The 72,089-nt window shown below is 45.5% G+C and overlaps 1 protein-coding gene across 2 annotated transcripts; it reads left to right on the top strand.

Annotated features, from left to right (window-relative positions):
• The first annotated feature begins 37,626 nt into the window (after positions 1-37,626).
• Positions 37,627-70,828, top strand: LOC122946180 (zinc finger protein interacting with ribonucleoprotein K-like). 2 transcript variants are annotated; one of them, XM_044305605.1, is made up of 8 exons: positions 37,627-37,952; positions 55,786-56,169; positions 58,981-59,070; positions 60,350-60,472; positions 60,974-61,100; positions 62,594-62,707; positions 65,629-65,739; positions 68,438-70,828. In XM_044305605.1, exons 2-8 carry the CDS (start codon positions 55,792-55,794, stop codon positions 69,088-69,090), a joined length of 1,596 nt encoding a protein of 531 aa, XP_044161540.1. In that variant the 5' UTR covers positions 37,627-37,952; positions 55,786-55,791; the 3' UTR covers positions 69,091-70,828. The 2 variants fall into 2 exon arrangements, with proteins under 2 accessions (XP_044161540.1, XP_044161539.1); XM_044305604.1 differs by having other exon boundaries at positions 68,435-70,828.
• Positions 70,829-72,089: the final 1,261 nt, after the last annotated feature.

Raw genomic sequence — 72,089 nt, 5'->3', positions numbered from 1 at the left:
TGAAATACAATACACAAACAAAAATATACACAAACAATAAATATTAAATACTTATCATTAATAACATATTTCTATCCTTGTTGTTATTGTTATTTCATTTCACATAAAATAGAAATATAAAAAAATATATACGCCCCACCCCACCCCACCTTGGTTGTCTTGGGTGTTTCCAGGGAAAGGAAAAATTGACTTTGTGACCTCATATCAGGGATTTCAGTCATCTTTCATTTATTTCTTTAATTTAATTTTTTCCTTCTATCTGTTTGCTATCCCTATTACTTTCTTTTGTCTTGCAGGCATCTTCATATCTCTGCACCCTTGCCCATAAGTTCTTCCACTCCTCGACATTTGGTGGATCGTCCGCCCCCCACTCTCTAGCCACTACCACCCTCGCCAACATTAATCCTTTTTCCCATTTAAGCTCACATTTTTTTTCCAAACCAATTCCTCTAATTAGAGTTGAGCGAACACCTGGATGTTCGGGTTCGAGAAGTTCGGCCGAACATCCCGGAAATGTTCGGGTTCGGGATCCGAACCCGATCCGAACTTCGTCCCGAACCCGAACCCCATTGAAGTCAATGGGGACCCGAACTTTTCGGCACTAAAACGGCTGTAAAACAGCCCAGGAAAGGGCTAGAGGGCTGCAAAAGGCAGCAACATGTAGGTAAATCCCCTGCAAACAAATGTGGATAGGGAAATTAATTAAAATAAAAATTAAATAAATAAAAATTAACCAAAATCAATTGGAGAGAGGTTCCATAGCAGAGAATCTGGCTTCCCGTCACCCACCACTGGAACAGTCCATTCTCAGATATTTAGGCCCCGGCACCCAGGCAGAGGAGAGAGGTCCCGTAACAGAGAATCTGTCTTCATGTCAGCAGAGAATTAGTCTGCATGTCATAGCAGAGAATGAGGCTTCACGTCAGCCACCACTGCAACAGTCCATTGGCATATATTTAGGCCTAGCACACAGGCAGAGGAGAGAGGTCCCGTAACAGAGAATCTGGCTTCATGTCAGCAGAGAATCAGTCTGCATGTCATAGCAGAGAATGAGGCTTCACGTCAGCCACCACTGCAACAGTCCATTGGCATATATTTAGGCCCAGCACACACACAGGCAGAGGAGAGAGGTCCCGTAACAGAGAATCTGGCTTCATGTCAGCAGAGAATCAGTCTGCATGTCATAGCAGAGAATGAGGCTTCACGTCAGCCACCACTGCAACAGTCCATTGGCATATATTTAGGCCCAGCACACACACAGGCAGAGGAGAGAGGTCCCGTAACAGAGAATCTGGCTTCATGTCAGCAGAGAATCAGTCTGCATGTCATAGCAGAGAATGAGGCTTCACGTCAGCCACCACTGCAACAGTCCATTGGCATATATTTAGGCCCAGCACACACACAGGCAGAGGAGAGAGGTCCCGTAACAGAGAATCTGGCTTCATGTCAGCAGAGAATCAGTCTGCATGTCATAGCAGAGAATGAGGCTTCACGTCAGCCACCACTGCAACAGTCCATTGGCATATATTTAGGCCCAGCACACACACAGGCAGAGGAGAGAGGTCCCGTAACAGAGAATCTGTCTTCATGTCAGCAGAGAATTAGTCTGCATGTCATAGCAGAGAATGAGGCTTCACGTCACCCACCACTGCAACAGTCCATTGGCATATATTTAGGCCTAGCACACAGGCAGAGCAGAGAGGTCCCGTAACAGACAATCTGGCTTCATGACAGCAGAGAATCAGTCTGCATGTCATAGCAGAGAATGAGGCTTCACGTCACCCACCACTGCAACAGTCCATTGGCATATATTTAGGCCTAGCACACAGGCAGAGCAGAGAGGTCCCGTAACAGACAATCTGGCTTCATGACAGCAGAGAATCAGTCTGCATGTCATAGCAGAGAATGAGGCTTCACGTCACCCACCACTGCAACAGTCCATTGGCATATATTTAGGCCTAGCACACAGGCAGAGCAGAGAGGTCCCGTAACAGACAATCTGGCTTCATGTCAGCAGAGAATCAGTCTGCATGTCATAGCAGAGAATGAGGCTTCACGTCACCCACCACTGCAACAGTCCATTGGCATATATTTAGGCCTAGCACACAGGCAGAGCAGAGAGGTCCCGTAACAGACGATCTGGCTTCATGTCAGCAGAGAATCAGTCTGCATGTCATAGCAGAGAATCAGGCTTCACGTCAGCCACCACTGCAACAGTCCATTGTCATAAATTTAGGCCCAGCACCCAGGCAGAGGAGAGAGGTCCCGTAACAGACAATCTGGCTTCATGTCAGCAGAGAATTAGTCTGCATGTCATAGCAGAGAATCAGGCTTCATGTCAGCCACCACTGCAACAGTCCATTGGCATATATTTAGGCCTAGCACACAGGCAGAGGAGAGGTTCATTCAACTTTGGGTAGCATCGCAATATAATGGTAAAATGAAAATAAAAATAGGATTGAATGAGGAAGTGCCCTGGAGTCCAATAATATATGGTTATGGGGAGGTAGTTAATGTCTAATCTGGACAAGGGACGGACAGGTCCTGTGGGATCCATGCCTGGTTCATTTTTATGAACGTCAGCTTGTCCACATTGGCTGTAGACAGGCGGCTGCGTTTGTCTGTAATGACGCCCCCTGCCGTGCTGAATACACGTTCAGACAAAACGCTGGCTGCCGGGCAGGCCAGCACCTCCAAGGCATAAAAGGCTAGCTCTGGCCACGTGGACAATTTAGAGACCCAGAAGTTGAATGGGGCCGAACCATCAGTCAGTACGTGGAGGGGTGTGCACACGTACTGTTCCACCATGTTAGTGAAATGTTGCCTCCTGCTAACACGTTGCGTATCAGGTGGTGGTGCAGTTAGCTGTGGCGTGTTGACAAAAGTTTTCCACATCTCTGCCATGCTAACCCTGCCCTCAGAGGAGCTGGCCGTGACACAGCTGCCTTGGCGACCTCTTGCTCCTCCTCTGCCTTGGCCTTGGGCTTCCACTTGTTCCCCTGTGACATTTGGGAATGCTCTCAGTAGCGCGTCTACCAACGTGCGCTTGTACTCGCGCATCTTCCTATCACGCTCCAGTGCAGGAAGTAAGGTGGGCACATTGTCTTTGTAGCGTGGATCCAGCAGGGTGGCAACCCAGTAGTCCGCACAGGTTAAAATGTGGGCAACTCTGCTGTCGTTGCGCAGGCACTGCAGCATGTAGTCGCTCATGTGTGCCAGGCTGCCCAGGGGTAAGGACAAGCTGTCCTCTGTGGGAGGCGTATCGTCATCGTCCTGCCTTTCCCCCCAGCCACGCACCAGTGATGGACCCGAGCTGCGTTGGGTGCCACCCCGCTGTGACCATGCTTCATCCTCATCCTCCTCCACCTCCTCCTCATCCTCGTCCTCCTCGTCCTCCAGTAGTGGGCCCTGGCTGGCCACATTTGTACCTGGCCTCTGCTGTTGCAAAAAACCTCCCTCTGAGTCACTTCGAAGAGACTGGCCTGAAAGTGCTAAAAATGACCCCTCTTCCTCATCCTCCTCCTCCTCCTCCTGGGCCACCTCCTGTTCCATCATCGCCCTAAGTGTTTTCTCAAGGAGACATAGAAGTGGTATTGTAACGCTGATAACGGTGTCATCGCCACTGGCCATGTTGGTGGAGTACTCGAAACAGCGCAACAGGGCACACAGGTCTCGCATGGAGGCCCAGTCATTGGTGGTGAAGTGGTGCTGTTCTGTAGTGCGACTGACCCGTGCGTGCTGCAGCTGAAACTCCACTATGGCCTGCTGCTGCTCGCACAGTCTGTCCAGCATGTGCAAGGTGGAGTTCCACCTGGTGGGCACGTCGCATATGAGGCGGTGAGCGGGAAGGCCGAAGTTACGCTGTAGCGCAGACAGGCGAGCAGCGGCAGGATGTGAACGCCGGAAGCGCGAACAGACGGCCCGCACTTTATGCAGCAGCTCTGACATGTCGGGGTAGTTGTGAATGAACTTCTGCACCACCAAATTCAGCACATGCGCCAAGCAAGGGATGTGCGTCAAATTGGCTAGTCCCAGAGCTGCAACGAGATTTCGCCCATTATCACACACCACCAGGCCGGGCTTGAGGCTCACCGGCAGCAACCACTCGTCGGTCTGTTGTTCAATACCCCGCCACAACTCCTGTGCGGTGTGGGGCCTGTCCCCCAAACATATGAGTTTCAGAATGGCCTGCTGACGTTTACCCCGGGCTGTGCTGAAGTTGGTGGTGAAGGTGTGTGGCTGACTGGATGAGCAGGTGGAAGAAGAGGAGGAGGAAGCCGAGAAGGAGGAGGTGGCAACAGGAGGCAAAGAATGTTGCCCTGCGATCCTTGGCGGCGGCAGGACGTGCGCCAAACAGCTCTCCGCCTGGGGCCCAGCTGCCACTACATTTACCCAGTGTGCAGTTAGGGAGATATAGCGTCCCTGGCCGTGCTTACTGGTCCACGTATCTGTGGTTAGGTGGACCTTGCTACAGATGGCGTTGCGCAGTGCACACTTGATTTTATCGGATACTTGGTTGTGCAGGGAAGGCACGGCTCTCTTGGAGAAGTAGTGCCGGCTGGGAACAACATACTGTGGGACAGCAAGCGACATGAGCTGTTTGAAGCTGTCTGTGTCCACCAGCCTAAATGACAGCATTTCATAGGCCAGTAGTTTAGAAATGCTGGCATTCAGGGCCAGGGATCGAGGGTGGCTAGGTGGGAATTTACGCTTTCTATCAAATGTTTGTGAGATGGAGAGCTGAACGCTGGCGTGTGACATGGTTGAGACGCTTGGTGACGGAGGTGGTGGTGGTGGTGTTGGTGGTACATCCCCTGTTTGCTGGGCGGCAGGTGCCAACGTTCCTCCAGAGGCGGAGGAAGAGGCCGAGGCGGCAGCAGCAGAATAGGCCGAGGCGGCAGCAGCAGAAGAGGTAGCAGGGGGAGCCTGAGTGACTTCCTTGGTTTTAAGGTGTTTACTCCACTGCAGTTCATGCTTTGCATGCAGGTGCCTGGTCATGCAGGTTGTGCTCAGGTTCAGAACGTTAATGCCTCGCTTCAGGCTCTGATGGCACAGCGTGCAAACCACTCGGGTCTTGTCGTCAGCACATTGTTTGAAGAAGTGCCATGCCAGGGAACTCCTTGAAGCTGCCTTTGGGGTGCTCGGTCCCAGATGGCGGCGGTCAGTAGCAGGCGGAGTCTCTTGGCGGCGGGTGTTCTGCTTTTGCCCACTGCTCCCTCTTTTGCTACGCTGTTGGCTCGGTCTCACCACTGCCTCTTCCTCCGAACTGTGAAAGTCAGTGGCACGACCTTCATTCCATGTGGGGTCTAGGACCTCATCGTCCCCTGCATCGTCTTCCACCCAGTCTTGATCCCTGACCTCCTGTTCAGTCTGCACACTGCAGAAAGACGCAGCAGTTGGCACCTGTGTTTCGTCATCATCAGAGACATGCTGAGGTGGTATTCCCATGTCCTCATCATCAGGAAACATAAGTGGTTGTGCGTCAGTGCATTCTATGTCTTTCACCGCTGGGGAAGGGCTAGGTGGATGCCCTTGGGAAACCCTGCCAGCGGAGTCTTCAAACAGCATAAGAGACTGCTGCATAACTTGAGGCTGAGACAGTTTCCCTGGTATGCATGGGGGTGATGTGACAGACTGATGGGGTTGGTTTTCAGGCGCCATCTGTGCGCTTTCTGCAGAAGACTGGGTGGGAGATAATGTGAACGTGCTGGATCCACTGTCGGCCACCCAATTGACTAATGCCTGTACCTGCTCAGGCCTTACCATCCTTAGAACGGCATTGGGCCCCACCATATATCGCTGTAAATTCTGGCGGCTACTGGGACCTGAGGTAGTTGGTACACTAGGACGTGTGGATGTGGCAGAACGGCCACGTCCTCTCCCAGCACCAGAGGGTCCACTAACACCACCACGACCATGTCCACGTCCGCGTCCCTTACTAGATGTTTTTCTCATTGTTCTGGTTCACCACAACAACAAATATATTATTTGGCCCAATGTATTGTATTCAAATTCAGCGGGATATAAATTTGAGGCCTAGTATTTAGGCGCTGGGTGACCGGTATGGATTTAGTGACAGAATTAGACTTGGAAATGCACAGAAGCGTGTGTGTAAAGTTTTCTGAATGACCCAATGTGCACCTTGAATATTATATACCCTTTTTGGGATAGATTTCAAATAGCTCTGATATAGCAGGAACCACTAAATTATGAAATTGCTAAATTGGGAATTGTACTTCAACCCAGAACAAAAAATGTGCTTTGACGGGCACTAAATAACTTTCCCAGCTACAACAGTACAGCGGTAACGAGAGATTTAGAGGGATTTAAATTTGAGGCCTAGTATTTAGGCGCTGGGTGACAGGTATGGGTTTAGTGACAGAATTAGACTTGGAAATACACAGTAGCGGGTGTGTGTGAAGTTATTCTGAATGACCCAATGTGCACCTTCAATATTATATACCCTTTTTGGGATAGATTTCAAATAGCTCTGATATAGCAGGAACCACTAAATTATGAAATTGCTAAATTGGGAATTGTACTTCAACCCAGAACAAAAAATGTGCTTTGACGGACACTAAATATCTTGCCCAGCAACAACAGTACAGCGGTGGGTAACGAGAGATTTAGAGGGATTTAAATTTGAGGCCTAGTATTTAGGCGCTGGGTCACCGGTATGGATTTAGTGACAGAATTAGACTTGGAAATGCACAGAAGCGTGTGTGTGAAGTTATTCTGAATGACCCTATGTGCACCTTCAATATTATATACCCTTTTAGGGATAGATTTCAAATAGCTCTGATATAGCAGAAACCACTAAATTATGAAATTGCTAAATTGGGAATTGTACTTCAACCCAGAACAAAAAATGTGCTTTGACGGACACTAAATATCTTGCCCAGCAACAACAGTACAGCGGTGGGTAACGAGAGATTTAGAGGGATTTAAATTTGAGGCCTAGTATTTAGGCGCTGGGTGACAGGTATGGGTTTAGTGACAGAATTAGACTTGGAAATACACAGTAGCGGGTGTGTGTGAAGTTATTCTGAATGACCCAATGTGCACCTTCAATATTATATACCCTTTTTGGGATAGATTTCAAATAGCTCTGATATAGCAGGAACCACTAAATTATGAAATTGCTAAATTGGGAATTGTACTTCAACCCAGAACAAAAAATGTGCTTTGACGGACACTAAATATCTTGCCCAGCAACAACAGTACAGTGGTGGGTAACGAGAGATTTAGAGGGATTTAAATTTGAGGCCTAGTATTTAGGCGCTGGGTCACCGGTATGGATTTAGTGACAGAATTAGACTTGGAAATGCACAGAAGCGTGTGTGTGAAGTTATTCTGAATGACCCTATGTGCACCTTCAATATTATATACCCTTTTAGGGATAGATTTCAAATAGCTCTGATATAGCAGAAACCACTAAATTATGAAATTGCTAAATTGGGAATTGTACTTCAACCCAGAACAAAAAATGTGCTTTGACGGACACTAAATATCTTGCCCAGCAACAACAGTACAGCGGTGGGTAACGAGAGATTTAGAGGGATTTAAATTTGAGGCCTAGTATTTAGGCGCTGGGTCACCGGTATGGATTTAGTGACAGAATTAGACTTGGAAATGCACAGAAGCGTGTGTGTGAAGTTATTCTGAATGACCCTATGTGCACCTTCAATATTATATACCCTTTTAGGGATAGATTTCAAATAGCTCTGATATAGCAGAAACCACTAAATTATGAAATTGCTAAATTGGGAATTGTACTTCAACCCAGAACAAAAAATGTGCTTTGACGGACACTAAATATCTTGCCCAGCAACAACAGTACAGTGGTGGGTAACGAGAGATTTAGAGGGATTTAAATTTGAGGCCTAGTATTTAGGCGCTGGGTCACCGGTATGGATTTAGTGACAGAATTAGACTTGGAAATGCACAGAAGCGTGTGTGTGAAGTTATTCTGAATGACCCAATGTGCACCTTCAATATTATATACCCTTTTTGGGATAGATTTCAAATAGCTCTGATATAGCAGGAACCACTAAATTATGAAATTGCTAAATTGGGAATTGTACTTCAACCCAGAACAAAAAATGTGCTTTGACGGACACTAAATATCTTGCCCAGCAACAACAGTACAGTGGTGGGTAACGAGAGATTTAGAGGGATTTAAATTTGAGGCCTAGTATTTAGGCGCTGGGTCACCGGTATGGATTTAGTGACAGAATTAGACTTGGAAATGCACAGAAGCGTGTGTGTGAAGTTATTCTGAATGACCCTATGTGCACCTTCAATATTATATACCCTTTTAGGGATAGATTTCAAATAGCTCTGATATAGCAGAAACCACTAAATTATGAAATTGCTAAATTGGGAATTGTACTTCAACCCAGAACAAAAAATGTGCTTTGACGGACACTAAATATCTTGCCCAGCAACAACAGTACAGCGGTGGGTAACGAGAGATTTAGAGGGATTTAAATTTGAGGCCTAGTATTTAGGCGCTGGGTCACCGGTATGGATTTAGTGACAGAATTAGACTTGGAAATGCACAGAAGCGTGTGTGTGAAGTTATTCTGAATGACCCTATGTGCACCTTCAATATTATATACCCTTTTAGGGATAGATTTCAAATAGCTCTGATATAGCAGAAACCACTAAATTATGAAATTGCTAAATTGGGAATTGTACTTCAACCCAGAACAAAAAATGTGCTTTGACGGACACTAAATATCTTGCCCAGCAACAACAGTACAGCGGTGGGTAACGAGAGATTTAGAGGGATTTAAATTTGAGGCCTAGTATTTAGGCGCTGGGTCACCGGTATGGATTTAGTGACAGAATTAGACTTGGAAATGCACAGAAGCGTGTGTGTGAAGTTATTCTGAATGACCCTATGTGCACCTTCAATATTATATACCCTTTTAGGGATAGATTTCAAATAGCTCTGATATAGCAGAAACCACTAAATTATGAAATTGCTAAATTGGGAATTGTACTTCAACCCAGAACAAAAAATGTGCTTTGACGGACACTAAATATCTTGCCCAGCAACAACAGTACAGTGGTGGGTAACGAGAGATTTAGAGGGATTTAAATTTGAGGCCTAGTATTTAGGCGCTGGGTCACCGGTATGGATTTAGTGACAGAATTAGACTTGGAAATGCACAGAAGCGTGTGTGTGAAGTTATTCTGAATGACCCTATGTGCACCTTCAATATTATATACCCTTTTAGGGATAGATTTCAAATAGCTCTGATATAGCAGAAACCACTAAATTATGAAATTGCTAAATTGGGAATTGTACTTCAACCCAGAACAAAAAATGTGCTTTGACGGACACTAAATATCTTGCCCAGCAACAACAGTACAGCGGTGGGTAACGAGAGATTTAGAGGGATTTAAATTTGAGGCCTAGTATTTAGGCGCTGGGTGACAGGTATGGGTTTAGTGACAGAATTAGACTTGGAAATACACAGTAGCGGGTGTGTGTGAAGTTATTCTGAATGACCCAATGTGCACCTTCAATATTATATACCCTTTTTGGGATAGATTTCAAATAGCTCTGATATAGCAGGAACCACTAAATTATGAAATTGCTAAATTGGGAATTGTATTTCAACCCAGAACAAGAAATGTGCTTGAACGGACACTAAATAACTCGCCCAGCTACAGCACTAGGGACAGATTTAGCTGGATATAAATTTGAGGCCTAGTATTTAGGCGCTGGGTGACCGGTATGGATTTAGTGACAGAATTAGACTGGGATATGGCCAAAAAATGAACAGACTATTGCTGGTTAAATGCACTTGGTGTGACAGCTTCACCCTGATGTAGGCTTTAGCCAAAAAACAACCACACCATTGAGGGTTAAATGCACTTGGTCGCAGCTTGTGCTGGCGCACCACAAGACACAAAATGGCCGCTGATCACCCCAGAAAAATGAGACTGACAAACGGTCTGTGCAGCCTAAAAACAGTGAGCAATTGAGGATCAGCAGCTCAATGATCCACAGCTGCAGATCGATCAGTTAATCAAGTCCTTTGGAGGAGTTAATCTGCCTAATCTCGCCCTACTGTCGCAGCCGCAACCTCTCCCTACGCTAATCAGAGCAGAGTGACGGGCGGCGCTATGTGACTCCAGCTTAAATAGAGGCTGGGTCACATGGTGCTCTGGCCAATCACAGCCATGCCAATAGTAGGCATGGCTGTGATGGCCTCTTGGGGCAAGTAGTATGACGCTTGTTGATTGGCTGCTTTGCAGCCTTTCAAAAAGCGCCAAGAAAGCGTCACAAAAGCGCGAAGAAAGCGACGAACACCGAACCCGAACCCGGACTTTTACGAAAATGTCCGGGTTCGGGTCCGTGTCACGGACACCCCAAAATTCGGTACGAACCCGAACTATACAGTTCGAGTTCGCTCATCCCTACCTCTAATATATCCAAGCACGGGGTTTTTTAGCGATTATATCTGGGAAAGTAGTTGCTGGACAAGAGTTTACCAAAATGGACAATCCCTTTAATTATGCAAGTCATGCGTTTCTTTGTCGTAAACAACATTACCATAAAAATGATACTGTATCTTTAAAGCTTGGATTTCGATGTTGTAAGTATGTCTTTAAATTGTTCCTTTTTAACTAATAATTACAGACTTTCTTGCCGCGGGTGACTCCGTTAAGCCAGCCAGTTGATCAGGTTCCTGTCGTAATGAATGAATTTCTTTTCTTCCTTTTGGCTCTTGAAGTTTGTTATGATTGTTGCATCATTTTCTGCTCGTGGCCTTATTGTGATGTTTTTATTGAACTTTTGCAATTACCGGAAATTGAGAACACAGGGATGTGGGGAGGCCAAGAAAGAAAAAGAAAACAAGGCTTTATCAAACCCCCATAATCCATCAGATTTGAGATTATGGAACTTTTTCAATGTTTTATGCTTTTTTTTTTTTTCTTCACCCGACCAGACACACAACATCTCGGGTTCCTGCTATCACTTTTTAATATGATTTGCATATTTTGATTTGATGTAAATGACCGTATTTTTCTTCAGAGTGCTATCTGTATTTTTTGCAGATGGCACACTGATCAATTCGTCCCTATGGGGCGATGCACACATCCTCATTTTCAGCGGATCCATGTGGCCATTCGCAGATTATAGAACATGTGTTATTCTTGTCTGTTTTGCAGACAAATATAGCAATTTCTTTAAATGGGACTGAGGAAAATGAAGATTGCACATGGAAGGTATCTGTATTTTTAAATATGATAGGAGCCCAAAGCAAAAATTTGCATGGATGCCCCTCCCTCATACCCCTGATATTTCTGCTGAGATTTTTTTTAAGTGGAAGTTTTTAATAAAAAATAAAAGTTGTGCTCTGCTATACCCGCTTTACCCAATGTGTACAACGTATAAAGTGGAGCAGGTGCTTCATAACTGCTCCACTTATTCTGAACACCATATTTCTCCACACGACTGGCTTAAATACATTGATTAATCTCCCCTATACAGCTATAAATCCTCTGATTCCTCTCACATACTATATTAAAATATTGACTGTCTGCAGTCACCACTATGGGAAGGCTCAGTGCTTAGGAATTTATACAGTTACCATTGAATGCAATGTAAGCTGTAGAAAATCTCTTTGTACAGAGCTCTCCCTTTTGGCAGCTGAAGGGAAGACTTTTTTTGTGCGTCAGGAACAGTACAAGGATATCAGTGCCAGGCCCCCTCTGACCACGGGCCTTACATTAGCCTCCATGGTGAGTATACCACTATTTTCCAAGTGGCATCTGTTTTTATAACTGATGTCACTTTGATAGATATAGACCCAATGCATTTCAATTGCATAATGTACACTTCAGTTGTTTTAATGGATCCGTGTATCCGTTCCAATATTTTTAGAACAGGTCCTATTCATGTCTGTTTTCACTAATCTGAGCCACTCATTAAAGTCTATTAGATCAGTGAAAAACTAAACGGATGCGGATCAAATTAAAAAACAGAAACAGAAACCGTATAGTTTTTTTTTTAAGTCTTTATTTTTTTCTTTTCAAAAACAGCAGACAACAGACAATACAAGTCTCAAAAACAGAGTCACTCATACTCATAATGCATGGCAACAGCGAGTTCTGTTTAACGCCTAGCAAATTATTTCTCATGAGATACATCAATTACGTGTGTATATATTCATGCCTGCACTGTGGCCCAGTGTTATTGACTCCATAGGTTCGACCAACAGACTGTCACACATTCACATTCACCACAATGCCATGGGTTCCCCACCACCTCTAGACGACCAGTGTCCTTGCCGCCAACCAAGGCCCCCAGATCTTCTCAAAACTCTTCGGTTTCCCCCTAGCCAAAAAGGTTAGCTTATACATTGGCAGGGCCGCATCTATAATCTGCGTCCAGTGTTGGACAGAAGGGATTTTAGGAGGCTTCCAGTTTAGTAAGATGGATTTCCTAGTATAGAACATTCGGAGCCGGTATAGCATCCTAGAACACTTGGTCTGAATCAAGTCATTGACCAATCCCAGCAGACTGTTCTCTGGGGAGCAAACCACCAGTAGTCCCAGCCTCCGGTTCAGAAACTCATCTATCTCCGACCAGTAGGCAGCAATAATTGGGTAAGTCCAGATCATATGGATCAGAGTTCTCCGGCCTCCATCGCATCTAGTGCACTGAGCGCTAGCCAGTTTACGCATACGTTCCAATCTAACTGGAGCGAAATAAATACGATGTAACCATTTTATCTAAATCAACTGGTCTCTAGCACTAATAACTGTTTTCCTCCAATTGTACACCATCTCTTTCTGAAATATCTGCCTTCCATCTGGCCAAGGATCCGGAGAACGGCGAGGAGGCCTGTGACAATAGACCCAAATAAAAGGAAGACACCGACTTACACATATCTTTTTTATGTGCTATTTTTTCAATTGCCCCGTACTCTAACTTAAACGGGTCCCTCCCAAATTGTTCTGTACACGCGTGTCTGAGCTGAAAATATCTGAATAGGCTTGATTGGGGCAGTTGGAATTCCCCATTTAGATCTATAAAGGTTTTAAAGTTACTATCCGAATACAATTGGGTAACATATTTAACTCCATGTTGCGGCCAAAACTCAATGTCCGGGAGGTCAAACAGTTCAGGCAGTTTTGAGTTTCGCCATAAAGGTAGAACTGGAGGGAGACCACCCTACATCTGTTAGTTTATCTCCATACACTCGATTGTTTCCCTTCCACACATTTATTACTGCTGTGTCATGGAACCATGAACCAGACGTGCAACAGAGATGAGTGGAAAATAAGAAGGCTTTATTGGAAATCAAGCCGTAGCAAAAGTCCAAACGGATGGCTAAACCGAAGCAGGGTCTTGCGTAGACAGAGGTCAGGAACCAGGAGGGTGGTCAGACGAAGCCAGGATCAGGAACCAACGGGGTAGTCAGACGAAGCCAGGATCAGGAACCAACGGGGTAGTCAGACGAAGCCAGGATCAGGAACCAACGGGGTAGTCAGACGAGGCCAGGATCAGGAACCAGAAGCAGCAGCAGTCTTAGAAGCATGTGAACACAGGAGGACCAAGCAAGGAACTGAAGCCACAGACCTTCTATATATATGAGCTAGGCATCCAGCTCCTCCCAGTGGGAAGGAGGAGCCGCGGGGTGGGAGGCTACAAGAAACCCAGAAACCAAGATGGCCGCCAGCACATGTCAAACGAAGGACAACAGTGAGAAGGTAAGACCATGACAGTACCTCCCCCTCAAGGGCCCCTCCTCCGCGGAGTAAGGAACGGTTTCAGAGGGAAGCGTGCGTGGAAGGCTCGGAGCAACGCAGGAGCATGGACATCTGCGGAGGGAACCCAGGAACGCTCCTCTGGACCATAACCACGCCAATGGACCAAAAACTGCAACCGACCGCGGACCAGGCGTGAGTCCAGGATATTGCTCACCTCATATTCCTCACGATTGCCCACTTGGACCGGACGGGGCCGAGGAACCGAGGAAGTGAAACGATTACACACCAATGGCTTCAACAGGGAGACATGAAACACGTTGGAGATCCGCATGCCAGGAGGAAGCGCAAGGGCATAGGCTACCGGGTTTACCCTGTGAAGCACTCGGAAGGGACCAACAAAGCGAGGCGCCAGCTTGGGAGTGGGCACTCGAAGGTTGAGGTTGCGGGTGGACAACCATACACGGTCTCCGACCTGGTAGGAAGGAGCGGGCGCTCGTCTGCGATTAGCCTGGAGTCTCTGGCGTTGCGCAGAGACCTCAAGGGACCTCTGGATCTGTACCCAAGAAGTACGTAGGACGGAAAGGTGATCCTCCACAGCCGGAGTATCCTGGGGAGAGAATACCTCCGGTAACACGGCAGGTTGGAACCCATAATTGGCCATGAAGGGAGACGTCCCAGAGGAAGAGTTCACCGCCGTGTTCCTGGCAAACTCAGCCCAAGGCAGGAGGTCAACCCAATTGTCTTGGTGATCGGAGACATAGCAACGAAGGAATTGCTCCAAGGCCTGATTGGATCGTTCTGCGGCCCCATTGGACTGAGGGTGGTAGGCCGAGGAGAAAGAGAGATGAATCCCCAACTGGGAGCAAAAGGCGCGCCAGAACCTGGACACAAACTGACTCCCCCGATCCGACACAATCTCCTTGGGCAAACCGTGCAACCGGAAGACCTCCCTGGCAAAAATCGAGGCCAACTCTTGTGCAGAGGGTAACTTCTTGAGAGGAACACAGTGGCACATTTTGGAAAACCGATCCACAATCATGAGAATGACCGTATGGCCTCGGGATGCAGGGAGGTCCACAATGAAATCCATCCCCAGGTGTGACCATGGACGCTCCCCGGTGGCTATGGGTTGCAAAAGGCCCAACGGAAGGTGCCGAGGGGACTTACTCTGGGCACAAACGGAGCATGCCGCTACATATGCGGCGATGTCGGAACGTAGAGAAGGCCACCAGAACAGACGTGAAACCGCCCAGGACAGCTGATTCTTCCCAGGGTGCCCCGCGGCCTTGGAGTTATGGTAGGTTCGCAACAACCGAGGGCGCAACTCCTCAGGCACAAAACATCTGCCGTTGGGTCTCCCAGAGGGAGCACCAGATTGAGCCGCCAAAATCTGCTCACCCAGAGGAGAGGTCAGGCTGGTGCGAATAGCGGCCAGGATCTGATTCGGGGGTATGACCGTAGTCGGAATCGACTCCTCCCCGGACAGCTCGGAGTACTGCCGTGATAAGGCATCCGCTCTGATGTTCTTGGAGCCGGGTAGGTAGGAGACCACGTAATTAAAACGTGACAAGAACAGAGCCCATCTGGCCTGACGTGGTGTCAATCTCTTGGCCTCAGAGAGGTAGGTCAGATTCTTGTGGTCCGTCAGGATGAGAACCGGAACCACCGAGCCCTCGAGCAAGTGCCTCCATTCTTTAAGGGCCTGCACGATGGCCAATAACTCCCTGTCACCAATCTGATAGTTGCACTCCGCGGAAGACAGTTTCCGGGAGTAAAACCCACAAGGAAGCAGAGGACCCTCTGGTGTTCTACGCTGAGACAGGAGGGCGCCTACTCCCGTCTCAGACGCGTCCACCTCGAGGACAAAAGGCAACCCAGGGTTGGGATGCGACAGAATCGGAGCCGACACAAAGGCGGACTTTAGAGCCTCAAAAGCTCGGATGGCCTCGAGCGGCCAGACCTGAGGATTACTGCCCTTCCTGGTCAGATCCGTGAGAGGCTTGGCTAGCATGGAAAAGTCCCTGATGAACTTCCGATAATAATTGGCGAAGCCCAAAAAGCGCTGCAGGGCACGAAGCCCACTGGGCTGGGGCCACTGTAAGACAGCCGAAACCTTCTCAGGATCCATGGAGAACCCCTCAGCGGAAATGATGTAACCTAAGGAGGTTACCTGGGATCGGTGAAATTCGCATTTCTCAAGCTTACCGAACAGCTTGTTCTCTCGTAAGCGTTGCAACACTCGTCTGACATCCAGAATGTGGGCCTCCATGGATGCAGAATATACCAAGATGTCATCCAAATAGACCACCACACACTGCTGCAACAGGTCACGGAAAACATCGTTGATGAATTCCTGGAAGACTGCGGGCGCATTGCACAACCCAAAGGGCATAACCAAGGATTCATAATGACCGGTCCTGGTGTTAAACGCGGTCTTCCACTCATCGCCCGCCTTGATCCTTACCAGGTTATATGCCGCCCTCAGGTCGAGTTTGGTAAAGACCGTGGCCCCTTTGAGGCGATCGAACAGCTCGGAAATCAAGGGTATCGGGTAAGCGTTCTTGATCGTGATGCGATTGAGACCCCTGTAATCGATGCAAGGCCTCAACTCGCCGCCCTTCTTTTTCACAAAGAAAAATCCAGCCCCTGCCGGGGACGAGGATTTGCGAATGTGTCCGCGTGAAAGCGCCTCCCTCACGTACTCCTCCATGGCCTCATTCTCCGCTACCGACAGTGGATAGACTTTGCCACGAGGAGGAACGGCACCGGATTGTAACTCTATGGCACAATCGTATGGGCGGTGCGGAGGTAGGGCAACCGCGCGCACCTTATCGAATACATCCCGGTACTCTTCGTATTCAGGAGGCAACAGAGAGTCCGAGGAAGTACACAGCAACTTGACAGGCCCATGGATGCAACTAGCCCCACACTGCGGTGACCACGAGAGGATCTCGACCGATCTCCAATCGAAAGTCGGATTATGCTTCTGGAGCCAGGGGTACCCCAAGACCACCGAGTAGTGTGGAGACGAAATAACCTGGAGACAGACCGACTCTCTGTGAACGGCACCAATGGCTATCCCCACTGGAAGGGTCTCATGAGTCACGTGTGGCGGCAGAAGGGGTCTGCCGTCTATCGCCTCAAGAGCCAGTGGGGAACCTCGAGGCTGCAGAGGAATGGAATTGGCGGCAACGAACACTCTATCAATGAACAAACCACCAGCACCAGAGTCCACCAACGCCTGGGTCGTCACCGAGCCCCCGACCCAGGAGAGGACAACCGTGATCAGTGGTTTGTCAACACGGGAAACCGGGGACGAGGAGACTCCACCCAAGATCTGCCCCCGACAGGACCTCAGGTGCGAGCGTTCTCCCGGACGGTTCGGACATGCCAACCGAAAATGCCCACCGAGACCACAGTACATGCATCGGCCCTCGCGTCTCCGGAGTACCCTCTCCCCCTCAGACAGGCGAGCAAACCCCCGCTGCATGGGTTCACCCCCAGACAAGTCATCCCCAGGAGGCGTGGGAGGAGAGGGAGGCACGGGTGGGACAGCAAACGTAGGCGCCAATCTGTTAGGAGACCTCCGCAGGCTCTCCTTAAAGGAAGGTCTCTCCCTGAGTCTGGTGTCAATCAAAATCAGGAAAGAAATAAGAGACTCGAGCTCCACTGGTAGGTCCTTAGCTGCAACCTCATCCTTCAAGGCATCCGAGAGACCATGAGAGAAAGCAGCGACCAGAGCCTCATTATTCCAGCCCACCTCTGCTGCCAGGGTACGAAACTCAATGGCGTATTCAGCTACGGATCGTGAACCCTGTCTGATGGACATAAGGAGCTTCGCAGCAGAGGCAGCACGAGCCGGCACATCGAATACCTTCCGAAGAGAAGCAACAAAACCGGAAAACTCGGCAACCACCGGATTGTTGTTCTCCCATAAAGGGCTGGCCCAGGCCAAGGCCTTGTCCGAGAGCAGCGAGATCAAGAAGCCCACCTTTGATCTCTCAGTAGGAAAGGCATGTGGCAGCAACTCGAAATAAATGCCCACCTGGTTAAGGAAACCTCGGCACTGAGTTGGCTCTCCCCCAAAGCGCTGTGGAAGGGGGGCAGAACCGGTCATACCCCGAAACACCGCAGGCGCAGCAACAGGTGTCGGGGTAGACTCTGGCGCAACAACCGGAGCGGCAGTAGGAGCGGGCCCAGGAGCGACAACCGACCCATCGGCAACGGAAGCTAAATGAGCCGTGCGTTCAAGCAGGGTTTGCAACGCCACAGCGAACCGACCCAACAGGTGATCCTGCTGATCAAGTCTGGCAACCAGCGTAGGTAGCGAGGATGGCCCTGTACCGTCAGAATTCATGGCTTGGTCCTAATGTCATGGAACCATGAACCAGACGTGCAACAGAGATGAGTGGAAAATAAGAAGGCTTTATTGGAAATCAAGCCGTAGCAAAAGTCCAAACGGATGGCTAAACCGAAGCAGGGTCTTGCGTAGACAGAGGTCAGGAACCAGGAGGGTGGTCAGACGAAGCCAGGATCAGGAACCAACGGGGTAGTCAGACGAAGCCAGGATCAGGAACCAACGGGGTAGTCAGACTAAGCCAGGATCAGGAACCAACGGGGTAGTCAGACGAGGCCAGGATCAGGAACCAGAAGCAGCAGCAGTCTTAGAAGCATGTGAACACAGGAGGACCAAGCAAGGAACTGAAGCCACAGACCTTCTATATATATGAGCTAGGCATCCAGCTCCTCCCAGTGGGAAGGAGGAGCCGCGGGGTGGGAGGCTACAAGAAACCCAGAAACCAAGATGGCCGCCAGCACATGTCAAACGAAGGACAACAGTGAGAAGGTAAGACCATGACATGCTGTCATATTAGAGGTAAGACACCTAACTGGGTAATTACCCGCTCGATACAGAAAGTTCATCAGAGCCTCATATGACCCCAACAGTGCCGCCTCCAACACAGTTGCAGGGTTGTTGGCATCAGCCCGAATCCACCAGCTAGCATATGTCAGTTGGACAGCTTGGTAATACCTATACATATCAGGCAAAGCTCCCCCCCCCCCCCCCTCCCGAGCGTATGGCGCTTTCAGTGTATCCCTAGCTATCCTGGTTCTAGTATTGGGCCACAAAAACGGAGTGAGTAATTTATCAATAGCCATAAAGTGGTGTTTCTGCAACAGTATCGGGGTTAACCTATATAGATATAATAGTTTGGGAAGTATTATCATTTTAAAAACGTTTATATGTCCTATCAGTGATAATGGGAGTGTTACCCACGCCTTAAGCTTCTGAGCAATGTACTCCATGGTGGAAGTCACATTAAGGAGGTTAAATTGGTAGAGTTATTTATGTATAACTATCCCTCGATACTTTAATTTATCCACTATTAATAGTTTCGACTTGGCCGAGATAGAATGGCGAGCCACCTCATCCACTGGTTATATAACAGATTTAGTCCAGTTTACCTTCAATCCTGAATATTTCCCATATCCATCCACCACGTCTAGGAGCGCCTCCAAAGAGGTCCCGGTATCCCCCAGATACCCTAACATGTCATCAGCGTACAGGGATAGTTTCTCTGTAATCCCCGTTATGTTCCATCCCTCTATCGTAGAGCATTTATTTATCAGGATTGATAGGGGTTCCATCACAAGCGCAAGAAGCAGCCAGGCGTAATGCCAGGACCTTAGTCAAGATCTTTGCGTCCAGGTTAATGAGCGAAATAGGACGATAAGAGCTACACTGGTCTGGTGGCCTCCCCGCCTTGTGAATAACCACTATTGTGGCTTCTGAGAACGAGGGTGGCACAGACAAAAAGCCCACCCAGACGAGTGCTAAAGGTCTCTATATGCAGCTTGTACCATTCAGCAGGGAAACCATATGGGCCAGAGGTCTTATGCCACCTGAATCTTCCGAGGACCTATAGGGAAGTCAAGCATATTTCTGTCATCTCTGGAAACCTGTGGGATTGTTATCAGATCTAAATAATCTCTCAATCCTGCAGGAGTGTCAGTAAGAGCAGAAGTATACAGTTTAGCATAGTAGGTTGCAAATTGAGCGCAGATGTCATCAAGTTTAGTGACCACCGCACCCGAGTCAGTTCGGATCCCCGCCACCACAGTTTGAAGGGTCAAATACGCCAACGTTTTCCCGCTCCTATCGCCTTCTAAAAAGATGAAGCCGCTTTTGAGTGTACTCAGCGAGGTGTATCTTATAATCCCTCTGGAGGGACAACCATCTCTCCCGAGGGACAACCATCTCTCCCTACAGTCCTCCCCTGGGTCATTAGTATATGCCTCCTCCGCCTCCATGAGATCGGCTTCTATCCTAGCCCGGGTGAGCTGCAGCTGTTTCCTGTGGAAAGCAATCTCTGAGATAAAGGTACCCCACCGCCATAGTTCCACTAAGTTATAGGCCATTGCCCAATTAGAGAGGGCTGAATTGTGCCTGAGGGGAGCTCTTAATCTGTCCAGATGTTTATCTAATATTGCGTTGAAATCTCCCAGAATAGCAAAAGGGGATAAGGGTAGCAGTGCCACCTTAGCCATAATCTCGTCCAGTAGAGACTTACAAAAAGGTAATCAATCAAGAAACTGCCCCTGATAAGACAGTAGATGAGAATGAACCTGCCATGTGGATCTACCTGTATAGTGTCCAGTTGCAGTGGTAGCACCTTACTGACCAGGATGGAAACCCCACGTGCATTGTTGGTATACCGTATGTCGCATTATGCACCTGTCCCATCCAAGAGCGCCGAAGAGAGAGTACCTTGCGATCCCTCAGATGTGTTTCCTGCAAGATAAGTATATCAGAGGCATGAGTCTTAAGATAATTAAAAACCAAAGATCTTTTAATTTTACAGTTCAGGCCCCTAACATTCCATGAGATTATCTTAAAAGTCGCCATATTGATGACCTGGGTATATATACACCTCGTGATAGTCTCCCGCAGCGCCATGGTGCCACCACACATAAATCCATTCACACTAAGTTGCAACTAACCTAATCCCTTCCCCAATCCCTCCCTGCCCACACATTCCCAACTTGTCTGAGCCTCAGATCCCAAACAAGAAAGTTAAACAGGTAAGCAAGGAGCTCTAACCTTACTCTAAATCTGACTTAGAACTGTCAACACAGGACCACTACTAACCTTGGGGTACACCTTTACCTTTCCCCCTTCCCCTACTTGAAAAAATGAAAAAGCATTTATCAGGAAAGGAGAGAACTTCAACTCACAGAGTAAAACTCGTTTGGGAAAGAGAAAAGTCTCCCTTTTTCTTATACTTGTTCCCTCCATTCACTCACCCCCCCCCCCCCCCCCCCCCCCTGCACCCATCATGGCTGCCAGAGCCACTTCACCTTCATCTCATCCAGGAGGATATAGAGGAGACAGTCATAGAGTATACAACATGAAACCAAACACAAACCCAAGAGTAAACTGCCTCCTCCCTTGCGGCCGACAAGTGTCCAACCAGTCTGAATCGGAATCCTACTCTGGGGTTTTCAACTTAAACTTGCAGCCTCGTCGGGTAGAGCATTGCATATTGTATTCCCAGTTCCCTCAGTCTGGTCCAGACTTGTGCGAACTGTGTTCTCTTCTTCTGTACTTTAGTGGTGAAGTCATAGTAGAAGGATATCTTTGTGTTTTCATAGGAGATAGTTCCTTTCTTCCTTGCGGCTGCCAGAATTGCGTCCCGGTCTCTATAGTTTTATATTTTCATTATAAAAGGTCTTGGAGGTGACCCCAAAGGCAGGGGCCTGGTTGGAATTCTATGCGCCCTTTTGATCACAAAGCATTGGGATAGCTGCAGCAGTGCCAAGACCGATTTTATCAAACTCTCTGCAAAAGCCTCTGGTTCTGTGCCTTCAGCTCTTTCTGGGAGGCCAAGAATACAGATGTTATTCCACCTATTTCTGTTCTCAGGATGTTCTGTTCTGGCTTGCAAGGATTTGACTTGCTGGAGGAGTGAACTAGTAAGTTCAGAGGTGCCCCTTGCTGTGTCTTCCACCTCTCCTACCCTACGCTCCACCTCCGTGGTGCGAGTTCGCATTTTCTCAATATCATGGCGCAAAAAGTTTATATAACTTTGCAGGTGATATATTTTCGCAGTTAAAGCAGCCTGACAAGCCGCTATGACTGACATAATCCTGTCAGTTTGTGACTCATTGGCAGCATGGTCCGCCAGAGTATCCTCCTCCTCAGTTTGACTCATGGCTTTGCTTGGGGTTTCAGGGGGCACTGGAGCAGTCTTTCACCCCATATACAGTTAGGCTTTGAGAATAAAGGGGAGTACCTCGTGAGCCCCTAGGTCAGGATATATCCCCCACAATAAAGACAGAGTCCAGATCAGCCAGGACCCCAGATTAGGGTATGCCTCGGTTAGAACACAAGATTTCTCAGTAGGGCACCAGAAAAAAAAAAAATATAATGTGTCCTTACTGTATGCAATAGTAGCAGCACCTCAGCTCTAACCGCAATAGGCCAGAAAAGTATACTGTCGCTGAGTAGCGCACCACAGTTCACATGAACCCCCAGTATTTCAGTGGTGCCTCAGTGTTGAGCTGAGCTCAGTGTTGAGCTTCAGTGGTGCCTGACAGGTTGAGCCAACGAGTGTAAAGTCACTTACTCCTGTCCGGCGAGGCCCCCGGGCGCTGCTGGAAACAACTCGTGGCAGTGGCAAGAAAATGGCCGCCGGCACACGTCTTCTGACTGTCCGAGCCCTCACAGTCTCACTTGGTCCGCGTGAGGGGGAACAATTGATGTAGAGAGGGCCTCACCCGGATGATTCACGGCAGCTCTGTACGGGCTCCGGAAGGCCTCAGGATGATTGTGAAGGCTGGTCTCACCTCCACGACCCATTAGCTATGGCGGCTTCAAGCTTGCTCCCGGGCGCAACGGCAAGTCCAGTCTTTCCCTGTCTGGTATGCAGGGGGAGTCGTTCAGGGAGTCTCCCTCAAGGTCAGGGGCGTAGCTAAAGGCTCATGGGCCCTGGTGCAAGAGTTAGGTTTGGGCCCCCCTTCCCTCAGTGCTTTATGTGTCTTCTTATGCAGCACAAGGGTCTTTGGGCCCCCTCAGGCTCCTGGGCCCGGTAGCGACTGCTACCTCTGCACCCCCTATAGCTACGCCCCTGCTCAAGGTATTGTGGCAACCCTGAAGACTTGCAGACATGGAGGGAGCCAGGATTACACCAGGATTTCGGGAGAGCCTTCTTCAACACGTTCTCACACCATGCCTGTCAGGCCACGCCCAATGAAACTGTATTGGTTGTGTGCAAGGGCCTTTAGACTTAGAGCCCACAAGTTGATGATCGTTCACCCGGTCGTTGCCACATGTAAACACGTTTGGTGTCCACATTTTATGTGCAGCATTGAAAATACTTGTCTGTTGGCGGCAGACAAACAGGGGATATACTGCCGACAAATGAAAACTGCATAACCCGCCATCCATCCTGACTACAACTGCTGCATATACATTGCCCTGCTGTTATAGTAATTGGGAGTTCATTACCAGGCAGAATACAGTTTAATACCTCTTCTTCACTCTTTCTACTGTAGCCACTAGAGGGGGATTTCACCTAACAAAGGAGACTTTCCAGACTTTGCCTGCCCTAACACTGATAACAAAAAGAAAACAAGTGGCACGTCCTCACACTACGGTAATGCATAACATATGACTAAATTCCCCCATCCACTAAAGGAGGTGGGGTCCTCTCAGCGTTAGAAATTCTGTTATAATGTGTGGGGTTTCGTTCTGGTAGATAGGGTAAGCGGGCGCAGTACAGAGGCAAAATACAAGTTCAATACAAGTTCTTAAGGTTAGGTTATTTTCTCCCAGGCAGTGAGCTCTGCGCTGCGATTGGCCAGCGCTACAGCAGAACAAGGGCAGACTCCGCCTACCATAACTTAGTGACCGAAATCTCCGCCTACCATAACTTAGTGACCGAAGATACCAGAGGGCATAGCGGGAGAACGGAGCGGCACCCAGGGATAATAGTAAGTGCAGTGAGATCCCCGGGGGCCGCTCTCCATGTCTGTATACTTAGTTCACAATGTCAGGATCGGTGAAAGGTCCTCTTTAACTTAAAACATCAGTGTTTATTCACACTTGAGGCAATTGCACAAAATAGCACGTAACTTTGCAGTCTTGGTGTTAATTCACACACAATGGAAAGTTCATATAACACAAGTCACCTTGCTGGCAGTTCTGCCTCCAGTAGTCCACAACAGGCTTAAGAGGGCCTGTTTCCCCAGCGTACAGCTCCCAGCTTTCCAGCACGGCACAAAGACTCAGATCCCAAAAATAGAGACCTCTCTGCTGAGCCCAGCTGCCTATTTAAGGACAGCCAGGTGCTGCCAAAACCCAGAGCGGCACTTAAACTCCGGTCCGGTATTTGACCTCACCTGGCTGGAAACCAGCCCAGCCTCACATGCTGGGAGGAAAATAGCTGCCTTGCCAGACACAACCCCTCACTGTGTCACAAGTGTTATAACAGAATTTTAGGATGGGATGCAAAACGGAACCCTTTAAGAGGCATTCCGTTTTGCTGTACTCAGGGACGGCAGGAGTTTTTTTCCCCATCATACATAATGGAATGAAACGGAAATGTAGTAGGACGGAGCAAAACAGAATGCCTCTTAAAGGCTTCTGTTTTGTATTCCGTCCTAAAATTCCATTATATTCTGTTATAACCCTGTTATAATGTCACACTGTAACGAATTTCTAATGCTGATGCAAACCCGCCCTAAGCAGTTATTAATTTGCATATAATGATATCACCACAGCCGAAGTGTAAATTAAGTGGCCCTGGGAAAAAACTAAAAGTAGCCCCATTTTGTAGGCAGGTCCAAGTTGACAGCAGACGGGGCCAACACAAATAGGCAAGGCCAGCTATACCACAGTGCAGCACAATATACAGCAGCTGCAAAACCAAATACCACAGTGCAGTACAACATACCACAGCAGCAGAAGCACTTACCACAGTACAGCAGAAAATACTGCCACAGCAAAACCAAATACCACAGTACAGCCAGGGGCGGACTGGGAACATAAAGTGGCCCTGGAAAAAAACTAAAAGTGGCCCTAAGTTATAGGCGTGGCCAGAAATACCACAGTGCAGAACAAAATACTGCCAACTGTGTCACAGTATGAAGCTGTATCATTCTCCTGAGGACGGCAATCCAGTTGAATTCAGGAGGGCTCTTGCAGTTGTTGAGTGCTTGAAGCTCCTATATTAATTAATGTTGAGAGCATCAGATCATTATGTATCCACTTGAGGGCTTGGGCGGCCCACTGGGAAATTGCCCAGTAGGGTTTAGGGTCAGTTCGCCCCTGAGTAAAGCACAATATACTGCAGAGGCAAATACCACAGTGCAGAACAATGTACTGTCACAGCAGCACAAAATACCTACCCAGAAGGTGCTCCTCTGTGGTGGCCAGGGCCAGCTGCCATGTTCTGTCCTCTTCCTCCTCTACTTCGTATCTCTATTTAAGATATGGAGGAGGGGATTGAGGAGGTGTGACGCAGGCAACAGCAAAGAGCCAGCCCTACTGTCAGCATGCTACCTGGCCTTTCAGCATTACCAAACATGCAGGAGAATACAGCACTACATACCTATTACATCCAGTGATGTCTTCTGTGAAGTTCTCTTGATCTTATTCATTCAGAGGAAACCAAACCACTATGACAACTGGTTTCAGTGATGTCTGCTCTGATGTAGACATTCTCTTTCTTTATCTTTTAGTTTGAAATAGTTGGATTTATTAAGGTATATAATAAGGCAAGGTTACTGAAACCAAAAACCTTATCATAGAAGTGCACCTCACGCAGGAGGTGGTTAATGATAGATACAAAATTTAATAGACAAAACATCTAACACACAGAAACAAGTAAAAGAAAAAAATTCATATACATCAAGGAACAAAAACATGGTATCCCTATGAGTGCAAAGCTTTGGATTTCTCAGATAAAGGTAGAGGGCAGGTGTTACGGACATAGAATGTCTCATGCATCCCGAAATAGACTGTAGAAGAAGCCAATAACCTCTCACCAAAGTTACATTGACAAGTAGGGTATCCTATGAGATGTGTGGGCGGAGGCCAGCCATGGCTGCCAGAGTTTTAAGTATGTTTCGACCGTATCTCCCATAGTAGCTGTAATCTTTTCATATATGGCCATTCTATCCATCCGTTGCACAACCTCAGCAAGACCAAGGGCGTTGGATCGCCATTTAGCCGCGATATGTATACGTGCCGCGAGCAAAAAGTATTGGGCCAACTTAAATGGGGCGTATTTTAAGCTTACAGGCTTATCTCCAAAGAGACAAACCGATGGGGTCTTATGAAAAGTGGTGCCCAGGGATACCTGCCAACTGCCCCTGGTGACAGCTTCACAACACGCATGCCATTTAGCAATAGACATTGAGCAATGAATGTCCTCCTCCCACTTTGACATATAGGGTAGCTTGTTGACACTGGATGGAGTATTTAACCAACAATAGAGGAGAGATACCAGTCCTACCCTTTTAAAAGAATGTAAAATGAAAAGTTCAAAAGGAGAGCAGGAAATGGATGAGAGGGTCCCCACAATAGACCACCAAAAAGATAAAATCTGAATCAGTCTAAACCTTTCAGATGTAGGGATAGAATATTTAGATCGTAACTGATCTGCAGATGGTAGTTTACCAGCAATAAGAAAGTCATGTAGTCTTGTCAGACGGTTGGCGGACCACCATGAGAAACCACTCAAGTCTATCCCAGGTGGCAAAGACAGATTAGCGAATAGAGGAGTAAGGGGGTGGGTCTGGATTGGAGACCTGCCTTAAAACGGACTGACCTCCATAGTTGAATAGCGTAGAAAGGTAGTAGGGCCTTAGATTTGAGGTCAGTAGGGAGAGGATTTGAATCCCAGAATAATGCAGACCAGGAAAATGGGGCAATCATGTATGTCTCCAGGGTCACCCACATCGGAGGGTGTCTGCGACCATGGACCAAATGAAGCTGTGCTAAACGAGCTGATTTGTAATATTCGATGAAATTGGGGACTGAAAGACCTCCCATTCGTTTATGAAGAAACATAACTTCAAGCTTAATCCTCGGTTGTCGATGAGCCCAGATGAAAGAAGAGAGATCTCTGTGTAGCCGATGTAGATCTGCTAAGGGAACCGGGATGAGTAAGGTTCTAAATAGATACAACAGACGTGGTAATACCACCATCTTAATGGTATAATTTCTACCTAGCCAAGATAAGAAGAGGGGAGTGTAGTTTACTTTGTACATATTGGACAGTTGTGAAGTGATATATTCCTAGATAGGATAACTTGCTAGGGCAGGTGCGGAAACCAAATTCCCTTTCCATCAGGGCGATAACACTGGAAGGGGTGTTACAATGGAGGACCTCAGATTTAGAAGGGTTAATTTTCAAACCAGAAGCCCTAGAGAACTCTTGTATGAGGGCAGTAAGGTTGGGGAGGGAAACAACTGGGTTGGTGATTGTAAGGAGCAGGTCATCTGCAAATAAGTTCACCTTTAGTTCCTGGGCCCCAACAGTAATGCCAGAGATATTAGGATCCTGACGTATAAGGGCAGCTAACGGTTCGATTGCCAAGGCAAAGAGGGCTGGGTATAAAGGACATCCCTGCCTCGTGCCCCATCCAATATTGACAGGAGAGGGGGAAGTAGAGGGTAATTTTTGAAAAGCTGTGGGGTGTGAGTAAAGCGTTGCCAAGGCTTGGACAAAGGGGCCATGAAAACCCATAATTCTAAGGACTGATAGCATGTATTCCCAAGAGAGACAATCAAAGGCTTTCTCCAGGTCCAATGAAAGTAATGTTAGAGGATGTTGAGGTTGATGTGTCCATGAGATTTCATTAAGAATTTTGCGCACATTATCCGGGGCTTCTCTTTGACGGATAAATCCAACTTGATCAGGGTGGATCAGGAGGGGAAGTAAATGGTTTAATCTGTGGGCTAGAATAGATGTGAAGATCTTAGCGTCAAGATTTAATAAAGAGATGGGTCTATAATTAGCTGGAGAGAGAGGGTTCCTATTAGGTTTGGGGATAACTGTTATAAGAACATCAAGAAATTCATTAGGCATTGCATTGCCCTGGAGGAGATGGTTACAGTATGTTCTAATGTGTGGAGCGAGAATTTGGGAGAATTTTTTTAAAATAGAGGGCAGTCAGACCATCTGGACCAGGGGCCTTCCCTAATTTCAGATTTTTAAGGCTCAACTCAACGTCCTCAATCGATACCTCCCCATTGAGCTGTTGGAGAGCTTCAGAGGTGAGTTTAGGGAGGCTGGCTTTGGAAAGGAAGGTGTCAGTTATTGTAGACATTTGGGGCTTTCAAAGTTTATGCAAGGCTTGATAAAAATTATGAAAAGTATTATAGATTAATGCATTGCTGGGATTTAAGCCTTTTAGCCAATAGTTTATCAGGTTTGTTGGCCTATTTATAGTACTTAGCTTTGGACCAGCATAGGGCTTTTTCAGTCCTATGTGATAGGATAGAGTCCAATTGTAACGTAATGGTTTTGATGGCCTGTTGGAGGTATAAAGATGGATGTTGTTGATGAGCATGGACTAGTCTAGCTAGCTTAGACTCTAAATGGGACTGTGCCTGTTCTCTATCCTTTTTCCTCTTTGACCCAATAGCTATTAATTTACCTCTGTTAAATGCCTTATGGACTAGCCATACCCAGTGAGGAGAGGAGTCTGTGGTTGTGTTCTCAGTGAAGAAATTGGTCAGATCAGTGGCAATTTGAGTTTGGACTGCAGGGTCTGTAAGCAAGGCTTCATTAAGGCGCCAAGAAAAGGAAGTGACCTTCTAGGTGTGAAGTTAAAAACAGAAAAAACAATATCGTAGTCAGACCAAGCTGAGACAATATGCCTACTGTAAAGGAGAAGGGGGAGTGTATTGGCTGAGGAGAGAATTAAGTCAATTCGAGTATGAGAATTGTGTGCTAAGGAATAAAATGTATATCCTCTAGCTCAGGCATCCTCAAACTGCGGCCCTCCAGCTGTTGCAAAACTACAACTCCCAGCATGCCCGAACATCCTACAGGTATTAGCCTACAGAAGGGCATTGTGGGAGTTGTAGTTTTACAACAGCTGGAGGGCCGCAGTTTGAGAATGCCTGCTCTAGCTGATCCATTATGTTCTCTCCAGGTGTCTGTTAGAGAGAGTTGGTGCATAGCATCGATAATGATCTGTTTTTGCTCACGTGCATGATGTCAGTCTGACGTGTGAGACCTATCCAGAGTGGTGTTAAGTACAAAGTTGAAATCCCCACATCAAATGAGATAATGGTATTCTAGAGGTTCGATTATTTCAGCTAAAATCTTGAAGAAATGAATGGGATGCTCATTAGGGGAGTACGAATTTACAATACAAATAGATATATCGTGAAGGGTACCTAAAAGAATCAGGTATATACCATCAGAATCTGAATAGGTCTGGTTGACCTGAAGAGGGAAATTATTCTTAAAAAGAGTAACCATACCCTTCATCTTGGATGTAGACGAAGCAGTATAAAAGGCAGTGGCGGATCCAGGGGGGGGCAACGGGGCAATTGCCCCCCCGAGCTGGCGGCGGGCGGCAGCGGGGCACAGGGAGATGAGCGCTTCCATTGTGGAAGCGCTCATCTCCAGTCATCTGTATCGCCGTCCTCAGGACAGCGATACAGATGCCTGCCTGTGCTGTGGCAGGGGAGGGAGAGGCGTGTCCCTTTCCCTTCCTCTGATAGGCTGCAGGCACTAGGCCGGCAGCCTATCAGAGGGTGGCGCGATGACGTCATCGCGCCGCCTGAGCCAACAGCGTGGGACACAGGCCAGAAGAGGCCTGCATCGCATCACTGACATGGAGGTAAGTATGTGTTTTTTTTTTTATTATATACAATACTTTTACTGGCAAAGGGGGGCTATTATTACTGGCAAAGGGGGGCTATTATTACTGGCAAAGGGGGGCTATTATTACTGGGTGCTGTTATTACTGGCAAAGGGGGGCTGTTATTACTGGCAAAGGGGGGCTATTATTACTGGCAAAGGGGGGCTATTATTACTGGGGGCTGTTATTACTGGCAAAGGGGGGCTGTTATTACTGGCAAAGGGGGGCTATTATTACTGGCAAAGGGGGGCTATTATTACTGGCAAAGGGGGGCTATTACTGGGGGCTGTTATTACTGGCAAAGGGGGGCTGTTATTACTGGGGGCTGTTATTACTGGCAAAGGGGGGCTGTTATTACTGGCAAAGGGGGGCTATTATTACTGGCAAAGGGGGGCTATTATTACTGGCAAAGGGGGGCTATTACTGGGGGCTGTTATTACTGGCAAAGGGGGGCTATTGTTACTGGCAAAGGGGGGCTATTGTTACTGGCAAAGGGGGGCTATTATTACTGGCAAAGGGGGGCTATTATTACTGGGGGCTGTTATTACTGGCAAAGGGGGGCTGTTATTACTGGGGGCTGTTATTACTGGCACAGGGGGGATGTTATTACTGGGGGCTGTTATTACTGGCACAGAGGGGCTCTTATTACTGGGGGCTGTTATTACTGGGGGCTGTTATTACTGGCAAAGGGGGGCTGTTATTACTGGCACAGAGGGGCTCTTATTACTGGGGGCTGTTATTACTGGCAAAGGGGGGCTGTTATTACTGGGGTCTGTTATTACTGGCACAGAGGGGCTCTTATTACTGGGGGCTCTTATTACTGGCCCAGAGGGACTGTTATTACTGGGGGCTGTTATTACTGGCAAAGCGGGGCTGTTATTACTGGGGGCTGTTATTACTTGCAAAGGGGGGCTGTTATTACTGGCACAGAGGGGCTCTTATTACTGGGGGCTGTTATTACTGGCACAGAGGGGCTGTTATTACTGGGGGCTGCTATTACTGGCACATGGGGGGCTATTATTACTGGCACATGATTGGGGGCACTATAGGGGCATCTACTGAGGCCACAAAGAAGGGGTATTTTATATGGGCTCTCTGTACAGTACAATTTTATACTGGGACACATTATGGTGGGTACTATGGGGAAGGGGGGAGAGGAGTACTATGGGATCATCTACGGGGGGCACTAAGAAGGGGTATTTTATACTTGCAAATTATGGGGGACACTGAGGGCATCTACTGGAGCATTTTATACTGGTACATTATGGGGGGCACTAGCAGGGAGGGGGGAGAGGAGCACTATGGGTTCATTTACTAGGGGCACTATATAGGGGTATTTTATATTGGCACATTATGGGGGCACTATGGGGACATTAGCTCAACTGGGGGCATTACAAGGGGGTATTTTTTGCACTGTCACATTATAAGGATAATTATTTCTACTGGAGGGGCTTTATGGTGGGCTTTATTACTCCCCCATGGTATGACCCCCTAGTAGCAGCACCAGCCTCTCCCTGCTCTGCTATCCCTCTGCCCCTTCACCAAATCCTTATTATGAAATTTTTCTCATTAGGATAAAACACATCAGCTCCGCCGAGCCCCCGGCCAAAGTGTGGAAGTGGCGTCCAAGATCCCCAAGGGCCAAGTAACTTTAAGTTTTCATGTGAAATATGTTTGTTATACACATACAGCCTACACTGTGTAGTCTGTTCTATAAGCACCATTGTTTTGTGGCGGCGGACAGAAAATAATCAGAAAGTGCCCCTCCCGAGACCAGGCTCTGGATCCGCCACTGATAAAAGGTAAAGTAATGAGAATGAATATAAGAGGGGGACGAGGCGGTGGAGAAGTGAGACTCCTGCAGACAAACAATGTCAGGGGAATGTTTTAGGTAGTCTATAAATGCTTTTTTACGCTTATGGGTGAGTTAAAACCCCTAACATTATGTGAAATTATGCAACCAACACATAATAGTAAACAAGTGATCGCAGGACTCAAACGGTTACAGGAGTACTCACCTACTATGGACGTGCTTTGTTGGACCAGGGGGCCTCGGAGGTAAGGGCACTTGCATCTCCATAAGGATTCCCGCTTTGGTCAGAGCTTCTTTACCATCCTCCAGTGAAGGAACCAAGTAGGTCCTGAAGCTGTGGGAAAAAGTCAAAGAGGAAGGAAAGCCCCATCGGTAGCGTATTTGAGCTTGCTGAAAAGCCGATGTTATAGGCTTCATATTTCTGCGGCGGCCTAGAGTAAAGGGTGCAAGATCAGAATACAGCTTTGCTGTGGGAGGTAGGCCCGGTAGTGACGATAGATTTTGTGCAGCTAGGAGTAATTTGTCACAGGCCTCCGGGTAGTGAAGTTTCAGTACAATGTCCCTGGGGGTGTTCAGATTCTTCGGAGCACCCAGGGCCCTGTGTATTCTGTCAATCCGGAACAGTGATTTCCTCATCTTTTCCATTAGGACAAGACCATCATGACAACTTCTTCCAGCCACATCTCCTCTTTGCAGAGTTTGTCACACAGACATCTTGGATTCCTCACTTTGACATCATTCGCCACGCACTGGTTCCCCAACACTGTCATCCTGCTGCCACCCACAATACTGTGCCCACTGTGTTTACCAATGCCCCCAAATACTATACTCCAGAAAACAGTGCACTATAGGCGATAATAATACCGCCTATAGTGCCGCTAACAATAATAATGCACCCTATAGTGCCCCCAGGAATAATAATGTGCCCTCAGTAATGTCCTATAGTGCCTTCAGTAATCACCCCCCACACTGTCCCCTGTAATGTCCTCCCAACTGCGCCCAGTAATGTCCATCCAACTGCCCCAGTAATGTCACTCTACTACTCCTAGTAATGTCCACCCAACTAGCCCAATAATGTCACTCCCACTGCCCCCCAGTAATGTCTGCTGCCACTGCCCCCAGTAATGTCCACCCTACTTCCCTAGTTATGTCACTCCCACTATCCCCAGTAATGTCTGCCACCACTACCCCCAGTATTGTCCTCTCTAGTGCCCCAGCAATGTCACTCCCACTGCCCGCAGTAAAGTCCACCCTAGTACCCCAGTAATGTCACTCCCACTGCCCCCAGTAATGTCCACCACCACTGCCCCAAGTAGTGTCTACCCCAATGCCCCCAGTAATGTCCACCGCCACTTCCCCAAGTAGTAATTACTCCACTGCCCCAGTAATGTCACCCTCTCTGCCCCCAGATAACATTCAAGATTAGAGAATGCTTCCAATTTACCAGAAGAGACTACTCAATGGCACCTTAGATGTAGAAAGTTTACTCTAGTTCATATTTTTTTGCAGAAGAACAGATAAAATCAGAATTTACTGTCTCCCTGGTGTCCAATGGAGGGGGCCACAAGTAAAGAGATAAAACAAAGACCCATTTTCTAACCAGCTTCCATGACTAAATATATTCATACATAGTTGAATTATGCATATATAACATTAACCATGTGATTGGTTGATATTTGCCGTAGTGTTTTGATTTTAATAAATGGGTCACTGGTTTTTAGACCAGAGAAGATTGTGAGCCTGGACCTAAAATTAACTCTTTGGGTCCCTTCTTCTCTCTCACTGCAGTGATTATTGTATGTATTCATTAATTTGGACCATTAGATGAAAGAAGGACTGTAGTGATTACGGTATCTACAGATCTAAAGGGAACTATTTTAGCACCTCCACTTCCCCCAGTAATGTCATCCCCACTGCTTCCAGTAATCTCCCCTATGGTCAAGTGGAAGTCCCATTCCCCGTCGCAGACTGCAATGCAGCCTACAGGCCTCTTCTGGCCTATGGCCTGAGATATCTGCGTCCCACACTTCATAGACTTTAGGCCTAAAGGGGGGAATAGTGGGGCAGAGAACCATTGGGTCCTGTACCCTGTCCCAGTATTCAACTGCATTACCGTCCTGAGGATGGCGATACAGTTGAATTCAGAAGGGGGACCTGTGGCAGCCAGCCAGATACATAAGTACCTGGTGCTCCCGGAGTTAACTAACGCTGGAAGCGTTGGATTGCTAAGGCTGAAATCAGGGTTGGACTGGCCCACGCTGGTCGCCATCCATGAAGAGGGCTCGGGTGGTGCACTGTGAATCAGCCCACCGAGAATCTTACCGGTGGGGTCTATGGCCAGTCTGCTGATAAATGACACCCATTAGCTTCCTGTAGATCTGCTTGGAGAAATGAAGCCCAAAACACAATCAGTAAGTATTAAAAGCTTGGTGTCTCATTTACGGTTGCAATTCTCACATTTCTCCTTTAAGTGGTGCTGTTGAGGTGCTGTGACATAAAATAGTGATTGGCGTGTTCACTCATTCTACTGAAACAAAAGAAAGGTTCATTTATATGGCCGCTATGTAATACTACATTTCCCCTGTAGTGGCCGCTGTAGGAGAAAAGTGTGGAGCCAGACGCGCGTCGATTAATTGGAGTGGCTTTTATTACAGAAGGGGTTTGGTTAGCCATACCATGCCACATTACTGGCAAGCCTATGGACACTGGTAACCAATAGACTGGCCTTTTTCTCTTTAGTCTCATTGCCACATCTGATAGATATGGGCTGGAGGGTGGACATCAAGTCCTCGTCAGATTGTGTCACAAGAAAGGCAGTACCCGTCTGGTTTCCGTTATGCGGAACGGAGAAAAAAATCCTGTTGACAGGACTTTGTTTTCCGTCTTGCATACCGGGAACCAGACTGATCCGTTATGCTTCCCCATAGACATCTATTAAGACGGATCAAAACAGAATCCCTTTTAAAGGCTTCCGTTTTGCATTCCGTCATAATACAAGTCTATGGGCAGCATAACGGATCCGTCTCTTCCGTTATTTTCTGTTATAACTATTTTATAACGGAAAGCCATAACAGAATCCAGAATGCAGATGTGAACCCACCCTAAAAGAAAGAAAAACCAACAATTGTCACTGAAATAACTTGAAACTGACATGAAAAGTAATAATAAATAAAAATTTACTGAAAATCAGACATTGCTTTTGAATTGTGGTTCAACTGAATAATTTATAAAACAAACTAATAAAACTGGCTTAGACAAAAATGATGGTTCCCTTACCTTAATATTTTGTTGCACAACCTTAAAAATCAAACAATTTGTGCAACTCTCAATAAGACTTCTGCACCAGTCCAAAGTTCTCCACGTGAGCAAACTGCCCCAGATATCTCAGGTTTGAAGGGTGTCTTCTCCAGACTGCATGTTTCAGTTCATATAAGGCCACTTCAGAATAGTCCAATGCTTTGCTTTTAACATTCATGGATAGTTTTAACTGTGTTTTGGATCATTATCCTGTTGGAGGACCCATGACCTGTGACTGAGACTAAGCTTTCTGACACTGGGCAGCACATTTCACTCCAGAATGCCTTGTTAGTGTTGGGATTTCATTGTACCCTGCACAAATTCAAGACACCCTGTGCCAGATGTAGCAAAGCAGCCCTAAAACATAACCAAGCCTCCTCCATGTTTCACAGCAGGTACAATGTTATTTTCTTTGTATGCTTCATTTTTGCATCTATGAAGATAGAGCTGATGTGACTTGCCAAAAAGCTCCAGTTTTGTCTCATCTCTCCAAAGGACATTCTCCCAGAAGCTTTGTGGCTTGTCAATATGCATTTTGGCAAATTCCACTCTCGCTTTTTTATGATTTGCTTTCAACAGTGGTTTCCTCCTTGGTCATCTTCCATTACATCCACTTTGGCTAAGACTGCAATGGATGGCGTGATCTGACACCAAAGTACCTTGACCTTAAAGTTCACCTTTAATCTCTTTGCAAGTTGTTCTGGGCTCTTTGGTTACCATTCATATTATCAGTTTCTTCAATTTGTCATCAATTTTCCTCTTGTGGCCACATCCAGGGAGGTTGGCCACAGTCCTGTAGACCTTAAACTTCATGTTTGTCTATCATATTCTTTCTAACCTCCTGAGACAACTCTCTCCATAGCGTTCGTTGGTCCATCTTCAGTGTGGTACACACCATGATACCAAACAGCACAGTGACTACTGCACTAACTACTGGACTTGACAGTATGTCAGATGTCTTCACCAAAGAAGGGAGTTTCCTGTTGCATTAAAGCAAATTCCAGGCTTGGTCTCTGCATTCACCACTGGACTCGTCATTCACCAGACTTTCCGCAGACAGATGTCTTTACTGAAGAAGTAAGTTTCCTACAGCATCAAAAGCAGATTCTGGGCTTGGTCTCTACACGAACCATTAGACTTATCATTCCCCAGACTTTCCTCAGACAGATACAGTATATTCCCCAAAGTCAATTTCCTGCTGCATCAAAAGCAGATTCCAGGCTTGGCCTTCGAACTAACCACTAGACTTGACATTCACTAGACTTTCCGCAGACAGATGTATTCAATGCTGCATCAACAAACTGGACATTTACCATCAATTTACAGAAAAATCAACCACGTGCCTTCATTTATATCCACTGCCCAGGGGAAGGGCACTCCTTCAACCATGGTTCCCTAGAGGTTTCCTCCACTGGGGATTTTTAATTTCCTGAGTGCTGAAGGATGACTCTTTGTGAGGCAAGAGACCTTCATCATCAGGGCCAAATTTAAGACGAACACCCAGATTTCTAATGACAACATCTACCTTTGACACCTTGTACTAATATGGGGCAGCACGGTAGCTCAGTGGTTAGCACTGTTGCTTTGCAGCGTTGGGGTCCTGGGTTCAAATCCAACGAAGGACAACATTTGCATAGAGTTCTCCCTGTGTTTGTGTGGGTTTCATCCCATAGACATACTGATAGGGAACTTATCTTGTGAGCCCCATTGGGGACAGCCGATAATAATGTCTGTATAGCGCTGTAGAATATATAAGTGCATAAAATAAATTTGAGGCTAATGGAGATGAAAAGTATTTTTTCTTATTTTTCCTCCTCTAGGTGCGTCTTATAGTCCGAAAAATACGGTATTTAATCCAAGGGTACATAAAATTTTGGAAATTCTCTTATTGTTAGCTTTTATACAATGAGTCTAGATGTGCCTATGAGACAACATTTCGGTCATACAGACGATTGTCAAGGCACATCTGGTCTGAAACCAGGGGAGAAAGAGAAATGCGGCCGTGGCCACTGAGGGTTGCTGGGCTAGGAGTAAGAGCGGGAGCCTCCAGTACTCTCAATACTTTTGTTGGTATGAGAGAGGCCATGACCTGCTAAGTAAGTGAGACCAGGGTAAAAATGGAAAAAAAAAAAAAGTAGCAAATTTTTGCACTAAACGTTGGATACTCAAAAGTTTGCCACAGAAAACTGGCATACAGCGGCTGATAAATTCCTCCACAAAATGTTTGACTCAATGGCGGAGATTTATCAAACTGGTGTCAATAACAACAGGCTTAGTTGCCCCTAGCAACCAGATTCCACCTTTCATTTTTCAAAGGAGCTCTTAAAAGGGAAATCTGATTGGTTGCTATGGGCAATTAAAGCAGTTTTCCTTTACACCAGATTTGATAAATCTTCTGAACCTCAAAGGTTGCAATAAAATATCCCAATGTTAGTACTGATCCAGGCTCCATAACAATGGCTGATACTGCTCTATGGTCTGGACATTTATATCTAAACTGATCTCACATCACTGGGAAACCCCCTCTAACAATCACCCCCCTGGAAAATAGAATGGGCGGGGCCACGTTTTAATTATGTGGGTCCAACGCCAGGCTCCGCCTCCAACAACTCCAAACCACTATATTCCCCGCCCCCTTTGCTTTGTCAATCATTCCTAAGAACTCACATAGCCCCGCCTTCCCATTGTGACGTCATGCCACTTAGCTCTCCGATTGGCAAACTACATCCATCCCCAGAGGCTTAGCAATTTCGAGCGTTCAGTGCGCGCTGTTCTCGAACGGCACTGACATTGGCCCGCCCCTTGAATTTGATTGGCTCATTTAGCCGTCACTCTTACGAGTTCATCGCTGGGATTGGATACTTTTTTAATTCTCGCTTCCGTTTCCTGTCTGGCGTCTCTTTTGCAACAACAATACTGTGCGGAGCGCAGAAGACAGCGGGGCTATAACAGGGACGTGGTCGGGGATGGAAGCGCCCTCTCAGCATGCTGTTCTGTGACTTCTCACTGTGCCCAGGCTGCAGGACAGGACTCGCCCCTGACCCCGTGCAGGGCTGTATAGACAGAGACTACAGAGGAGTCACTGGTCTGCCTGTCATGACCGTGTGCCGACACAGAGAGTGACAGCAGCAGAGAGCCAGCCTGGATCCTCCCCCCCCTGGCAGAGCTGCTGTGGTACCAGTCACAGGGTGGTCTATAGAGGAGTGTCTGCAGCCAGCAGGTGAGCTCAGGGGGGATAACTTTGGGGAGGGGGGGGGGGGGGGGGGGGGGGGGGTGATTGCCAATAAGCGATTGTCTCATTGGAAATCTTGCTGTAGTCCCTTATGTCATGCATCAGTCTTTCCTTGCGTAATGGTAGAACCATTCGTAGGGCATGCTTCACTTTGTAGTTCTATGACAGCAGTCTGAAGCCTGTGGTTATCCAGATGCTACCTAACTACAACTCCCAGCATGCATTTTTTTTGTTGCATTAGGTAGTATAGAAATGCAGATGACTAATTGCTTTGGAGAGCGGTTTCAAAGCTACAACTCCCAACATGATTTTTAGTGCCGTGAAATGTCATGTAGTAATTTGCACTGGTAGACTTTGTAATCTGTTGCAGAACTACAACTCCCATTATGCTTTTTAGCATCAGTCGATGCAGCGTATGGATTGTATTGGGTTGCTAACTCTCCAGATGTGCTCAGATGGGGGCTGTCAGAGCAAGTTGCTGGGATTTGTAGTTTTCCAATTTTCTAATGATGTTCTGGGTCACACTCCTACGTAAGGGGATCCGGTTTGATTCCATTATATTGGGGATTGCCCTTTATGCAGTTGCCTGATATATCCCTTCACTTCAGGAGCTGTGTGACGTGTGCCCCGCTTTGGCCCCATACTTTACATCTGTCTTCAGGCTCCAGGCATGTAAACTGTAATTAGAGAGGGGTCTGTTCTTCCATGTACTTCTGTTGCCTTCATACCCGGCTGATTAAAATGATCAGGTGCCCTCCACCCCCCTTCCCTCTAATTTGGTGATAGAATGCTAATGGGAGGCAATGTTTGGAGCGGTTTCCAAGTAAGTCTATGGGAAACAGCTGAACAAGCAGTTATGGTGGTGGTCCCAGCAATATGTTATCTGTGGAAGACCCTCTTTATGCTCCTTCTCAGGAGACTTTTGAGTTAAAGCGGTCTGATCAGTGGTGGTCGTCCAACCGCTGTTTCAGTAGAGCGACGCGACGTGCCTGCTGTCATCCCATACAGTTCTATGGGGCTGCCAGAGGTAGCCAAGTGCTTGTGCTCCATACACACAAAAGGACAGGCAGCACACATGCACGACCACCACTCCGTTTAAACAGGGTCTGACCAATGGGGCCGCCACTGATCAGACACTTATCAGCTACCCCATGTTTGTAATGGGACGACCCCTTTAACCATTGATAACCAAGTCTTAGAATAGGTCATCGATAACAGATCGATGAAGATCTGACTCCCAGCACCCCTGCAGATCAGCTGTGCGGTGCCGGAACCAGGCACCAAATGTACATACCTCCATATACAGTCTAGTGGTCATACCTGGTGACTGAACAGGAGCAGCTCTGCAGTAACAAGGCACGACCACTATGTGGTATACAGAGCCACACAGCTGATTGGTGGAGATGCCAGGAGTCGGACCCCTGTCTGATAGTGAGGACTTAGGCCAGTTTAACACTAGCGCTCTTAGATCCGGTAGGGAATAGCCGGCATTGCCGGAAGCTACTGCGCTGCCATCCGACCCCATTAACTATAATGGAGACCGGCAGAGATCTGGCCGCAGAAGAATCGGCCTGACGAAAACCGCTGCACCAGATCTCTGCCACTCTCTATCATAGTCAATGAGGCCGGGGGGGCGGGGGGATCCCCTCGGAGCACCCCTTCACATCTACCTCTCCCCCAGTGGTTGACAGGCCTGGGCATCCACACTGCCCCTATGCCTGGCCCTGAAATATCACGCATGCATTGGCGATAGTACAGTCGGTGCATGCGCAGTTCGAATTGCAGACTAGGGACACCCGTATGAGATCAACTGTGCATGCGGTCGACTGTACTGTCACCTGGCAGAAGATAGGTTGGACTTGTTGGATCCTTTTGGGCGTTCCCTCGTCTTGTATTTTGTGCATATGTTATAATAGAATAGATAGGGTAAGAATGTCACATCTGTCAGAGGGCCACGCTCGGCTAGAGTCAAGGGTTCGGGTTGGCACATCCTTTATACGTGGTCATATTTGCGGTCTGCATTCCCCTGTATTTTTTAAGAAAATCCTATAACGCCCTGCCTACAGCTGCCAGCATGCTTGTAGGGCTTCTAGCAAGGAGGCTACTAGATTATGTACTAAGACGATGATAAAAGGGGAAGGCCCAAAGATGAATCTGCGGCGGTATAGATGAGCAGGTTGCAGCAGGCGTCCCTTTTATCCCCGGGGCAGTCGGCTGGGGTTCAAGCAGGTCTCTTGTCTTTGTGCAGTGTCTGAAGTTCGTGAGAAGACAGATTATCGGCATGAATTGTGTTTCTGCATGATGTGTGTTTCTGCATGATGTGTGTTTCTGCATGATGTGTAATTGTATGAGTCACCATAGGAATCCATAGTGTGTGCGACTTATACCGAGGCTTGCGGTGCGGGCAGATGGACCCAGCGAGGTGTGGCTATGGCAGGACGACTCTGATCTCTGCAAGAGCTTATCACAGTTGGTGGCATATGAGGAGGAAAGAGGTCAGCAGCTGTCATAATACATGGAGAGCCCTGCATTGTTCTCGAAGAGCCTCTCCAGTGAAAACATATCTATACTGGAATGCTATCGGCTTCCTGGTAGAGGACAGTATTGGGACCAAATCCTAGAGAAATAACCCCAAAAAGTGGCCGCACACAGTTGCTGTGGTTTGGCCGAGGACTAGCTCTCCCGACTGTCAGTGATTGGAGAGAGAGCTGCTGCCAAGCATCTCCTTGTAGGTTTGGCCTACAATGTACTAATGTGAACCGGTGCCGTTAGGGTATGTGGACATCGCGGTGTAGTTTATACGGATTTTCCGTGCAGATTCCACCGGGGTTCCTTGCCGGATTAGCTTGTGTTTCATGTGGATTTTGCCCTCCGATTTCCCCCTTGGCATTGCAAAGGGTGAAATGTGTTCTGCAAATCCGCAACCGCATATGACATGTTGCTGATTTCAAAGTCTGCACCTCAGGTCAATTTACCTACGGAAAAATTTCCGCCCTGTGTAATTAAGTTTTTTAAAATCTCCTCTAATTAGCTGATTCTGTATGCATATTAGGCACCAGGTTTGTGTTGCCTTAGGCTCCTTTCACACGGGCGAGATTTCCGCGCGGGTGCAATGCGTGAGGTCAGCGCATTGCACCCGCGCTGAATCCGGACCCATTCATTTCTATGGGGCTGTTCACATGAGCGGTGATTTTCACGCATCACTTGTGCGTTGCGTGAAAATCGCAGCATGCTCCTCTTTGTGCGTTTTTCACGTAACGCATGCCCCATAGAAATGAATGGGGTTGCGTGAAAATCGCAAGCAAGTGCGGATGCGGTGCGATTTTCACTCACGGTTGCTAGGAGATGATTGGGATGGAGACCCGATCATTATTATTTTCCCTTATAGCATGGTTATAAGGGAAAATAATAGCATTCTGAATACAGAATGCATAGTACAATAGGGCTGGAGGGGTTAAAAAAACAATTTAACTCATCTTAATCCACTTGCATCTCTTCTGTCTTCATCTGTGAGGAAAAGGACCTTTGATGACGTCACTACGCTCATCACATGATCAATCGCCAGTTCCGTCGCCAGAACTGCATGCCAGATCCGGCAATCTGTATGCAAACGGATACCATTTGTAGACGGATCCGGATGCGGATCAGTCTCACAAATGCATTGCAATACCGAATCCGTCTCTCCGGTTGTCATCCAGAAAAACTGATCCGGTATATATCTTTTTCACATTTTTAAAGGTCTGCGCATGCGCAGATCCCTTTTTCCGGAACACTTGGGGCTGGATCCGGCGTTATTGCAGTTCAATGTAAAATAATGCCGGATCCGGCATTCCAGCAAGTTTTCCGAAATTTTGGACAGACAAAATACTGCAGCATGCTGTGGTATTTTCTTCGTCTAAAAACTGTACAGTGACTGAACTGAAGACATCCTGATGCATCCTGAACGGATTGCTCTCCATTCAGAATGCATTAGGATAAAATTGTTCTTTTTTTTTTCCGGTATTGAGCCCCTAGGATGGAACTCGACATCAGAAAAGTTTAACGCAAGTGTTAAAGTACCCTTAGTAACTACTTGCATTCCCCAATGGAATAACAATTCTGGAGCATCTATTGTTATGACTCTGTGTCATTCCTTTATTATTCCTGCTAGAAGTTAAATTACCAGCAGTTTGCAAGAAGGTCCAGTGTGGTGTTACCAGTTGGGGGGAAGGGGTCCCTGCACAGTCTGACACTGGCAGCACTGATTGGATAGTGTCAGACTGTGCAGAGTAACACCCATGCTGTCACACAGGTATTGAATTATCGGTGCTGAAAAAGTTATTTGGGGTTATCTACTAAGATCGGCCTTTTACGCCAGTCTTAGTTTTCCCCTACTCTGCCATAAGAATCTACTAATTTATGACGAGACGGGGACCTCATCATAAATTGGGCAAATCTATAGCGGTCCATGTGTCTGGATGGAGTAGTTTTTTGCCAACATTTACACCTGTTTCCAGGCTTTACTGTTACTAAATTTTCTACGTCCGAAATCCTGGCACGGCCCCCGTCCCACCCATTCGGCAAACACTGCGTAGAACAGGTCAGGCGGTAAAAAGAAAAAAGGGACTTGCGACTATTTTCACAACTAAAACAGTTGCAAGTCCCTTAAAGGGGTTATCCTAAGGCTAATGTAAAAAATGAAAATCAGACATATATTACATGACAACCTCTTTCTAACAAACCTAGGACCAGCCCTGCACCTCACATGGATCCAGAGATCTTCTCATTCATTGCTCTGCCAGATTAATATCAAGCTGACAGCTCAAGGGGGAGTGTCTTTTCTGCTGCAGCTAAGGGGGCGTGTCTCAGCTCTCCCTATCACAGCTCAGGAGGAAGTTGAAGGATGAAACTGAGCATGTGCGGCCTTCTCAGTGACCAGGACAAAGAAATGAGGGGAAAAAATAAACAGCAGGTGGCGCTATACTGATACACCGTATTGAATAACTCAGTAGCTATGCAAAAATTTTTAATTACATGCAGTTACAAAAGTATTCAGGGGCTGGTTTGAAAACTGTAGAATATTTTTCACGGGACAACCCCTTTTTAATAAATAACCTCTTTGGTCTTATATTGAACCTTGTGTGGGATTTTTGTGAATGTTTGACAGAATTTTTTCTACATCCTCTGGTGGCACTAAATGGAGTTCAGCATAATGGAGGTAGTGTATTGTTAAAAAAAAAAAAAAATGTCGCTTTGTTTTCTTTGGGGGGAAATGGGAACAGTTAGCCTAAAAATAATTTTCGGAGACAGAATGCCAACACTGATACAAATACTACGTAGTCAGATTCTACAGTGACGTGTTACTCCACCACTGTCTGTAGGTTTGCAAGGAGTGTTGAATTGAATATTCCATGCCAGTGTTGGTTCCTGGGGAAGTTGAGTACCTACCTCATGGACACCTCAATGGTGACAGGGAGATGACCCTATATGATATCTCGGTTGTATTTAAAAAAAATAAAACTAGCGTGTTATCTCAGCGCCTCCTCTGCTTGTGTGTGAAATGGTTTCCTTCTGCAGGTCATGAGTTGTCCCTCGTCGTCTGACGCATCTTTCTCTGGAGTCCTGTGATGTCTTCACGATGGGCCTGAGGGAAAAAAATGTCTGTCTATAGCATGAGACACTGTGTCAGGAGTTCAGCCGTATGAAACACTTCCAGCCCAAAACGCATGTAGATAATTTGCTTATCTAACATTTTCGCCTCTGGACACGTCAACATTCATTCTCAGAGCTGCTTATTTCCTCCTTCCATCATGGAGGAGAAGGATTTGGACACCTCATGTGTTTGGAATGTTGGGCCTGGCACGTGGTGGCGTCTCGACCTAGAAAAATATGAGCTGTTACACCAAACTGACATTTTAATTGTATGTGGTATATTTTTGGTCCAGAACGTAGAAGAAAAAAAAAAAAAGTTTCTAATTTTTACCCGTGACTGTCTTTTTAGACTGTTAAATGTGGACAACAGGGAATGGCTGCCCTACAGCTTCCAAATGCATAGTTGCCAACAGTCCCAAATATGCAGGGACTGACACAATCTCTGCAAATTCTGGACGAAACTGGGTGAGGCTTATGTAAATGGGGAATCCTTCACAGTTTGGGGCATTCACCAGGCCCATTTGTCCCAGTTAGTACATATGCAAACAGTTCGCCACCAAGATTTTCCAGGTTTGAAACTCCTATTGCCTATTTGTGAACCACTTCATTGGAAGCTTAAGCAGCGCTACGTAATGTGAGATATTTAGAAGGGTATGTACAGAAGATCTCCAGCAGAACAACCTGGACATATATAAATTTTTATCTATGATGTGACCAATGGAGGTCCCAGCTCCTACCGTTTTGTGTATACAGATTCATGGTGTCACGGATGTAGTAGGGGAGAACACCAAAAGACAAAAAGAAGGAAGGGGAAAGACACTAGGCCTCACCACTAGGGAAGGAAAAGGGTCACCACCTATAAAACCCTACTCCTGGCCCTAACTCCTATCCATATGGGCACCTCTCAATGGTAGAGATGCCCATACACAGGAACCTAGAAAACCCTGGTGACCCTTAGATTCCCTAAAGGTAATGACAGGGCAGAGACAAACCCGTTCCTTCCCTGGTGAAGAAACTAGCGTCTCGCTGAGGCCTAGTAAACAAGCGGGGGGGAGGGGATACAAAGCGGAACACTTAACTTCTGAGGATGATGGATGAACAGGACTTCAACAAGAACCACACTCCAGCTCTTCCAAAACCAAATGAAGCAATCCAGAGTAAGGAGTGATGGGTAAAGTCAGACTAAATAGGGAGAGTTAAAGGTCACATGATCCACACCTGAACAGGCGGTATGGACATACCAGCAACACACAGACAAAGTGAAACCAAAAGAGGCTGTCCGATCACTTATGTGCAGTCAGACTTTCCGACCTTCTATCTAACACCAGGTGTGACAGAACCCCATCTCCCCTTCCCTTCTATGGGTGACCTCTGGGCACCCAGGACTGACCTCTGACCTCTGTGGAATGCTCTCACCAGACTAGCATTAACATCGGTCGCTGGAACCCACATCCTCTCCTCTTGTCCGTACCCTCTCCAATGAACAAAATACTGGAGGGATCTCCAAAGAACTCAGGAGTCCACAATCCTGCTGATCTGAAATTCTAAATTTCTGTCCACCATGACAGGAGCGGGAGGTAAGGAGGACAGCTCAACAGGTTTGACACATTTCTTTAACAACGATTTATGAAATGCGTTATGGATTTCCAAAGCCTGAGGAAGTTCAAGACAGAAGGCTACAGGGTTAACAATGGTGATCTTATATGGACCAATAAATCTTGGGCCCAACTTCCAAGCAGGTAGCTTAAGTTTTTTTATGTTTCTTGTTGACAACCACACAGAATCACCCACTCTCAGGTTCGGACCACTCATACGTCTCCTGTCAGCCGCACGCTTATACCTGTTGCCCATCTTTTTCAGGTTATTTTGGATTGTCCGCCAAATAGAAGACAAAGAAGAGGAAAATCGTTCCTCCTCAGGAATGCCGGAATTTTGAGCACCAGAAAATGTACCAAACTGTGGATGGAACCCATATGCCCCCCAAAACGGCGACTTATCAGTGGATTCCTGTCTACGGTTATTTATAGCAAACTCAGCTAACGACAAAAATGAAGACCATTCTTCCTGATTCTCTGAAACAAAACATGTCAAGTAAGTCTCCAGATTCTGATTAGTGCGCTCCGTCTGTCCGTTCGACTGAGGATGAAAGGCCGAAGAGAAGGACTGTTGTACACCCAGACTAATACAGAACGCTTTCCTGAATCTGAAAACAAACTGAGTCCCTCTATCGGACACCACATCAGAGGGAATGCCATGTAGTTTCACGATGTTGTCGACAAACACCTGTGCAAGAGTTTTAGCATTGGGTAGACTGGGTAATGAAATAAAGTGTGCCATCAGAATCACAGTTTTTCCTGAAGAATTCAGTAAATCTGTGATAAAATCCATGGACAAATGGGTCCAAGGTCTGGACGGGACGGGCGATGGAAGCAGAGATCTGGAAGGCCGAGTATGTGTCGCCATAGCACGTGCACAGGTACCACATTCTGACACATAGTCCTCAACACATTGAATCAACCTCGGCCACCAGAATCTGCGAGAAATAATATCGACAGTCGATCTGCTCCCAGGGTGCCCAGCAAGCACCGTACAGGGGAGAGGTAAAGGTCACATGATCCACACCCGAACAGGAGGTGTGGACATACCAGCAACACACAGACAAAGTGAAACCAAAAGAGGCTGTCAAGGTGTGACACATGGTTACAGACTACAAACAAACACTGTGTAGTCAGATTCTCCAACCATACCATGTGTTACTCTATTACTGTCTGTAAGTTAGGCTACTTTCACACTAGCGTTTTGTGCGGATCCATCATGGACGGATCCGTTCAAATAATACAACCGTCTGCATCCGTTCAGAATGGATCCGCTTGTATTATCTTTAACCCCTTAAAGGGGTATTATCATCTTAATGATCACTGTTAAAGGGAACCTGTCACTGGGATTTTGGGTATAGAACCGAGGACATGGGTTGCTAGATGGCCGCTAGCACATCCGCAATACCCAGTCCCCATAGCTCTGTGCTTTTTTTTGTGTAAAAAAATAAATAAAATATTTGATACATATGCAAATTAACATAAAGGAGTCATATCTTACTTGTGTGACCAAAGAAGAGTCATATTTTCAAGCTCTGACTCATCTCAGGTTAATTTGCATATGTATCAAATCGGTTTTTATACACAATAAAAGCACACAGAGCTATGGGGACTGGGGATTGCGGATGTGCTAGTGGCCATCTAGCAACCCATGTCCTCAGCTCTATACCCAAAATCCAGGTGACAGGTTCCCTTTAACCTCTTGGGGACACATGACGTACCGGTACGTCATGTGTAGTTCCGATCACCGGCGGGCGGTGATCGGAAAAAGGTGCCTGCTCAAATCATTGAGCAGGCACTCTGGGACAGTGCGCGGGGGGGTCCCGTGACCCCCCCGTATCCGCGATCGCCGCAAACCTCAGCTCTATACACAAGATCCAGGTGACAGGTTCCCTTTAAATCTGTTAATGATTTAACAGTGATAATTTTTCTAAAAAAATAAACCTATACTTACCTGACTGTTGTCTTCCGTCTCCCCTGGTTACGGCCACCGCTCTTCTCAGGAATCGCGTGCGCAGATGTCTTCTTTTCTTCTCCCGGCCGCGCGCTGTACTAAACGCGCACGCCGAGTCCGCGCATGCGCCCTGGTAACTTCTTCCTGGCCAGTATACTATACTGGCCAGGAAGAAGTCACCAGGGCGCATGCGCGGACTCGGCGTGCGCGTTCAGTACAGCGTGCGCCCCGGCCGGGAGAAGAAATCAATGAAGATGGAGCCCGCACCCTGCCGAGTGCCGAAACCAGGAAGTGGACGGCGCGCCGGGAGCAGGTAAGTATAAAACTGCGTCTTGAGAAAACCCCTTTAAGGACTCAGCCCTATTTCACCTTAAGGACTTGGCCATTTTTTCCAAATCTGACTAGTGTCACTTTATGTGGTGATAACGCTTTTACTTATCCAGGCCATTCTGAGAATGTTATTTCGTCACATATTGTACTTCATAACACTGGTAAAATGGAGTAAAAAAAAAAAAAAAAACATTTTTATTTATTAAAAAAATACCAAATTTACCAAAATTTAGGAAAAATTTGCTAATTTCCAAGTTTCAATTTCTCTACTTCTATAATACATAGCTATTTTTGGAGGTATTACTATTAGTTTACATTCCCCATATGTCTACTTCATGTTTGGATCATTTTGGGAATGCCATTTTATTTTTTGGGGACGTTACAAGGCTTACCATGTCCCATTTTGAAGCCCCCTGATGCACTCCTAGAGTAGAAACTCCAAAAACATGACCCCATTTTGGAAACTGAGGGATAAGGTGGCAGTTTTTTTGGTACTATTTTAGGGTACATATGATTTTTGGTTGCTCTATATTACACTTTTTGTGAAGCAAAGTAACAAAAAATTTAAATTTCATCTCCATTTGCCATTGACTCTTGTGAAACACGTAAAGGGTTAACAAAGTTTGTAAAATCAGTTTTGAATACCTTGAGGGGTGTAGTTTCTTAAATGGGGTCACTTTTTGGAGTTTCTACTCTAGGGGGTGCATCAGGGGGCTTAAAATAGGACATGGTGTCAAAAAAACAAGTCCAGCAAAAACTGCCTTCCAAAATCCATATGGCATTCCTTTCCTTCTGCGCCCTGCCGTGTGCCCGAACAGAGGTTTACGACCACATATGGGGTGTTTCTGTAAACTAAAGAATCAGGGCAATAAATATTGTTTTGTTTGGCTGTTAACCCCTGCTTTGTTACGGAAAAAAATTGATTAAAATGAAAACTTTGCCAAAAAAATACCTGTTTTGGCACCGTTTTTATTATTTACAACGTTCATCTGACAGATTAGATAATGTACTATTTTTATAGAGCAGGTTGTTACGGACGCAGGGATACCTAATAATATGTTTAGTTTTTTAAATTTATTTAAGTTTTACACTATCATTTTTGAAACAAAAAAACTCATTTTAGTGTCTCCATAGTCTGAGAGCCATAGATTTTTCTTTTTTCTTTTTTGGGCGATTGTCTTAGTTAGGGTCTCATTTTTTTGCAGGATGAGATGACTGTTTTAATGGTATAATTTAGGGTGCATATTCCTTTTTGATCGCTTGCTATTACACTTTTTGTGATATAAGGTGACAAAATTATAGCTTTTTTTTTTTTTTACACCATTTTTATTTTTACGTTGTTCACCTGAGGGGTTAGATCATGTAATATTTTTATAGAGCAGGTTCTTACGGACACGGCAATACCTAATATGTGTCCAAATTTTTTGCGGGATGAGACGACTGTTTGAATGGTACCATAAATTTTAAATTTTTTTTTTACTTTTTACTTTTTTCACATTTTTTTTTTTTTTTTTCTTTTTTTTTTTTTTACTCAGACCCACTTGGTTTTTGAAGATGCAGTGGGTCTGATGTCTGTATAATACAGTACAGAACACTATATAGTGTACTGCACTGTATTTTACTCACACTTTGTCTGAACTGATCTCTGCCTTTAGCACAGATCTGTTCTGCACCATGGACAGCAGGATGCCTGAGAAGGCGTCCTGTTGCCATGGGAACCTTCCCTGTCTGCCACAACTGAGCAGACGGGGAAGGGGAGGGAGGAGCGCTTCCTCACTCTGTCACCCCATCCTGTCCGGGGGCTGCAAAGGTACAGCAGCCCCCCGATGGGAGAGGGAGGGAGCTCCCTCCCTCTTTACCTCTTCCATACAGCGGTCCCCACGGACTGCGGCATGGAAGGGCTGACACTCTGAATCAACCGCTCGGCCATCCTGAAAATAAACGGGGGGCTGGCGGAAGATCGCGCACCCGCCCCCCACACTGCCGTATGCCTCCCTCCCGCACCGCCCGCAATCCTCCCCCCTGCTGCGCCCACAGGCACAAAAACACAGAGGGCTGCAGAGTGGGGTTCACTTTCAAAAATATGGGCACTTTGAGGTTTCTGATCCCTGCGGTCACGGACCGCAGGGATCAGAAACTTGCATAAGCGCTAAAAACCGCAGGTCTGAAATGACCTGCGGTTTGTAGCTATCGGCAATGCGGGGGGTCACAGGACCCCCCTAGGCATTGTCACAGGGTGCCTGCTGAATGATTTCAACAGGCTCCCTGTTCCGATCACTGCCGTCAGTGATCAAAACTACATAGGACATACCAGTATGCCCTGGGTCCTTAAGGACTTTTAAGTCCCTAAGGTGTTAAAGGGGTTGTCCGAGTAATTTTTTTGTTCTTTCTATGTTCCCAACTAGGCAAATGTAACAGCTTTCCAATTAACTCCCTTTATCTCCAGTGGCTGGTTTATCAGATTTGACTGAGGGACACATGACCTGTGATGTCAGCTTCTTACCCTGCGCTGATAAAGTTTGTTTACAAGCCTGTAAACGAGACGTCACTGTGCTGGCCACGCCCCCTTCATTGCTGGGCTGTCTGCTCTCTCCTAGGATTCTTAACTCCTTCAGCTGCACAGACTGGGTAGCTGCAGCAGTGACAATTCTGGGCACAGGAGCTGACAGACTAGAGAGAGCGTTGCACAAGAAGGTAGGGGGAAGATCCTGTGTGTATTAGCAGTGTCATTATACAGCTAGGACTTGTAGTCCTACACATACAACATGCTGCTGAGTCACAAACGGCCAAAAGAGAACCAGGGAAATGAGGCAATATACAGTACAGACCAAAAGTTTGGACACACCTTCTCATTCAAAGAGTTTGCTTTATTTTCAGGACTATGAAAATTGTAGATTCACACTGATGGCATCAAAACTATGAATTAACACATGTGGAATTATATACATAACAAAAAAGTGTGAAACAACTGAACATATGTCATATTCTAGGTTCTTCAAAGTAGCCACCTTTTGCTTTGATTACTGCTTTGCACACTCTTGGCATTCTCTTGATGAGCTTCAAGAGGTAGTCACCTGAAATGGTCTTCCAACAGTCTTGAAGGAGTTCCCAGAGATGCTTAGCACTTGTTGGCCCTTTTGCCTTCACTCTGCGGTCCAGCTCACCCCAAACCATCTTGATTGGGTTCAGGTCCGGTGACTGTGGAGGCCAGGTCATCTGGCGCATCACCCCATCACTCTCCTTCATGGTCAAATAGCCCTTACACAGCCTGGAGGTGTGTTTGGGGTCATTGTCCTGTTGAAAAATAAATGATGGTCCAACTAAACGCAAACCGGATGGAATAGCATGCCGCTGCAAGATGCTGTGGTAGCCATGCTGGTTCAGTATGCCTTCAATTTTGAATAAATCCCCAACAGTGTCACCAGCAAAGCACCATCACACCTCCTCCTCCTCCTCCTCCTCCATGCTTCACGGTGGGAACCAGGCATGTAGAGTCCATCCGTTCACCTTTTCTGCGTCGCACAAAGACACGGTGGTTGGAACCAAAGATCTCAAATTTGGACTCATCAGACCAAAGCACAGATTTCCACTGGTCTAATGTCCATTCCTTGTGTTCTTTAGCCCAAACAAGTCTGCTTGTTGCCTGTCCTTAGTAGTGGTTTCCTAGCAGATATTCTACCATGAAGGCCTGATTCACACAGTCTCCTCTTAACAGTTGTTCTAGAGATGTGTCTGCTGCTAGAACTCTATGTGGCATTGACCTGGTCTCTAATCTGAGCTGCTGTTAACCTGCGATTTCTGAGGCTGGTGACTTGGATGAACTTATTCTCCGCAGCAGAGGTGACTCTTGGTCTTCCTTTCCTGGGGCGGTCCGCATGTGAGCCAGTTTCTTTGTAGCGCTTGAAGGTTTTTGTGACTGCACTTCTTTACTTAGCTGCTTTTTTTTTCTTGCCATAATACAAATTCTAACAGTCTATTCAGTAGGACTGTCAGCTGTGTATCCACCTGACTTCTCCACAACACAACTGATGTTCCCAACGCCATTTATAAGACAAGAAAACCCACTTATTAAACCTGACAGGTGGCTACCTCTTGAAGCTCGTGAAGTGAAAACCATTTCAGGTGACTACCTCTTGAAGCTCATGAAGAGAATGCCAAGAGTGTGCAAAGCAGTAATCAAAGCAAAAGGTGGCTACTTTGAAGAACCTAGAATATGACATATTTTCAGTTGTTTTTTGTTTTTGTTATGTATTTCTATACAAAACAAAAAAAAAAACAACTGAAAATATGTGTTAATTCATAGTTTTGATGCCTTCAGTGTGAGTCTACAATTTTCATAGTCCTGAAAATAAAGAAAACTCTTTGAATGAGAAGGTGTGTCCAAACTTTTTGGTCTGTACTGTGTGTGTATGTGTGTGTGTGTGTGTGTGTGTGTATATATATATATATTTTTTTTTTTTTGCATAAAATTCGCTTAGCTTAGTTATATATTGCTGCCCATCAGATTTTCAGTGCTATATTTTTCTTTTTCCTCACTCGGACAACCCCTTTTACCCTTATAAGGACACAGGGTGTACCTGTACGTCCTGTGTATTTCTGATCAGGCCGGAAGCTGTATGAGTAATACACACTGTATTACTCATACAGCCAATGCATTCCAATACAGAAGTATTGGAATGCATTGTAAAGGGGATTAGACCCCCAAAAGTTGAAGTCCCAAAGTTTAAAAAATAGTTTTCCCCCCAAAAGAGTAAAAAAAAAAAGGTAAAAAATAAGAAAAGATATTGCCGCGTCTGTATCGACCGGCTCTATAAAAATATCACATGACCTAACCCCTCAGATGACAACCGTAAAAAATATATAAAAACGGTGTAAAAAAATGGGGTCACTTTTTGGGAGTTTCTACTCTAGGGGTGCATCAGGGGGGCTTCAAATGGGACATGGTGTCAAAAAAACCAGTCCAGCAAAATCTGCCTTCCAAAAACCGTATGGCATTCCTTTCCTTCTGTGCCCGTACAGCAGTTTACGACCACATATGGGGTGTTTCGGTAAACTACAGAATCAGAGCCATAAATATTGAGTTTTGTTTTGTTGTTAACCCTTGCTTTGTAACTGGAAAAAAATTATTAAGATGGAAAATCTGCCAAAAAAGGGAAATTTTAAAATTGTTTCTCTATATTCCATTAATTCTTGTGGAACACCTAAAGGGTTAACAAAGTTTGTAAAATCAGTTTTGAATACTGTGAGGAGTGTAGTTTCTAGAATGGGTCATTTTTGGGTGGTTTCTATTATGTAAGCCTCACAAAGTGTCTTCAGACCTGAACTGGTCCTTAAAAAGTGGGTTTTTGAATTGAAAAATTTCAAGATTTGCTTCTAAGCCTTGTAATGTCCCCAAAAAATAAAATGTCATTCCCAAAGTGATCCAAACATGAAGTAGACATATGGGGAATGTAAAGTAATAACTATTTTTAGAGGTATTACTATGTATTATAGAAGTAGAGAATTTGAAACTTAAAAATTTGCGCAACTCTAAATTTTTGGGTAAATGTGGTATTTTTTTATAAATTAAAAATTATTTTTTACTCCATTTTACCAGTGTCATGAAGTACAATATGTGACTAAAAAAACAGTCTCAGAATGGCCTGGATATGTCAAAGCGTTTTAAAGTTATAACCACATAAAGTGACACTGGTCATATTTGCAAAAAATGGCTGAGTCATTAAGGTGAAAATGAGTCCAGTCCTTAAGTTAACATAGCCAAGACGGATCCGTTTTCTATTGTCGGTGAAAACGGATCCGTCCCTATTGACTTACATTGTGTGCCAGGACGGATCCGTTCGGCTCAGTTTCATCAGACAGACACCAAAACGCTGCAAGCAGTAGTGTCCGCCTCCAAAGCGGAATGGAGACTAAACTGATGCATTCTGAGCGGATCCTTTTCCATTTAGAATGCAAACTGATCTGTTTTGGACCGCTTGTGAGAGCCCGGAGCGGATCACACAAACGGAAAGCCAAAACGCGAGTGTGAAAGTAGACTAAGGGTACTTTCATACTAGTGTTTTTCTTTTCCGGCATAGAGTTCCGTCACAGGGGCTCTATACCGGAAAATAACTGATCAGTTTTATCCCCGTGCATTCTGAATGGAGAGTAATCCGTTCAGTTTGCATCAGGATGTCTTCAGTTCAGTCGTTTTGACTGATCAGGCAAAAGCTAAAACCGTAGCATGCTACGGTTTTATCTCCAGCGAAAATAACTGAAAACTTGCCTGAATGCCGGATTTTTCCCCGTAGGAATGTATTAGTGCCGGATCCGGCATTTAAAATACCAGAATGCCGGATCTGTCCTTTCCGGCCTGCGCATGCACAGACCAGTAAAAATTTGAAAAAAAAAATACAAGACGGATCCGTGTGTCCGCATGACAAGCAGAGTGACTGATCCGTTCTTGCAATGCATTTGTGAGACGGATCCGGATCCGTCTCGCAAATGCTTTCAGTCACATCAAAATCGGCGGATCCGGCGGGCAGTTCCAATGACGGAACTGCCCGCCGGATCGCACTGCTGCAAGTGTGAAGTAGCCTTAGCAGAGGGGACGACTGCTGGAACAAGTTACGTACAAGGTTTGTTTGTAGATGCAAAGGTCTGTATGGGAGTTCATTACACATATTTGTAGGATATAGTGTATAGCAAACTTGTGGTTTCAAGTTCGGCGTGCAAAGTTCGGGTTATCTAAGAATTCCGTTATGGTCGGTGGTAGCAGTGCTGAAATCAAAATCCATCAACGGGAGGACACGTGACCAGTGCAGCTAATCACAGGCCTTAGTGGTGACCTGGTCCTCTTTGCGTTATGTGAACAGTTCTCAACGCTGTGGCCTGTGATGGGTTGCAGCAGTTATCTGTACCCCCCTCCGGTCTACATATGTTGCTTTAAAGGGGTTGTCCGAGATGGAGGACTTTGTTCCATTAGTACAAGACAGACAAACATATAACATACATCCATGTCCTACCTTTTTCACATGTTTCTCAAGCGCCGTTTTCTTAAAGGAAATTCTTCGCTGGAAGTAAACTTTTCTTAGACTCAGTGATGTACCAGGTCCCTTGCAGGAGCGCTGAAGCCTCTTTTTTCGGCAGCTCAGGGAGCCCGGTGACGTCACTGGCACTGATGGGCGTGCTTTAGCGCTGCTCTAGCCAGTAAAACAGCTAGGGCAGCGCTAAAGCCCACCCATCAGAGCCAGTGACGTCACCGAACACACTGTCCGGCGGAAGCCTCCGCTGGGCAGTGTGTTATTGTAAACAAAAGAGCCTTTGCCGTGCGCGATTTAGCGCAGCGCAAAAGAGAGCATCGGAGCATGAACTGCTCAAGTGTCTGGGTGAAAATAGAGGTTTGTCCGGGTTCAGCTCTGAACCCGGACAACCCCTTTCAAAGGGAACCTGTCACCGGGATTTTGGGTATAGAGCTGAGGACATGGGCTGCTAGATGGCCGCTAGCGCATCCACAATACCCAGTCCCCATAGCTCTCTGTGCTTTTATGGTGTTAAAAAGGCGATTTGATACATATGCAAATTAACCTGAGATGAGTCCTGTATGTGAGACGAGTCAGGGACAGGACTCATCTCAGGTTAATTTGCATATGTATCAAATCGTTTTTTTTCCATAATAAAAGCACAGAGAGCTATGGGGACTGGGTATTGCGGATGTGCTAGCGGCCATCTAGCAACCCATGTCCTCAGCTCTATACACAAAATCCTGGTGACAGGTTCCCTTTAAGTGCTGCAGGAAAAGGAAGAGCAACAGAGCACAAATCCAGCAGCGGGGACCAGGCAAGCATTATCACCCACCATGAGTTGGTCACTCTGGGAGGTCTTGGATAGACCCCTTTTAAGCTTGAGGCATTACTGTAGTTAGGGCCATAGGCTGAATCTCCACAAGAAGAAACCGGATGTTTTTTGGTCCTCTCTGCCAGCTAGAACCAACTGGACTATCTACAGATTATTTTCTCAGGTTTAGGCTCATGCTCCAAGGCTCTCTTTGAAATTGGGCTTTGACATCCAGTGTTGCCCCCATAGCATTTTAAGAAAAAGTAATTTTTCGTCTTTGTGAATTTTTCTCAAGGTATATAACTTTAAACTATCTACCTACTGCTTTACTAGATCTCCACAAGCAGACACCGTATCCAAATTAGGTTAGAATAATCACTTTGAGACTTGAATATAGGTTTTCTTTTCCATATTGGATTAGAAATTGTGTTTTAAACTGAATTTATTGTGCTGTTTTGCATTTTAGAGTATATATTTATGGCTATGTCTCTCCTAGGTGGAAATGCCTCACTGTTTTGCCTATGGCTGCACCAACCATAGTGGGAAACTTCCCTCGGCGGTCTCCATGCACTCATTTCCCAAGGAGCTGCCTCTTGCAGAAACCTGGGTACATCATAGCCGCACCGACGTGGGCGACATTCAAGAGTTTGTACGAAACACCTTACTAAAGAACCCAGGGCACTTTGTTCTTTGCTCAGAGCACTTTGAGGAGGACATGTTTGAGATGAATGGTGACTCCCTACTAATTCCTTCTGGACCAAACTACAAACGACCAAGACAAAAACTAAAAGCGAACGCAGTTCCAACTCTTTTCTCCACTGGTGCTCCTAAGCTACGCAGACAAGCAGCTCAGCACTTGAAGATTCATGAAAGAAAGCAGGTGAGCAACATGTCTTCTGCATATACAACATTCTGGTAGTTGGTGCTCGGCTTCAGATACCTGGTTCGATACTTGAGTTAAGCCTCATTCACATGTCAGTGAGCTGTACGTGTTCTCCACGGACAGCCCTCATACCCATTCATTTTAATGTGTGTATTCACACATCCGTTTTTTACCACGATCCATGGTCCTGTGTTTTTAGCACAGAGGCATGCTCTATTTTGTCCGTCACGCCCATTATGGCCTATGGGTCATTGAAAACCATCATGTTTCACGGAACATTAGGAAGAGATGCTTCAAAAATTATTTTTCAGCTGCACAGTGTCCGTGAAACGCGGATGACATACAGACCGTAAAAAACGGACACCCGGATCCTTCACGGACATCTTCAGAGGCATCACTGACCACCTTTTCATGGATTTAAGCATGGATGTGTGATTGAGGCTTTAAAGGAGGACCATCCATGGCATGCTCCTCACTGCTGAGAGTTGTCTCAGGATGGCACTTTTATAGATGTTTGATGGTGTTTTATTTTTTCTGCATGATATCGAGTATCGCATTACTTTTTTATGGTATCAAAATTTTGGCATCATGACAACCCTACACAGAAGTCACGTTTTTGAGTTTTGCTTGGCTGCCATTATTCACCTTCCCACACAAGAACCTCTAACTTTGCCATTAAAGCCTCATTCACAGGTCAGTGTTTCACGAACGTGTGCTATCATGTTCTCCACGGACAGCACAAGTCCTCATTCATTTTAATGTGTGTATTCAGACATCAGTGTTTTAGCATTGTCCGTGGGTCAGTGGTTTTTTGTATTTTGTCCGTGTTCACGAATCCATCATGTCCATTATAGTCTATGGGTCTGTGAAAACCACGGATCATTAAGAAGAGATGCTTTGAAAATTTATTTTTCAGCTGTTCAGTGTCAGTGAAACACGGACCCAACATGACTCCTTCACGGATGCATCACTGAATACCTGCTCATGGATTTGAGCACGGACGTGTGAATGAGGCTTAATACTGCTGTCTAAACATGTTTTTTTGGGGGTGATGGTTAAAATAAAGTTCTGGGTAAGAAAACATTAGTTAAAAGCACCCTTTAAAAATAGTGCTTACATGCCTACCGCTTGTGCAGAAAATTAAAGGGGTCACTTAACATTATATCAGACCTCTCAGAATGGCCTAAGGCCTCTTTCAGACGGGCGTTGCGGGAAAAGGTGCGGGTACATGCATGATTTTTCCGCGCGAGTGCAAAATATTGTAATGCGTTTTGCACACGCGTGAGAAAAATCTGCATGTTTGGTACCCAAACCTGAACTTCTTCACAGAAGTTCGAGCTTGGGATCGGTGTTCTGTAGATTGTATTATTTTCCCTTATAACATGGTTATAAGGGAAAATAATAGCATTCTGAATAAAGTATGCATAGTACAATAGCGCTGGAGGGGTTAAAAAATAAATAAATTAAACTCGCCTTAATCCAGTTGATCATGCAGCCCGGCTTCTCTTCTGCCTTCTTTTTTGCTGTGTGCAGGAAAAGGACCTGTGGTGACGTCACTCCGGTCATCACATGATCCATCACCATGGTAAAAGATCATGTGACGGACCATGTGATGACCGGAGTGACATCACCACAGGTCCTTTTCCTGCACATACCAAAAATGAAGACAGAAGAGAAGACGGGCTGCGCGATCAAGTGGATTAAGGTGAGTTTAATTATTTTTTTATTTATTTTTTAACCCCTCCAGCACTATTGTACTATGCATTCTGTATTCAGAATGCTATTATTTTCCCTTATAACCATGTTATAAGGGAAAATAATAATGATCGGGTCTCCATCCCGATCGTCTCCTAGCAACAGTGCGGGAAAATTGCACCGCATCCGCACTTGCTTGCGGATGCTTGCAATTTTTCACGCAACCCCATTCATTTCTATGGGGCCTGAGTTATGTGAAAAACGCACAAAGAGGAGCATGCTGCGATTTTCACGCAACGCATAAGTGATGCGTGAAAATCACCGCTCATGTGAACAGCCCCATAGAAATGAATGGGTCCGGATTCAGTGCGGGTGCAATGTGTTCAACTCGCGCATCGCATCCGCGCGGAATACCCGCCCGTGTGAAAGGGGCCTAACTCTGGTGGTGATCATACTTACCTGGCCCCCACTACTGGGTTTGGTCTCTATTGCTTCCTGGCTGGCTCCTCATCTCCCTAATTTGCTGATATCAACATTGACTGACGGGGGGGCATATCGATGGCATTAGTGGTGAACTGCTCCCCTTGCGTCATGTGAACGTTTGACATGACGCAAGGTGAGCAGGTCATCACTACAGCCCCTCATCAACAGGATGTTGATATCCATGCAGCATAAGATATCGAGCCAGCAGAGGAGCGATGGAGACCAAACCCAGCGGTGGGGACCAGGTAAGTGTGATGACCACAGTGGGTTGACCACTCTGAGGTCTGATAATGTTGGATAACCTCTTTTCCTGTTGGCTTTCTTTCTGTAGACCATGATGCATACAAATGCTTAGTCTTGTGAATCTTGTTAAATTCAAGAGGGGGGAGTATTTCCATATACACATGACTAGAGTAGATTAGGGAAATGCTCTCTCCATGTCCTGTTCAAGAGGAACTGTAGGCAGGAGAAGTGAACTAGACTCTTTAGAACAGGTAAGTAAATTGCTCCTAACTTGAGGAAATTCTACTTCTTACATATATTTGGACATACAGTATTTTTATAGATCCCCGTATCTTCCCTGCAGAACACACTTTATATGTTTGATGTGATATAAAATATTTCTTTCAGCTATTGGACAATCTTCTTGAGCAACAGAAACGGCCCAGACTAGAAGAACAGACGACCGGTCCATCCACATCCCAGGATTCTGCAGAGCAGGTGGTACTTGAGAACAGTTCATGACGCTTCTAGTTGCACACAGGCCTAGATATACCACAGAAAATCCACAAAGTAAAAAATATCCCGGCACTTCCCCTTTAATGCCTCCTTTCCTTTCATCCGGTTTTGTCTCATATTACAGATAAAAGTGAGAAATATATAAATCTCAGAGCTCGGCCATGTCTCACCACCTCCTCCTCGCTAAGACATTTGGCTGGAGCAGGAGCCTTCCTTCTGTGCCCTAAATGCAGTAGGCCAAAAAGATTGTTAAAGAGGGATTCTGCCTGGTACTAAAGTATTGATTACCTATCCTTATGATACTGTAGGTAATCAATATCAGATTGGCGGTGGTCTGCCGTTTTGCCAGACACGAGCACTGGGATTCCTTCTGGGATTCGCGTCCCCACCTATCCCTTGGTTGAACTTGATGGACTTATGTATTTTTTAACCGTATTAACTATGTAATTACCCAGCTCCGTCCACTCTGTAGTGGCTGCTTACTGCAGTGTTCTTCCCATTCTGATATTGATGACCTATCCTTAGGGTGGATCATCAATACTCCAGTCCTGGTGAACCCACCGTTTCCTTTGGTAAGCTCCAGCCCATCAACCAGTGTGACAAACAGTGAGGACAACTATGTTTCTTGTTTTCTTGGTTTAATGCACACCCATTGCTGCTGCCTTTAAAACATTTGAAAATGGGGAAGACTGAAGGAAATGTGTCATTAACATTTTTATCTGCCAGTTAGAAGCAGATGGCAACACACATCCTTTTTTTCTAATCTCTTTCCTGAACATGATTATGGGGTCGGCCATCTTGCCTGAGCTGTTATTAACAGCATTTAGAGAGATGCTTTACGGCAGCCACCATGGGCCATAGACACAATGGACAGGAGGGGGCCTCATTGACTCCTATAGGAGAGTCTTCTAGACCTGCTCTGTGACCTGTGCAGAGGGCATTGTACAAGGAAGGAAGCGATGAGCTCTTGACAGTCACCTACTGAAAATGGTGGACACTGTCTTATCTATACACAGAGGTGATATCATTACAGGCAGGATTAGAAAGATATATAACTGCAGTAAAGTGATCTGTACAGACCAAGAAGTGGCACCTATGGTTTTTAACTATAGATACTTTAAATGGAAAATAAAAAGTAACAGCACCAAAAAATGGTTCAAAATATGTTAAATATGAAAATGTGATTTAAAGTGTAACTGTTCTTTGGCAGTGTAATGTACCATTCATTTGCTGGAAAACATTTTCTGGTGTATTAATACAGGATGATGACTCTGTAAATGAACGTCCAAGAAAGCTCCAGCTCTGGAGAAGACAACTACTTCCTCTGAAGTCCCAGTTTCTAAAGGACAGTTTCAGCCCTGTTCCCAGAGCCTTGCAGAGAAAGGTATGCCCGCTGTGCGGTATGTGTTCCTAGTCTTCTAAGCAGAGCGTGCCAACTTCTGGTATTCCCTGGCATCCATCCACTACACAATAGATGAAGCTGCTGCAGAACAGCTGATCGGTGGCTGTGCCGGGTGTGGACCCCTGCCAGTCAGATATTGATGTCCTATGCTTAGGCTAGGCTATCAATATAAATAGACTGGAAACCTTAAGGGACATCTGGAAGGGGTCTGACTCTCGGCACCACCGCCAATCGGCTGCAGAAGAAGCCATGGCACTCGCCTCTGAGGCCAATGACTGAAATAGACATTTCAGGAGTGTCCTTTTTAAGGAGACTCTACAGATTCCCTTTTAGGTGCACATTCACTTACAAAATAAATAAAACACTTTTCAGATTCTGGTATTATTGCACTCCAAGTCCTAGGGACTGGGTCGCTTACTGTGGTAGAGACCTCTAGAATAGTATAAGAAATGTAAGTATAGCTGTGTGAACCTTCTGTTCCAGACTCCGGCCACTCTGAATCGGATAGCGGTGTATTTCTCTGACGAGGAGTGGGAAATGCTCGAGGAATGGCAACGAGAACTCTACAAGAACATGATGAAGGAGAACTATGAAGCTTTAATATCACTTGGTAAGAAGTGCAGTCTTACAGCTGCAGTGACCATAAGCCAGCTGAGACAATGATAGAATATGGTGGTGTCTGAATTGGTTACCCGTCTCTTGTCCATCTTTCAGTCAGAGATTGTGTGCTACCATGTCACTGGGGCCTTTGCTGACATAGATCCACTTTGCTATGTGTATAGTGTACCAACTTTTAAAGGGCATCTGTCAGCAGATTTGTACCTGTGGAACTGTCTGACCTGTTACATGTGCGCTTAGCAGCTGAAGGCATCTGTGTCGGTCCCATGTTCATATGTGTCCACAGGTCAGCCAGTGTCATAGGTACAAATCTGCTGACAAGTGACCTTTAAGGTGTTCTTAAATCCCCTGCTGCGTCAATGCTACTGCACCCATGGTCCTCTCTGGGCTCTATGTTGCTGCAGCAATCATGTCATAGATCCATGTGACCACTGCAGCCAATCATGGCCTCAGCAGTCTCTTGCCATAAATGCAGACCTAACGGAGTCTGGTAATGATTGCAGCAGTAATGTGAATGTTTGACATGCATTTGGTGCAGCAAAGAGTGATGAGGAATGCTGTAGCGGTGAGAGGTTTAAAGGACATCTGTCAACAGCTGTCTTGGCAGCTGAAGGCATCTGTGTTGGTCCCATGTACATATGTGCCCGCATTGCTGAAAAAAATGTTGTTTTAGTATTATGCAAATAAGCCTCTAGGAGCAATGGGGTCATTACTGTTGCATCTCGCTTTCTGCAACTGCCATGCCATCTGCATTTCGTTTGACAGAGCCAGGCAGGTGTGATAACATTTACGCTGGCTGGTCGTATCGGTCAAAGTACAGAGAGCGTGGCAGTTGCAAAGAGGTCAGAGCCTCTAGGAGTAACGGCAACGCCCCCATTGCTCCTGGAGGCTCATTTACCATAGTCACCATAGACTATTATCTGCAGTATTACATGAGAATACTGAGGAATTTGAAAGGGTTAGTCCTTGATGCAAGAATGCTGGGTCTGTGATTAGGTCAATGAGGTAGGGAAGGGGTTAATAATAAATGCAGGGGGTTTTAATAGGGGAAAGGGTTAATTCTATTCCTCGTCTAGGGGGCAGAGAAAGGGTTAATTCCTGAATGTATGCTAATGGAAGGGTTAATGTACTTAGCCCAGTCTTATGCTCGTTGTCCAGGGGTTAAGGGGGTCTTGCTTGTCGTCAGGGAATGCTCGTTCTCCAGGGGATGTTTCTCTTCTTGTGGGGCTGCTCAGCCCTGCATGCACATTTATCCAGTTGCCCGGGCGGGTACCACCCCCAGCAAGCATACTGTGTTCACTTGTGCCTGCAGTAGGTAAGTACCACCCATGCATAACAGGACAACCTCAAACCACAGATGGTGAAACACTTCAGCAGTCAGCATTTCAGCGTTTCAAACAATAGAGCCGTTCTCTCTGGTAATTTTCATTTTTTTTTTTGCATTTCATATGTATCCTTTTTTATTTTATTTATTTTTTTACTTAGGATACCCTACTGTCAATCCAAACATATTAATGAAGATCAAACAGGAAGAAATCATGCGCTACACAGATCAGTGTCCTCCAGATGACTTGGAACAGCCAGACAGCCCCATGGCAGGTGAGTGAAGTCTTAATTTTCAATGGGACGTTTTATATGTCCTACGGTAACCATGCCATAGTGCAGTGGTGGGCGACCCGCATGCGGCTCCTTGCGCCTTAATTTGCGGCTCGCAGGGGAGCGGTGTGGCCTACTCTTACTCTCCTCTCTGCAACTAGCAAATTAATAATCTGCAGCAGCAGCGCTTCACTTACGTGCTGCTGCTGCAGACAGTAACAGCGGCCCGGGTCCCGCCCCCGTCAGCGCCACGGTGGAAGACCGGAACGAGGCGGGAGAGTGGAGAGGACTCGGAGCACCGAGACTCACTGCAGCTCCGCCTCCTCCGGCAGAGAAGGAGAAGCTGCAGTGCTTATCCCCGCCACCAGCCGCCGATGTGCCACCCCCAGTCTTCTCAGTGCCAGCCCAGCAGCCAGATTCATCAGACCGCAGGCTGGGTCTGTGGGGCCGGCAAGAAGTGGCGCAGCAAGCAAGAAGGACCTGCTTTCAGCTCCAGCAGCCTGAGTGAGCAGCAGCCAAAGCTCCATCCATATTAAATTTCAATAAATGTTAATGATGGGCAGGGCAGTGGGCACTCAATCAGAGCAGCAGTGGCAGAGAGGCTCACTGAGGCCAGCAGCAGCCATTTTAGTCCGATTACAGCCACTCTGCAGCTTTGGCTCTAATCTGACTGAATCTGCTGCTGCTGGCCTCAGTCTCTCTGCCACTGCTGCTCTGCCTTTTTTTTTTTTTTTTTTTTTTTTTTTTTTACAGGTGCCACTGCCCAGCACACCAAGTGTGTTTGAGCATATGGGCGGTCGTCTGAGAAATATTAAAACACATTGTGAAAAACAAAGATTGCCTGAAGTCTTACTAAGGTACTTTCACACTAGCGTTTTTCTTTTCTGGTATTGAGTTCCGTCCTAGGGGCTCAATACCGGAAAAAGAACTGATCAGTTTCATCCCCATGCATTCTGAATGGAGAGCAATTCGTTCAGGATGCATCAGGATGTGTTCAGTCACTGTACGTGTTTTTTTTTTTTTTTTTTTTTTTTCTCCTGCGGTATTTTCTCCTTCCAAAATTCTGGAACGAATGCCGGATCCAGCATTATTTTACATTGAAATGCATTAATGCCGGATCCGGCCCTAAGCGTTTTTAGCTTTTAGAAATGTAAAAAAAGATAATCAGTTTTCCGGATGACGGCCGGAGAGATAGATCCGGTATTGCAATTCATTTGTGAGACGGATCCGTCTACAAATGATATACGTTTGCGTACAGATTGCCGGAACTGCCTGCCGGAATCCAGCGGCGCTAGTGTGAAAGTAGCCTTAAGCTGTCTACACTACAGGTAGGAAAGGTGGATTAAATACATTTTTTAATATTTGAAAACTCAATTTGCGGTAATACTGTGGTGTGCACTCATATTTGTGTAAATGTATCGCTTGTGGCTCCTGGCAGTCATACGTTTTTTTTTACTGGCTCTTTGTGTCTGTAAGGTTGGCCACCCCTGCCATAGTGGGTGGCTTCAAGCTATGCCACCCAAACGCCAGCAGGTGCCATTTGATTCAGTACATGTAGTGCATCGACACAAGGCAGAGAGCTGCAGTAAATGCTCTGGTCATTTAGTCTACTATACATACTTTGGTCAGCCATACTTTTACTAGACTGTGGACTTTTAGGCCCTTATACACATAAGTGTATTGTCAGCTGAAACCGCCGAGAACAGTGGGTTCAGCCGACAGTCTAATGTGTATGAAGATCTGCTGACTCTCGCCCAACAGATGACTTGGAGGGGAGAGAAGGCTCGGGCAAAGTGAATACTTTCACCCAATCCTGTGGTTTTCCTGGGAGATGAGCCACCACCAGAAGTGTCTGGCAGCAGCTTTCTCCCCTTTCCACACTAATTACACTGTGTATGGGTTTGGTTGGGAGACACAGCGGACATTCAGCCGACAGCTGTTGGGTTTCGGCATTCTATTCATCCCAAGACATTTTTTAGTCTTGCAGTAGCTTAAAGGCTATGTACACCTTTTTTTTTAATTATTGCATTGTACTTATTTTGAGCTAAAAATATATATTTTTTTATCTGGTCTTTATTAAAAATTTGGCTTCCTTTTTTCTCTACAGAGCTGACATGCTCTAGGCCTGGGATGGCTAACCTCCGGCACTCCAGCTGTGTTAAAACTATGACTCCCAAGATGTACACTTGCTTGGCTGTTCTCAGAACACAATAGAAATGAATGGAGCATGCTGGGAGTCGTAGTTTCACCACAGCTGGAGGTTAGCCATCACTGCTCTAATAGCACCCTTTGGATTTTCTCTTTTCCTTCAGACCAGGAGCAAACAGGCTCCTTATCTCTGCTCTCTGACATTATAAACACTGATTATAGCTCAGTTCTTCTCTTACTGATGAGATTGTAACTTAAATAAGTATTTATGACCTCTCAGTAGTTTAGAGAGAAGGGTTATTATATGACAGAAAGTACCAGTCACACAGCTAGAAAAACAGTTAACCCCCTTTGTGACAGAATAGCTCAATATTTTTAATAGACGCCAATTAAGGAAATTATTTTTAGTCAAAAATGATTAACATGCAATCATAAGAAAATTGCCTCCAAAGGTGTACATAGCCTTTAACATAAAAAAAGTATTTTACTCTCCCTTTTCTCGAGCGCTGTTCTCTGTGCTGCTGCTCGTTAATAAACTTCAGCAGTGACATACCACTATCTGGCATGTGGCCACTACAGCCATTCACTGCTGCAGTTTGTAAACAAGCAGCGGCACAACGAGCGGGCAGAGAACCGCACCAGAGGAAGGGGCTATTGCCGGACTTGTCTGAGACAACCCCTTTAAACAACGTTGGCTGCAGCTGAAGTTATTGTTAAAGCTACACAAATGCACTGACTTTTTTATTTTATTTTTTATTATTATTAATATTTATTAGACTATACCAATGAGGAGGAGGATGCTCTTTCAAGGTTAAAATATGAAAAGGATCATTATGTAAAGGTTGATCTGCAATCACAAGGAGAAATGAAGGGGTACCTCAATTCATGTGAGTAATGGCCTAGCGGAAGACCATGTAAAGTATATTGATGTCTTTTTTATTTACTTATTTATTTTTTATTTATTTTTGTTTGTTTTTAGTTTTACTTGTCGGTGTCAAACAGGTCAAGCGCACCCTTTCTAGTATACTTTTTGTTTTGTTTGTGCCCCTCTACGGAACCACAACCCCTAATATCCCATGTTATTTGGACAATTTGGTGTATTACCCTGGGCTACGATACTTGACATCATTGCAGCACTTTATATTCATATAGTGAATATACAGGATGCACAACCTTTGCTGGTCTGAGGGTTACATTGCTATAATCAGTCATTCACAATTGTTGAAGTAAAACTTATAAGGGTGTTATCATCTGAGGGGTTTAGGACGTAACAAAAGCCTATGCCCCACGTGTAGGATTCACTTCCAGGACTCTCACCTATTGGGAGAATGGATGGTAGCCTCCAGAGAGGAGGAGGCCATACAGTGCACCATATACTGCCACCTCTAAAATCCATCACTTGGCTTATGTCAGTATGTCACTGTATAATCCATATACAGTGCATTACAGGTATCTACCCTCAAAACAAGTCAACACTTTTCAGACTTTAACCTAGTCCTTGCTCACGAAATTATCACCAGGATCCATGCATAGAGATTTGTCTGGGAGCAATGAGCTGATTGCCCATGTGTGTGTTTGATGTAAATAAAAGCATGATCCTTCAGTGAGCAGGCAGGCAGTCTTTGTGTCTTAAGACTGATTTATCACGAAATGCAGAGAGAATGTTAGTTTAGGAAAGGGTTAGGGGTGAGAAAAAAAGGTGATAACTGGAGAACATGGCGTTTTTCTCACCAGCTCCAGATTTTATTTTCACCCGTACTATTCATTTATGCATACTTGGGTGACGTGACTATTTAATACTCAAAATCTGCAGTTTACTGGTGTTTTTTTGCATTGAAATGAGTAGTGTTCAGCCCAGCAGTGTTTGCTCTTACAATATAAATTGGGAATTTGTGTACAAAAAGGTAGAAAGAAACTCTAGACCTCAATAGAGCCTCCAAAGATGGAGTCAGTCCACTTACACGAGTTTGATATTCATGTACTAAGGATAGGCCATCAGTATTAAAGTCCCAGACAACCCTCTAAAAGGGTTGTGCCAGGAAAAATATTCCACATTTTTTAAACCGCGACTTGTATTTAAATGCATGTAATTTTAAAATTTTGTGTAGCCATGGAGTTATTCAATAAAATGTATTGAATAGCACCACCTGCTGCTTTTTTTTTTTTTTTTTCATCCACGTCTCTGAGGTGGTCGTACATGGTCAGTTTAAATCTTCAGATGCCACCAGTCATATATTCTGTTGGAAGCTGTGGCAGTTATAGGGAAAGAGCTGGAACAGAAAGGACACAACCCTTGAGAAAGGACATGCCCCTGAGCTACCAGCCTGAAATAAATCTAGTAGAATCTTTGGATCCGTGTGAGGTACAAGGCTGCTTTTAACTTTGTTAGAAAGAGCTTGTCATTTTAGTCATGGCATAGGCTCTTTGACCTCATCACAGTCACATTAAAATTGGACCCCCCCCCCCCCCCCCCCCCAAAAAGAAGAAAAATCACTTTTTTTTTTATTGTAGATTTTTTTTATGTCTGAAGTAATCTTTTTGGCAACTCAGGGGACACAATTGCATTTTAACCACTTACTGACTAGCCTTAAGGACCAGTAATATTCTCCCCCTTTGTGCTCTAGTAGTCATAACTTTTTTTAATTTTTCGTTCAAATTTTATTTTATTTTGCAGGATGAGTTGTAGGGTTTTTAAGTACCATTTTGGGGACTGTATAGTGTATTATATAACTTATTATTTAATTTTAGGGGGAAAGATATATAAACAGCAATTTTTACATTATTTTGTGAAAATTTTATTATGGTGTTTTTTTCCGTGTAGTATAAATAACATAACGTTATTATGTGGGTCACTACAATGATAATGCCACCTTTTCTATGTATTTTTATTTTTATTTTTATTTTTCTCTTCTCCTGCAGACTCCCCACCTGCTCCCTCTCCTCATCCAGACTGAAGGGGAGAGGGCAGCTGTCTTAGCTGCCCAGATCTCTGGATTGGTAGTATTGCTACTTATTTGAATTCCAAGCTTTCAAACAATACCAAAATCACAGCATTATCCTCAGTACGTAGGAAGATATCGCTGTTAGAAATCGTGAAAAGTGAAAGTAAAAGCAGGTTTTACTGCTTTTATTCCTGACTCGATTTCGAACAGGGATATCTACTGATGTTCTGTTAATGCTGTTATTCGATCTTGTATGAAATGTCAGCTTTCAAACAAGACCAGGCCCATGTCTCTAGCTGCTACCAATCAGGAGATTTCAGCAGCCCCCCCTTCCCTTCTGTCCAAGCTGGACTTGGGCAAAACAGTTAGATGGTTAACTGCATTTCTTAGCTGACCAAAAGGGCATTATTATCAAATGTTAATTCTTGCTACAAATCTGTAAATGTCTTATCACAGTTTGTCTAATACATGCTGTAGTAGTGCACCGTGGTATAACGGTATTGCGGAATGTGTCCTAGTAGCTGCAATACCCAACATCTATGATTGTGGACCAAGTTTTCACAAAGGAAAAAAAACTTAAATATATGAAGATGCCTATTCCTTTGTAGCATTGCTATAACATACATGTTTTATGCTTCAGCAGACAACCTTCCTATTGTCACAAGCATCGAAGAAGATCATATTGGCAAATTGAACGGCCAGCAGGAGCCCCTTTCTATGGCGTACACTCTTTCCCAGTGTTTTAATGATCGTATAAATGGTGAATTATATCCAGCATCTAAATGGAAAGCAATAAATATGTCACCCAATGGTTTTCCTACACTCTGTTCCGACAAAAGAACTTTAAGCCCAATCACGACCGTACAGCAGGTGGGCAGTGGACAGTATACCTGGTGGTTGTGTGAAAAGAATCTTTCATGTACCGACTTGTCCTCCAAGCAGGGCAAGTCCATGGAGCAGAGACCATACAAGTGTTCAGAGTGCGAGAAGAGCTTCACCGTTAAATCCAACCTGATCAAGCATCACCGTATTCACACCGGGGAGAGGCCGTACAAGTGCACACTCTGCTCCAAAAGCTTCAGCCGCAACTCCCACTTGATCACCCACCAGAGAACACACACAGGGGAGAGGCCTTATAAGTGCAACGAGTGCGAGAAGAGCTTTATCCAAAACTCTGTGCTGATCCAACACCAACGGATCCACACAGGAGAGCGGCCATTCAAATGTGACGAATGCAATAAGAGCTTCAGCCAGAAGTCGTGTCTCATACGTCACCAAAGAACTCACTCCAGATAAGGTTGTCGAAGGTGGACCATAACATACAGGGATTTCTACGGAAATGGGTCTTTAGGAAGTACCAAAGACCTAAGCCAAACCGTTTATTTTTATTTTTATGGATAACTAGCAATAAAAAGGTCTGCAATTTTTTTTATTGGATGCCAGACCGTTAACCAGTTGTGCATCATACCTGGCATTTGGTGCGGCCGTTGGGTCCTACATTTGATCAACTTTGGTGCTGCCGCTTCAGAAACCTATTTGAACACTAAGAGACTCTTAAAGGTAGTGGAGGTATTGTATAAGATTAGATAAAGGGTCTGCTTTAAAAAAAAAAAAAATTAAAAAATAAAGAATCATTTTCTCAGCTCTACTCCAGAGCTGCAAAACCAGGCATGGACTATGGACAAGAGGGGAGCTTTTATAGGGAAAAAATGCAGATCCTTTATTTCTAATACCTTTAAATTTTTTAAGGAATGTTTGTTTTCCAACGGGTAATACTTGAAAAATATTTAAAGGGTTGTCCAGGTTATGGATATTGATGACCTATCCTCAGGTCGGACACCTGCAGCCCCCACCGATCAGCTGTTTCAGGCAGGCACATCACCAGAAACTATACAGTGCTTGGTACACTGCGTAGTTTCTTTTGAATGAGAAATGAGCTGCAGTACCTCAGCATGGCCACTAGACTGTGTACGGAGCTGAGTATATTTCCTGTGCCGCAGGCGCCTGCAACAGCTGATTGTGGCTGTGCAGGGTGTCAGACCCCCACCAATCCTGAGGATAGGTCATCAATGTCTGTAGCCCGGACAACCCCTTTTAATGTTTTTTAAAAAGAAAAAGACCTCTACATCTCAAATCTGTCAATCGTATGACAAGAGCACTTAGTACTTTTTTTTTTTTTTTGTCAAACACTAAGCACTATGCAATCGCCTTACTGTGATTTGCATATGGGAGCATGTATAGGACCTCTAAAATAGAGGAACACGTTTTATGGATCGAGACCAAACGTGGACAACCAGCGTCTGTTTTTGACCTCCGCTAATAGATATGCAATACTTTCAATCACTGACCGTTTTTTTTGTTGATAATCTGACGCTGAAACATTGTGTTCCAGCATAAAAAAAAAAAACAAAGGTTGGGAATGACTGCTTTCAACCAAAAAAAAAAAAAAAGATACATATTTAAAAAGTTGTCTAATGTAGCTCTTATATGCAATTCAAGAAGCCAGACTCTAGAAAAAGTTGCTAGCTCACTGAGAGTATTTTTTTATTATTACGGATTACTCCTCCTGCCGGAGGTTGACAAGGAAAGTGTTCTCGCTTTTTGTAAGTTGAAGTTTTCATCGTTGTTGTTTTTTTTTGTTTTTGTTTTTTGTTTGTATCAAAAAAAATGTTTTAACAAATTGTGTTTTTAGAAGCGCAGCTTTACTAGTATTCTTTGACAAATGCAGAGTAATTATACTTGCAGGATCCTGATACCAGCAGCTATATGGAATATTCTGCATATAAAAAGTATTACAAAATAATAATAAAAATAAGGTAAGGTTGGTGGCTAACGGGCACTTGTGGCCTTTCAAAATGGACAGTGTTATGACTGAACGTGCACTACGCAGGTGTTTTTTGTTTTACTGAGGAGGTAGAAGATACAAGAATCTTGTATACTGTATTCAATTTTAGCTCATGTTTTTATGAAAGCGGTACTTTTCTGGATTCTTGCAGAAAGCAGTGATGTCATCTCGTATGTGGGCCTCTTCAGTGCTCAACCCAGTATAGATCAACACAACATATTGTGGGGGCTTCATGTGTGGCTCTTGACTTTATAGAACAGCAAAGTTAGGGTACTTTCACACTTGCGGCAGAGAGATCCGGCAAGCAGTTCCATCGCCAGAACTGCCTGCCGGATCAGGCAAAATGTATGCTAACTGATGGCATTAGTAAGACTGATCAGGATCCTGATCAGTCTTAAAAATGCCTGATCAGTGGACAAAATGCATTGAAATGCCGGATCCATCTTTCCGGTGTCATCCGGCAAAACGGATCCGGCATTTATTTTTTTCACCTTTTTTCAGTCTGCGCATGCGCAGAACGGAAGGACGGATCCGGCATTCCGGTATTCTGAATGCCGGATCCGGCACTAATATTAGGCAAGTCTTCCATTTTTTTTTTTTCACCGGAGATAAAACCGTAGCATGCTGCGGTTTTCTCTTTTGCCTGATCAGTCAAAACGACTGAACTGAAGACATCCTGATGCAAACTGAACGTATTACTCTCCATTCAGAATGCATGGGGATATGCCTGATCAGTTATTTTCCGGTATAGAACCCCTGTGACGGAACTCTATGCCGGATAAGAAAAACGCAAGTGTGAAAGCACCCTAACATGTTTAATCCAGCTCAGAGTCAAGGTTTAAAGGCAATTTCTTTTTATTATTGCATTGTACTCATGTTGAGCTAAAAATCTTTTTTTAAATTTATTACAAATATGGAGCCCTTTTTTCTGTACAGGGCTGAGATGATCCAAGTAGGATTGTCACGATATAAAAATTTTGATTCGATTTCAATGTTATTAAAAGGTACTGTAATACTCAATACCACGCAAAAGAAAAATAAAACGCCAAAAAAGCCGTGTGCATTCCACATTTTATGGAACGTCCGGCACACAATAGAACAGTCCTATCCTATATTTTGTGGGGAGACTATTTCGGATGTGGAGATACCTAATGTTTATTTTTCTTGTTGTTTATACATTTTATATGTAAGATTTTGGTACTTTTTTTTTTTTTTTCTTTTACTTTTTATTTAATAACGATTAGTTCCCTTAGGGGGCTAGAATCCTTGTCCTATTCACCCTAATAGAGGTGGCCACTGCACCACCAATGAATATAACAATCAGAAGGGTGGGGGGACTGTTGACCACTGCATCACCAATGAATATAATTAACCCCTTGATACAAATGTACACGGTGGGTCCTGGCTGTATCACACAGCCGGCATTCGGCCTCAATGAAGAGGGATCCCG

Source organism: Bufo gargarizans, chromosome 9 (genome assembly GCF_014858855.1).
Source record: "Bufo gargarizans isolate SCDJY-AF-19 chromosome 9, ASM1485885v1, whole genome shotgun sequence".
In the NCBI taxonomy this organism is placed as follows: domain Eukaryota; kingdom Metazoa; phylum Chordata; class Amphibia; order Anura; family Bufonidae; genus Bufo; species Bufo gargarizans.
Note: the sequence above shows the minus strand (reverse complement) of the source record. Positions and strands in the feature narration are given on the sequence as shown.

Excerpts from the sequence above, each read along its gene's own strand:
- LOC122946180 (XM_044305604.1), top strand. The coding sequence starts at position 55,792 with ATGCCTCACTGTTTTGCCTATGGCTGCACCAACCATAGTGGGAAACTT. Across the intron at positions 60,473-60,973 it reads CCAGAGCCTTGCAGAGAAAG|ACTCCGGCCACTCTGAATCG; the intron begins GTATGCCCGCTG and ends CTTCTGTTCCAG. Across the intron at positions 61,101-62,593 it reads TGAAGCTTTAATATCACTTG|GATACCCTACTGTCAATCCA; the intron begins GTAAGAAGTGCA and ends TTTTTTACTTAG.